Source organism: Triticum aestivum, chromosome 7A (genome assembly GCF_018294505.1).
Source record: "Triticum aestivum cultivar Chinese Spring chromosome 7A, IWGSC CS RefSeq v2.1, whole genome shotgun sequence".
Lineage (NCBI taxonomy): Eukaryota > Viridiplantae > Streptophyta > Magnoliopsida > Poales > Poaceae > Triticum > Triticum aestivum.
In genome coordinates this window covers 29,605,068-29,677,156 of record NC_057812.1, presented here as the reverse complement: position 1 = coordinate 29,677,156, position 72,089 = coordinate 29,605,068, and the positions used below count along the sequence as shown (strand labels likewise).

Below are 72,089 nucleotides of genomic sequence, written 5' to 3'. Positions count from 1 at the left end.
ATAACAATATACGTTGTTCCCTTTGTCATCGGTATGTTACTTGTCCGAGATTCGATCGTCGGTATCCCATACCTAGTTCAATCTCGTTACCAGCAAGTCTCTTTACTCGTTCCGTAATACATCATCTCACAACTAACTCATTAGTTGCAATGCTTGCAAGGCTTATGTGATGTGTATTACCGAGAGGGCCCAGAGACACCTCTCCGACAATCGGAGTAACAAATCCTAATCTCGAAATACGCCAACCCAACATGTATCTTTGGAGACACCTGTAGAGCACCTTTATAATCACCCATTTACGTTGTGATGTTTGGTAGCACACAAAGTGTTCCTCCGGCAAACGGGAGTTGCATAATCTCATAGTCATAGGAACATGTATAAGTCATGAAGAAAGCAATAGCAACATACTAAACGATCGGGTGCTAAGCTAATGGAATGGGTCATGTCAATCACATCATTCTCCTAATGATGTGATCCCGTTAATCAAATAACAACTCTTTTGTTTATGGTTAGGAAACATAACCATCTTCGATTAACGAGCTAGTCAAGTAGAGGCATACTAGTGACACTCTGTTTGTCTATGTATTCACACATGTATTATGTTTCCGGTTAATACAATTCTAGCATGAATAATAAACATTTATCATGATATAAGGAAATAAATAATAACTTTATTATTGCCTCTAGGGTATATTTCCTTCAGTCTCCCACTTGCACTAGAGTCAATAATCTAGATCACATCGCCATGTGATTTAACATCAATAGTTCACATCTTTATGTGATTGGTTCACATCTCCATGTGACTAACACCCAAAGGGTTTACTAGATTCAATAATCTAGTTCACATCGCTATGTGATTAAGACCCAAAAAGTGATCATGTTTTGCTTGTGAGAGAAGTTTAGTCAATGGGTCTGCCACATTCAGATCCGTATGTATTTTGCAAATTTCTATGTCAACAATGCTCTGCACAGAGCTACTCTAGCTAATTGCTCCCACTTTCAATATATATCCAGATTGAGACTTAGAGTCATCTGGATTAGTGTCAAAACTTGCATCGACGTAACCCTTTATGACGAACCTTTTTGTCACCTCCATAATCGAGAAACATATCCTTATTCCACTAAGGATAATTTTGACCGCTGTCCAGTGATCTACTCCTAGATCACTATTGTACTACCTTGCCAAAATCAGTGTAGGGTATACAATAGATCTGGTACATAACATAGCATATTTTATAGAACCTATGGCTGAGGCATAGTGAATGACTTTCATTCTCTTTCTATCTTCTGTCGTGGTCGGGTTTTGAGTCTTACTCAATTTCACACCTTGTAACACAGACAAGAACTCTTTCTTTGACTGTTCTATTTTGAACTACTTCAAAATCTTGTCAAGGTATGTACTCATTGAAAAAAACTTATCAAGCGTCTTGATCTATCTCTATAGATCTTGATGTTCAATATGTCAGCAGCTTCAACGAGGTCTTTCTTTGGAAAATTCCTTTCAAACACTCATTTATGCTTTGCAGAATAATTCTATATTATTTCCGATCAACAATATGTCATTCACATATACTTATCAGAAATGTTGTAGTGCTCCCACTCACTTTCTTGTAAATATAGGCTTCATCGCAAGTCTGTATAAAACTATATGCTTTGATCAACTTATCAAAGCGTATATTCCAACTCCGAGATGCTTGCGCCAGTCCATAGATGGATCGCTGGAGCTTGCATATTTTGTTAGCACCTTTAGGATTGACAAAACCTTCTGGTTGTATCATATACAACTCTTCTTTAATAAATCTATTATGGAATGCAGTTTTGTTTATCCATTTGCCAGATTTCATAAAATGCGGCAATTGCTAACATGATTCGGACATACTTAAGCATAGATACGAGTGAGAAACTCTCATCGTAGTGAACACCTTGAACTTGTCGAAAACTTTTGCGACAATTCTAGCTTTGTAGATAGTAACACTACTATCAGTGTCCGTCTTCCTCTTGAAGATCTATTTATTATCAATGGCTTGCCGATCATCGGGCAAGTCAACCAAAGTCCATACTTTGTTCTCATATATGGATCCCATCTCAGATTTCATGGCCTCAAGCCATTTTGCGGAATCTGGGCTCACCATCGCTTCTTCATAGTTCGTAGGTTCGTCATGGTCAAGTAGCATGACCTCCAGAACAGGATTACCGTACCACTCTGGTGCGGATCTCACTCTGGTTTACCTACGAGATTCGGTAGTAACTTGATCTGAAGTTACATGATCGTCATCATTAGCTTCCTCACTAATTGGTGTAGTAGTCACAGGAACAGATTTCTGTGATGAACTACTTTCCAATAAGGGAGAAGGTACAATTACCTTATCAAGTTCTACTTCCCTCCCACTCACTTCTTTCGAGAGAACCTCCTTCTCTAGAAATGATCCATTCTTAGCAACGAATGTCTTGCCTTTGGATCTGTGATAGAAGGTGTACCCAACAGTAACTTTTTGGGTATCCTATGAAGACACACTTTTCCGATTTGGGTTTGAGCTTATCAGGATGAAACTTTTTCACATAAGCATTGCAACCCCAAACTTTAAGAAACGACAACTTTGGTTTCTTGCCAAACCACAGTTCATACGGTGTCATCTCAACAGATTTAGATGGTACCCTTTTAACGTGAATGCAGCTGTCTCTAATGCATAACCCCAAAACGATAGTGGTAGATCGGTAAGAGACATCATAGATTGCACTATATCCAATAAAGTACGGTTATGACGTTCGGACACACCATTATGCTGTGGTGTTCCATGTGGCATGAGTTTGTGAAACTATTCCACATTGTTTTAATTGAAGACCAAACTCGTAACTCAAATATTTGTCTCCGCGATCAGATCGTAAAAACTTTATTTATTGTCACGATGTTTTTCCACTTCACTCTGAAATTCTTTGAACTTTTCAAATGTTTCAGACTTATGTTTCATCAAGTAGATATACCCATATCTGCTCAAATCATCTGTGAAGTTTAGAAAATAACGATACTTGCCGTGAGCCTTAACACTCATTGGACCGCATACATCAGTATGTATTATTTTCAATAAGTCAGTTGCTCGCTCCGGAGAACGGAGTCTTAGTCATCTTGCCCATGAGGCATGGTTCGCAAGCATCAAGTGATTCATAATCAAGTGATTCCAAAATCCCATCAGCATGGAGTTTCTTCATGCGCTTTACACCAATATGACCTAAACGACAGTGCTACAAATAAGTTGCACTATCATTATTAACTTTGCATCTTTTGGTTTCAAATTTATGATTATTTGTATCACTACGATCAAGATCCAACGAACTATTTTCATTGGGTGTGTAACCATATAAGGTTTTATTCATGTAAACAGAACAACAATTTATTCTCTTACTTAAATGAATAACCGTATTACAATAAACATGATCAAATCATATTCATGCTCAACGCAAACACCAAATAATACTTATTCATGTTCAACACTAATCCCGAAAGTATAGGGAGTGTGTGATGATGATCATATCAATCTTGGAACCACTTCCAACACACATCGTCACTTCACCCTTAACTAGTCTCTGTTTATTCTGCAACTCCCGTTTCGAGTTACTAATCTTAGCAACTAAACTTGTATCAAATACTGAGGGGTTGCTATAAACACTAGTAAAGTACACATCAATAACATGTATATCAAATATACTTATGTTCACTTTGCCATCCTTCTTATCCGCCAATCACTTGGGGTAGTTCCGCTTCCAGTGACCAGTCCCTTTGCAGTAGAAGCACTTAGTCTCACGCTTAGGACCAGACTTGGGCTTCTTCACTTGAGCAGCAACTTGCTTGCTGTTCTTCTTGAAGTTCCCCTTCTTCCCTCTGCCCTTTTCTTGAAACTAGTGGTCTTGTCTACCATCAACACTTGATGTTTTTCTCGATTTCTACCTTCGTCAATTTCCGCATTACGAAGAGCTTGGGAATCGTTTCCATTATCCCTTGCATATCATAGTTCATCACGAAGTTCTACTAACTTGGTGATGGTGACTAGAGAATTCTGTCAATCACTATCTTATCTGGAAGATTAACTCCCACTTGATTCAAGCGATTGTAGTACTCAGACAATCTGGGCACATGCTCACTAGTTGAGCGATTCTCCTCCATCTTTTAGCTATAGAACTTGTTGGAGATTTCATATCTCTCAACTCGGGTATTTGCTTGAAATATTAACTTCAACTCCTGGAACATCTCATATGCTCCATGACGTTCAAAACGTCTTTGAAGTCCTGATTCTAAGCCATTAAGCATGGTGCACTAAACTATCAAGTAGTCATCATATTGAGCTAGCCAAACGTTCATAACGTCTGCATCTGCTCCTGCAATAGGTCCGTCACCTAGCGGTGCATCAAGGACATAATTCTTCTGTGCAGCAATGAGGATAAACCTCAGATCACGGATCCAATCCGCATCATTGCTACTAACATCTTTCAACACAATTTTCTCTAGGAACATATCAAAATAAACACAGGGAAGCAATAACGTGAGCTATTGATCTACAACATAATTTGCAAAATACTACTAGGACTAAGTTCATGATAAATTTAAGTTCAATTAATCATATTACTTAAGAACTCCCACTTAGATAGACATCCTCTAATCCTCTAAGTGATCATGTGATCCAAATCAACTAAAACATGTCCGATCATCACGTGAGATGGAGTAGTTTCAATGATGAACATCACTATGTTGAGCATATCTACTATATGATTCACGCTCGACCTTTCGGTCTCCGTGTTCCGAGGCCATATCTGTATATGATTGGCTCGTCAAGTATAACCTGAGTATTCCGCGTGTGCAACTGTTTTGCACCCGTTGTATTTGAACGTAGAGCCTATCACACCCGATTATCACGTGGTGTCTCGGCACAAAGAACTTTCGCAATGGTGCATACTCAGGGAGAACACTTCTTGATAATTAGTGAGAGATCATCTTAAAATGCTACCGTCAATCAAAGCAAGATAAGATGCATAAAAGATAAACATCACATGCAATCAATATAAGTGATATGATATGTGTTGGGGAACGTAGCAGAAATTCAAAAATTTTCCTACGAATCACCAAGATCTATCTATGGAGAGACCAGCAACGAGTAGAAGGGGAGAGAGGAGAGTGCATCTACATACCCTTGTAGATCGCTAAGCGGAAGCGTTCAAGTGAACGGGGTTGATGGAGTCGTACTCGTCGTGATTCAGATCACCGATGATCCTAGTGCCGAACGGACGGCACCTCCGCGTTCAACACACGTACAGCCCGACGATGTCTCCCACGCCTTGATCCAGCAAGGAGAGAGGGAGAGGTTGAGGAAGACTCCATCCAACAGCAGCACAACGGCGTGGTGGTGATGGAGGAGCGTGGCAATCCTGCAGGGCTTCGCCGAGCACCTACGGGAGAGGAGATGTGTCACGGGAGGGAGAGGGAGGCAACCAAAGGCCTTAGGTCTGATTGCTCCTCCTTTTCCCCACTATATATAGGGCCAAGGGAGAGGGGGGAGGCGCAGCCTTGCCCCCTCCTCCAAGGAAGGGGTGCGGCTAAGGATGGGGAGGAGTCCATCCTCCCCAAGGCACCTCGGAGGTGCCTTCCCCCTTTAGGACTCTTCCCTTTTTCCTTTATCTTGGCGCATGGGCCTCTAGGGGCTGGTGCCCTTGGCCCATGTAGGCCAAGGCGCACCCCCTACAGCCCATGTGGCCCCCCGGGGCAGGTGGACCCACCCGGTGGGCCCCCGGGACCCTTCCGGTGGTCCCGGTACAATACCGATGACCCCGAAACTTGTCCCGATGGCCGAAACAGGACTTCCTATATATAAATCTTTACCTCCGGACCATTCCGGAACTCCTCGTGACGTCCGGGATCTCATCCGGGACTCCGAACAACATTCGGTAACCACATACAAGCTTTCTTTATAACCCTAGCGTCATCGAACCTTAAGTGTGTAGACCCTACGGGTTCGGGAGACATGCAGACATGACCGAGATATTCTCCGGTCAATAACCAACAGCGGGATCTGGATACCCATGATGGCTCCCACATGTTCCACGATGATCTCATCGGATGAACCACGATGTCAAGGACTTAATCAATCCCGTATTCAATTCCCTTTGTCTATCGGTATGTTACTTGCCCGAGATTCGATCGTCGGTATACCGATACCTTGTTCAATCTCATTACCGGCAAGTCTCTTTACTCGTTCCGTAACACATCATCCCGTGATCAACTCCTTGGTCACATTTGCGCAAATGATGATGTCCTACCGAGTGGGCCCAGAGATACCTCTCCGTTTACACGGAGTGACAAATCCCAGTCTCGATCCGCATAAAACAATAGATACTTTCGGAGATACTTGTAGTGCACCTTTATAGTCACCCAGTTACGTTGTGACGTTTGATACACCCAAAGCACTCCTACGGTATCCAGGAGTTACACGATCTCATGGTCAAAGGAAGAGATACTTGACATTGGCAAAGCTCTAGCAAATGAACTACACGATCTTTTGTGCTAGTCTTAGGATTGGGTCTTGTCCATCACATCATTCTCCTAATGATGTGATCCCGTTATCAACGACATCCAATGTCCATAGCCAGGAAACCATGACTATCTGTTGATCACAACGAGCTAGTCAACTAGAGGCTCACTAGGGACATATTGTGGTCTATATATTCACACGTGTATTACGATTTCCGGATAATACAGTTATAGCATGAATAAAAGACAATTATCATGAACAAGGAAATATAATAATAACACTTTTATTATTGCCTCTAGGGCATATTTCCAACAGTCTCCCACTTGCACTAGAGTCAATAATCTAGTTCACATCGCCATGTGATTAACACTCACAGGTCACATCGTCATGTGACTAATACCCAAGAGTTTACTAGAGTCATTAGTCTAGTTCACATCACTATGTGATTAACACTCAATGAGTTTTATGTTTGATCATGTTGCTTGTGAGAGAGGTTTTAGTCAACGGGTCTGAACCTTTCAGATCCGTGTGTGCTTTACAAATCTCTATGTCATCTCCTAGATGCAGCTACCACGCTCTATTTGGAGCTATTCCAAATAACTGTTCTACTTGGAGCTATTCTAAATTGTTGCCCCATTGTACGTATCCGGTATCTCTACTTAGAGCTATCCGAATAGGTGTTAAGCTTGCATCGTCGTAACCTTTATGACGAACTCTTTTACCACCTCCATAATCGAGAAAATTCCTTAGTCCACTAGTTACTAAGGATAACTTTGACCGCTGTGTGTGAGCCATTCTTGGATCACTCTTGTACCCCTTGACTGACTCATGGCAAGGCACACTTCAGGTGCGGTACACAGCATAGCATACTGAAGAGCCTACGTTTTAAGCATAGGGGACGACCTTCGTCCTTTCTCTCTATTCTGCCGTGGTCGAGCTTTAAGTCTTAACTTCGTACCTTACAACTCAGGCAAGAACTTCTTCTTTGACTGATCCATCTTGAACACCTTCAAGATCATGTCAAGGTATGTGCTCATTTGAAAGTATTATTAAGCATTTTGATCTATCCTTATAGATCTTGATGCTCAATGTTCAAGTAGCTTAATCCAGGCTTTCCATTGAAAAACACCTTTCAAATAACCCTATATGCTTTCTAGAAATTCTACATCATTTCTGATCAACATATACTCATCAGAAATTCTATAGTGCTCCCACTCACTTCTTTGGAAATACAAGTTTCTCATAAACTTTGTACAAACCCAAAATCTTTGATCATCATCAAAGCATTCATTCCAACTCCGAGATGCTCGCTCCAGTTCTTAAAAGGATCGCTGGAGCTAGCATACCTTTTAGCATCCTTAGGATCGACAAAACTTTTCTGATTGTATTGCATACAACCTTTCCTTATGAAAACTAGTAAGGAAACTTGTCTTGACATCCATCTGCCAGATTTCATAAATGCAGCTAATGCTAACATGATTCCGACGGACTTTAAGCATCGCTACGGATGAGAAAAAACTCATCGTAGTCAACTCCTTGAACTTGTGAAAAACTTTTCGCCACAAGTCGAGCTTCATGGATGGTGACGTTACCATCCGCGTCCGTCTTCTTCTTAAAAGATCCATTTATCTCAATGGCTTGCCGATCATCGGGCAAGTCCACCAAAGTCCATGCTTTGTTCTGATATATGGATACTATCTCGGATTTCATGGTTTCTAACCATTTGTCGGAATTTGGGCCCACAATCGCTTCTCCATAGCTCGTAGGTTCATTGTTGTGTAGCAACATGACCTTCAAGACAAGATTACTGTACCACTCTGAAGTAGTACGTATCCTTCTCACCCTACGAGGTTTGGGAGTGACTTGATCCGAAGTTTCATGATCAATATCATAAGCTTCCACTTCAATTGGTGTAGGTGCCACAGGAACAACTTCCTGTGCCTTGCCACACACTAGTTGAAGAGACGGTTCAATAACCTCATCAAGTCTCCACCATCCTCCCACTCAACTCTTTCGAGAGAAACCTTTCCTCGAGAAAGGACCCGATTCAAGAAACAATCCATATTGCTTTCGGATCTGAATTAGGAGGTATACCCAACTGTTTTGGGTTTCCTATGAAGATGCATTTTATCCGCTTTGGGTTCGAGCTTAATCCTGAAACTTTTTCACATAAGCGTCGCAGCCCCAAACCTTTAAGAAACGACAACTTAGGTTTCTCTAAACCATAATTCATATGGTGTCATCTCATCGGAATTATGTGGTGCCCTATTTAAAGTGAATGTGGTTGTCTCTAATGCCTAACCCATGAACGATAGTGGTAATTCGATAAGAGACATCATGGTACGCACCATATCCAATAGGGTGCAACTATGATGTTCGGACACACCATCACATTATGGTGTTCCAGGCGGTATTAATTGCGAAATAATTTCCACAATGTCTTAATTGTGTGCCAAAACTCGTAACTCAGATATTCATCTCTATGATCATATCATAGACATTTTATCCTCTTGTCACAATGATCTTCTACTTCACTCTGAAATTACTTGAACCATTCAATAATTCAGACTTGTGTTTCATCAAGTAAATATTCTCAACATCTACTCGAATCATCTGTGAAGTAAGAACATAACGATATTCACTGCATGCCTCAGCACTCATTGGACTGCACACATCAAAATGTGTTGCTTCCAACAAGTTGCTATCTTGTTCCATTTTACTGAAACCGAGGCTTTTCAGTCATCTTGCCTATGTGGTATGATTTGCATATCTCAAGTGATCCAAAATCAAGTGAGTTCAAACGATCCATCTGCATGGAGTTTCTTCATGCGTATACACCAATAGACATGGTTCGCATGTCTCAAACTTTTCAAAAACGAGTGAGTCCAAAGATCCATCAACGTGGAGCTTCTTCATGCGTTTTATACCATTATGACTTACATGGCAGTGCCACAAGTAAGTGGTACTATCACTACTATCTTATATCTTTTGGCATGAAAATGTGTATCACTACGATCGAGATTCAATAAACCATTCAGGTTTAATACTAATCTTGATGGTAGAGGGAGCGTGCGATGTTTGATCACATCAAACATATATCGTCAGCTCACCTTTAGCTAGTCTCCGTTTATTCCGTAGCCTTTTATTTCAAGTTACTAACACTTAGCAACCGAACCGGTATCCAATACCCTGGTGCTACTAGGAATACTAGTAAAGTACACATTAACATAATGTATATCCAATATACTTCTATCGACCTTGCCAGCCTTCTCATCTACCAAGTATCTAGGGTAATTCTGCTCTAGTGACTGTTCCCCTTATTACAGAAGCACTTAGTCTCGGGTTTGGGTTCAACCTTGGGTTTCTTCACTAGAGCAGCAGCTGATTTGCCGTTTCATGAAGTATCCCTTCTTGCCCTTGCCCTTCTTGAAACTAGTGGTTTCACCAACCATCAACAATTGATGCTCCTTCTTGATTTCTACTTTCGCGGTGTCAAAACATCGCGAATACCTCAAGGATCATCATATCTATCCCTGATATGTTATAGTTCATCACGAAGCTCTAGCAGCTTGGTGGCAATGACTTTGGGGAAACATCACTATCTCATCTGGAAGATCAACTCCCACTCGATTCAAGTGATTGTTGTACTCAGACAATCTGAGCACAAGCTCAACAATTGAGCTTTTCTCCCTTAGTTTGCAGGCTAAGAAAATTGTCGGAGGTCTTATACCTCTTGACGTGGGCACGAGCCTGAAATCCCAATTTCAGCCCTCGAAACATCTCATATGTCCCGCGACGTTTCGAAAACGTCTTTGGTGCCTCTACTTAAACCATTTAACTGAACTATCACGTAGTTATCAAAACGTGTATGTTCGATGTTCGAAACATCCACAAACGACGTTTGGGTTTCAGCACACTAAGCGGTGCATTAAGGACATAAGCTTTCTACTGTCCGCATAATTGCTACTTTCAACTTTCAACTATATTTTCTCTAGGAACATATCTAAAACAGTAGAACTAAAGCGCGAGCTACGACATAATTTGCAAAAGGTCTTTTGACTATGTTCAAGATAATTAAGTTCATCTTATGAACTCCCACTCAGATAGACATCCCTCTGGTCATCTAAGTGATTACATGATCCGAGTCAACTAGGCCGTGTCCGATCATCACGTGAGACGGACTAGCCAACGTCGGTGAACATCTTCATGTTGATCGTATCTACTATACGACTCATGCTCGACCTTTCGGTCTCCGTGTTCCGAGGCCATGTCTGCACATGCTAGGCTCGTCAAGTTAACCCTAAGTGTTTTCGCTGTGTAAAACTGTCTTACACCCGTTGTATGTGAACGTAAGAATCCATCACACCCGATCATCACGTGGTGCTTAGAAGCGACGAACTGTAGCAACGGTGCACAGTTAGGGGAGAACACTTCTTGAAATTGTTGTAAGGGATCATCTTATTTACTACCGTCGTCCTAAGTAAACAAGATGCATAAACATGATAAACATCACATGCAATCAAATAGTGACATGATATGGCCAATATCATTTTGCTCCTTTTGATCTTCATCTTCGAGGCTCCATGATCATCATCGTCACCGGCATGAAACCATGATCTCCATCATCATGATCTCCATCATCGTGTCTTCATGAAGTTGTCACGCCAACGACTACTTCTACTTCTATGGCTAACGCGTTTAGCAATAAAGTAAAGTAAGTTACATGGCGTTCTTCAATGACACGCAGGTCATACAATAAATAAAGACAACTCCTATGGCTCCTGCCGGTTGTCATACTCATCGACATGCAAGTCGTGAATCCTATTACAAGAACATGATCAATCTCATACATCACATATATCATTCATCACATCCTTTTGGCCATATCACATCACATAGCATACCCTGCAAAAACAAGTTAGACGTCCTCTAATTGTTGTTGCATGTTTTACGTGGCTGCTATGGGTTTCTAGCAAGAACGTTTCTTACCTACGCAAGACCACAACGTGATATGCCAATTGCTATTTACCCTTCATAAGGACCCTTTTCATCGAATCCGTTCCGACTAAAGTGGGAGAGACTGGCACCCGCTAGCCACCTTATGCACCAAGTGCATGTCAATCGGTGGAACCTGTCTCACGTAAGAGTACGTGTAAGGTCGGTCCGGGCCGCTTCATCCCACAATACCGTTGAAACAAGATTGGACTAGTAACGGTAAGCATATTGAACAACATCAACGCCCACAACTACTTTGTGTTCTACTCGTGCAAAGAATCTACGCAATAGACCTAGCTCATGATGCCACTGTTGGGGAACGTAGCAGAAATTCAAAAAATTTCCTACGAATCACCAAGATCTATCTATGGAGAGACCAGCAACGAGTAGAAGGGGAGAGAGGAGAGTGCATCTACATACCCTTGTAGATCGCTAAGCGGAAGCGTTCAAGTGAACGGGGTTGATGGAGTCGTACTCGTCGTGATTCAGATCACCGATGATCCTAGTGCCGAACGGACGGCACCTCCGCGTTCAACACACGTACAGCCCGACGATGTCTCCCACGCCTTGATCCAGCAAGGAGAGAGGGAGAGGTTGAGGAAGACTCCATCCAACAGCAGCACAACGGCGTGGTGGTGATGGAGGAGCGTGGCAATCCTGCAGGGCTTCGCCGAGCACCTACGGGAGAGGAGATGTGTCACGGGAGGGAGAGGGAGGCAACCAAAGGCCTTAGGTCTGATTGCTCCTCCTTTTCCCCACTATATATAGGGCCAAGGGAGAGGGGGGAGGCGCAGCCTTGCCCCCTCCTCCAAGGAAGGGGTGCGGCTAAGGATGGGGAGGAGTCCATCCTCCCCAAGGCACCTCGGAGGTGCCTTCCCCCTTTAGGACTCTTCCCTTTTTCCTTTATCTTGGCGCATGGGCCTCTAGGGGCTGGTGCCCTTGGCCCATGTAGGCCAAGGCGCACCCCCTACAGCCCATGTGGCCCCCCGGGGCAGGTGGCCCCACCCGGTGGGCCCCCGGGACCCTTCCGGTGGTCCCGGTACAATACCGATGACCCCGAAACTTGTCCCGATGGCCGAAACAGGACTTCCTATATATAAATCTTTACCTCCGGACCATTCCGGAACTCCTCGTGACGTCCGGGATCTCATCCGGGACTCCGAACAACATTCGGTAACCACATACAAGCTTCCTTTATAACCCTAGCGTCATCGAATCTTAAGTGTGTAGACCCTACGGGTTCGGGAGACATGCAGACATGACCGAGATGTTCTCCGGTCAATAACCAACAGCGGGATCTGGATACCCATGATGGCTCCCACATGTTCCATGATGATCTCATCGGATGAACCACGATGTCAAGGACTTAATCAATCCCGTATTCAATTCCCTTTGTCTATCGGTATGTTACTTGCCCGAGATTCGATCGTCGGTATACCGATACCTTGTTCAATCTCATTACCGGCAAGTCTCTTTACTCGTTCCGTAACACATCATCCCGTGATCAACTCCTTGGTCACATTTGCGCAAATGATGATGTCCTACCGAGTGGGCCCAGAGATACCTCTCCGTTTACACGGAGTGACAAATCCCAGTCTCGATCCGCATAAAACAATAGATACTTTCGGAGATACCTGTAGTGCACCTTTATAGTCACCCAGTTATGTTGTGACGTTTGATACACCCAAAGCACTCCTACGGTATCCAGGAGTTACACGATCTCATGGTCAAAGGAAGAGATACTTGACATTGGCAAAGCTCTAGCAAATGAACTACACGATCTTTTGTGCTAGTCTTAGGATTGGGTCTTGTCCATCACATCATTCTCCTAATGATGTGATCCCGTTATCAACGACATCCAATGTCCATAGCCAGGAAACCATGACTATCTGTTGATCACAACGAGCTAGTCAACTAGAGGCTCACTAGGGACATATTGTGGTCTATATATTCACATGTGTATTACGATTTCCGGATAATACAGTTATAGCATGAATAAAAGACAATTATCATGAACAAGGAAATATAATAATAACACTTTTATTATTGCCTCTAGGGCATATTTCCAACAATATGGCCATCATCATCTTGTGCTTGTGATCTCCATCTTCGAAGCACCGTCATGATCACCATCGTCACCGGCACGACACCTTGATCTCCATCGTAGCATCGTTGTCGTCTCGCCAATCTTATGCTTCCACGACTATCGCTACTGCTTAGTGATAAAGTAAAGCATTACAGCGCGATTGCATTGCATACAATAAAGCGACAACCATATGGCTCCTGCCAGTTGCCGATAACTCGGTTACAAAACATGATCATCTCATACAATAAAATTTAGTATCATGTTTTGACCATATCACATCATAACATGCCCTGCAAAAACAAGTTAGACGTCCTCTACTTTGTTGTTGCAAGTTTTACGTGGCTGCTACGGGCTTAAGCAAGAACCAATCTTACCTACGCATCAAAACCACAACAATAGTTTGTCAAGTTAGTGCTGTTTTAACCTTCGTAAGGACCGGGTGTAGCCACACTCGGTTCAACTAAAGTTGGAGAAACTGTCACCCGCTAGCCACCTTTGTGCAAAGCACGTCGGGAGAACCGGTCTCGCGTAAGCGTACGCGTAATGTCGGTCCGGGCCGCTTCGTCCAACAATACCGCCGAACCAAAGTATGACATGCTGGTAAGCAGTATGACTTATATCGCCCACAACTCACTTGTGTTCTACTCGTGCATATAACATCAACACATAAAACCTAGGCTCGGATGCCATTGTTGGGTTTCGTAGTAATTTCAAAAAAATTCCTACGCACACGCAAGATCATGGTGATGCATAGCAACGAGAGGGGGAGAGTGTGATCTACGTACCCTTGTAGATCGACAACGGAAGCGTTAACTTGGTTGATGTAGTCGTACGTCTTCATGGCCCGACCGATCAAGCACCGAAACTACGGCACCTCCGAGTTCAAGCACACGTTCAGCTCGATGACGATCCCCAGACTCCGATCCAGCAAAGCGTCGGGGAAGAGTTCCGTCAGCACGACGGCGTGGTGACGATCTTGATGTACTACTGTCGCAGGGCCTCGCCTAAGCACCGCTACAATATTATCGAGGACTATGGTGGAAGGGGGCACCACACACGGCTAAGAATATGATCACGTGGATCAACTTGTGTGTCTAGGGGTGCCCTTGCCTCCGTATATAAAGGATCCAAGGGGGGGTGCGGCCTGCCCTAGTAGGAGGTGCGCAGGAGGAGTCCTACTCCTACCGGGAGTAGGACTCCCCTCCCTTTCCTTGTCCAAGTAGGAGAGGGGGAAGGAGAGAAGGAAAAGGGGGGGGGCGCCCCTCCCTCCTTGTCCAATTCGGACTAGGGGGAGAGGGGGCGCGCGGCTTGCCCTGGCAGCCCCTCCTCTTCTCCACTTTAGGCCCATGAGGCCCATTAACCCCCCGGGGGGTTCCGGTAACACCCCAGTGCTCCGGTTTTATCCGAAACTTCCCCGAAACACTTCCGGTGTCCGAATATAGCCGTCCAATATATCAATCTTCATGTCTCGACCATTTCGAGACTCCTCGTCATGTCCGTGATCACATCCGGGACTCCGAACTAACTTCGGTACATCAAAACTCATAAACTCATAATATAACTGTCATCGAAACCTTAAGCGTGCGGACCCTACGGGTTCGGGAACAATGTAGACATGACCGAGACACGTCTCCGGTCAATAACCAATAGCGGAACCTGGATGCTCATATTGGCTCCTACATATTCTACGAAGATCTTTTATCGGTCAGACCGCATAACAACATACGCTGTTCCCTTTGTCATCGGTATGTTACTTGTCCGAGATTCGATCGTCGGTATCCCATGCCTAGTTCAATCTCGTTACCGGCAAGTCTCTTTACTCGTTCCGTAATACATCATCTCACAACTAACTCATTAGTTGTAATGCTTGCAAGGCTTATGTGATGTGTATTACCGAGAGGGCCCAGAGACACCTCTCCGACAATCGGAGTGACAAATCCTAATCTCGAAATACGCCAACCCAACATGTTTATAATCACCCATTTACATTGTGACGTTTGGTAGCACACAAAGTGTTCCTCCGGCAAACGGGAGTTGCATAATCTCATAGTCATAGGAACATGTATAAGTCATGAAGAAAGCAATAGCAACATACTAAACGATCGGGTGCTAAGCTAATGGAATGGGTCATGTCAATCACATCATTCTCCTAATAATGTGATCCCGTTAATCAAATAACAACTCTTTTGTTTATGGTTAGGAAACATAACCATCTTCGATTAACGAGCTAGTCAAGTAGAGGCATACTAGTGACACTCTGTTTGTCTATGTATCCACACATGTATTATGTTTCCGGTTAATACAATTCTAGCATGAATAATAAACATTTATCATGATATAAGGAAATAAATAATAACTTTATTATTGCCTCTAGGGCATATTTCCTTCAACAACGACACTGTAAATGGTCTAGAGATATATAACAAGTCAGAGTAAGTGATGGCCAAAACTTCAGTTGAGTAAATCACACGGTAAGAATGATGCTTCGGAATGGTGTGACTCATGGCTCATGAGGTGCAACAATAATAAGCATGACCAACAATGCAACAAGGGCAAGAAAGAAGTTGTCATATGTGAACTTGTAAGGCGCTACTTATATGAACAGAACACCAAGGCAACAACAATTGGAATAATCAAGATTAGCAAGTCCAAAAATTCAATAAAGTTGTTCCTCACTGAATCTGTGTTCTGTTGTTTCTCATACAAATCAAGCTCCGGTATCTCCTAGACAAACTAAAGGCCTTCACTTCATGAACATTTGTTTTAAATGATTAATACTTTTCAATTCGATGAATAAATTTTGAAGTAAAAAAATTCACCCTGATTCAAAAAAATGTTTGTTTTTCAAAAAAGAAATCACCAATTTGAAAAACTATTCCCGGAATTCAAAAAAAAAATTGATGAACAAATTTGGAATTCAATAAATGTTTTGAAATATGATGATCATTTTTTAAACATTCATGAACATTTCTGAAAAAATGATGCACATTTTATGAATCGATGAGAAAATTTTGAATTTGAAAAAATGTTCACCAAGGCTCAAAAAAATATTCACCGATTTTTAAAATCCTTCCTAGATTTCAGAAAAAAAAATACTGAAATTTGGAAGGAAAAAACAAAAAATAAAAATGGGAGAAAAAGAAAAGAAAAGACGAAAATTGAAACATAAAGGAAAAAGGAAAATAAATGACAATAAAAAAGGAAAAACTATTTGAGGAGTTTCTAGAACCTTCCCAAAACCGGACATAAGCTAGTTTGGCCGGCCCACGTATACTCAATGTGCGGTCGCTTCCGGGCGACCTACGTGCGGAATAGGTTCGCTCAAAAAAAACGTGCGGAATAGGGGGAGCTCCTATCTGCCGGTTTATGCGGCAGACTGGCGGGGCTTCGCACAGGCGCCGAACTAATCGGTCCGACCCAGGTAGCGAACCCCGCAATGCGGGAAAAAATCAGCAAAAAGGATGCGCGCTACACGTTGGGTTCGAACTCGCCCTGGCTTTCGTGGACCGAGCCACTTGACCTAGACAACTTTTCTGAATAGTAATATGCAGCGCGGAAACTATTACAATCAGCCGGCCGATCATGCACTGAGTTTCGTCGAATGCACAGCCGTCAGATAAGATTGATCACACAGCGCACAACCTCTAAACAACCGATCATGACGTTTACAACTTGACACGTGCCTCTGCCATCTTGACAATTTTTCTGCAACATTTAACGGGAAAGATATAACGAATGGCTCAGGATATAACGAATGGCTCAGGAATCTCCTAGAAGGTCCCAAAACCAGAGAAAACCAGCTAGGGACCAGCTAGAAAGTTCCCAAAACCGGAAGCGCTCAAACATTTAACGGGCCGGCCCATCCCGTGTGCACGTTCATATTCCCTGTGCATCGCTCCGGCAATTTGCTGCAGCGAGCGGCAAATAGGAAAACCCCGAATAGGATCCCCGCATAGCCGTGCCCCGTGTACGAAGCTTTCCTCTTGCCCTGATCTCAAACGAAAAATATCCTCTTGCCCACTCCACACTCACACAAACTAGTATCCTCTTACTGGCAGAGTGTGCTCTTGAAGAAGCTGAAGCTACATTTCGGTGTCCAACTGCGTTCAGGCGATCTTTTCCAATTAGGATCGAGAGGCCAATCTTTTCAGCCTGAGTGATGTCTACAGGGAAGTTGATAATGTATGGTCGTTCTTCTCGTGGTGTTGTTGACTCCTACGATTTGGTACTAATACAAGGCGCCACATGAAATGTAGGTTACTACAGTACTTTGCTTCTTAATTTCAGGTTCCTCGGTGGGATTCTACGTTACGGCTGGATGAGCAAAGGGAAATAATTTGCCACTACCGCAAATATATAAATTTTGTATGAGATGGAATTTCTAAGCAACACCGTTGGCTATTCCATTCGATATTGACATTACCTCCTCATCTATGCACGTCTTGGTAACACCAGGAACATTGCAGTGGCTATTCTTGTCATTCTGATGCTCTTGCGTGAGCATTGCTGTTAAGTTACTTACAAAATCTTAGTTCACAATTAAATTATGTCATGTATTGCAGCCAATCTACATGCAATTACAATGATGCAAGTGTGGTAATTTGAATAATTTATTCTACCATTTCCAGAACAGGAATGTTCAGTAATCAACTTCAGTCGATGAATTTGTTCAGTTATATCTCTGAATTTTGGAACAGTTCTGCATACAAGCGCACAAGAGATTGCTGTTTTTCTTTGGGATGCAGACAAGGACAAGCATCCCATCCAACACAAGCACTTCAGATGACTCAATGATTATATACACAACATGAAGGATGGATGAAATAGTTTATGATTCCATTTAATTTCTGACTCTGCACAAAGATTAATTGGATCTATTATTGCTGTGAAATGCCCCTACCGCCGAGCAGATGATTGTTGCAGGGATTTTAGCTCAACAGCCAAAATAATAAATAATTACTACATAACTAATGACAACGGAACATTTTTCTGCTATCACTGTACAACAAAAGAGAAAAACTACTACATCTCTCTTTTCTTCTAATGTTGATGGAGGAAGTGAACGTGTCAAAGTATGTGTACCCGTGATATACGCTCACACATGATCCTCATATGCCACACACCAAGTCCGGCCCCTCCACAACATCGGCAAATCATGGACAAACTGGGCTATTGCTGTTGTGGTTTGCAGTTGTGTGGTTGACAGTGGAAATCTTGTCAAGTGTGCAACATTTGCACAGAATGAGATAGCATGATCCGCATCTCCTTTCAGTTTGCTCTAAAATCTCAGCTTGTCTAGACCCAACAGAAGCTCAGCCTAGAATGTGCAGCACCGCATGACATGGCAACCAATAGTAGAAGAACAAATACTAGATGGTGTAGATGTATGTAATAAGGCATATATAGTGATGAGTGGTGGGCGATGGCCAGAAATTTAGTCAAGTAGACCACACGGTAAGTGTGATGCCTCTGAATAGTGTAACTCATGAGGGGTAACAATACAAGCATGGCCAGTATGTCGACCATTATGTTGTTTAATGACCATAATGCAAGAAAGGCATGAAGGAAGTCATATGATGTACCACTTGAGCACTGAGGATACCACAACCCTGGAATAATCTAGATTAGCAAGTCCATAAATTCAGTTAAACTCCCTAAGTCAACAGTAGTGTCTCAGCTAATACAGGAGCATATGATTTCTTTGTAAGTGTAAAATAAAACAGTTGATGAAGATGATTAAGCGGAGGAACTAAAGTAGATGGAGGTACGATCGATGAGCTGAAGACTACGGAACCTTAAGTTCAGCCAAAAATGCACTACTTGTCTGCCATCGACATGCATCATATCTGGTTCGTGCAGTGAAGCTAATCCTCAATAGTGAGAGAGAATTTAATCTGAATAAAATTCTTCATGATCGAACTAAGGTTAGCCATGAGCTAGCAAAGTTTGCTAAACTTTTTTTCTCCCCAGATCGTGTGCATGATCAATCTATTGACTGTGCTACACAGCCTATTCTTATTCAAGGGAAGCACAAACGAAATCTTAAGTTAACTGACTTTTTGCTCATCATTTTCTTGTTGTTGAGTACAAAAGTTGAACGGGCACGATTCAGATATAGTATGTACAGTGATGTCTTCTTAGCTATTTATCTAAAGTTAAAAGGCTAGCTTAAACCTTGTTTTTTTTATGAATCTTCTACATGTTGATTTATACAAAAGCTGTGAATTAACTAGTTCATTTGGTTTTGTTCTTACTTCTTAGTTGCGTCTCATACGAAATTTAATTACAAAAAGTGTGGTGTTTCACTTATCTAGTCAACAGGAGGAAATATAACCCTGAAAGCACATATGTTGTGAACTATCTTCGGTTTCACTTATCTAGTCAATACGGAGGAAATATAACTGCCGCATAATTCACAGCTTTCAATAGTAAAAGGAGAGCAGCAAACTGGTCTGGTTTTATGGCTGCTCTTATTTGTAGCAGTGTGTTTTACAACCGAAAATTTAAGTGTGCACCAATTGGGTGAAGACCTGATTGGTCCACATCTCTTTGCAGTTTATTCTAAAATCTCAGCTCGTCGGCAAGACACAACAAAATTTCAGCAAGGAATATGGCACCTCATGACTTCTCACCCGAACTGACACAACGACATTTCAAATAGTCCAAAACTTCAGTTAATTAAGTATATCACATGGTAAGTGTGATGCTGCAGAATTATGTGACTCTTGACTCATGAGGAGTAACAATAACAAGCATTACCAACTGACCATAAATCCATAATGCAACAAGGGCATGAAGGAAGTCGTCATATGTCAAATTGCATGGCGCTACTTGTGTGAGAACTAAGGCAACATCAATCTGAATAATCAAGATTAGCAAGTCCAAAATTCCAATTAATTAATCTCCCTGGTATCAAAGTAAAACAACATATGGCATACAAGTGAGAAGGTTGAATGTAAGAATGATCTCGTGAAAATACTTGGGAGGACCTCATCGAACACTCGTTTTCCTTATGCACCGGCTTGGGGTCAAGTGCTTTCTCAAGAAAGCTACCAACAACCACAAAAGTAACTAAAAGTATATTATTTTACAAGAACATCTCTAGACCTTGCTCGTGGATATATTTAATTCCACTTTTGGGGCCATGTGTTTGTTCATGTTGCACATGTTAGATAATGAGCAACTAAGCTTTATTGAGGGCCAATGGCCAACATATACAGATGTGGTAAAGTGCAGAAAAGCCCCTTATACAATGGGGATGTACACAATGAACTATACACATCTAACACCCCCCTCAAACTCATGGTGGATCAACAACACTGAGTTTGGAGAGGAAAAACCCATGTTGTGCTCGAGTTTGTGCCTTCGTGAAGAAGTCAACCAACTGTAACTCCGAGGGCACATAGTGAAGGGCGAGAGTCTGATCTTGCACAGCAGCACGCACAAAGTGGGCATCCACACCGATGTGCTTGGTGAGCTCATGCTTTACCGGGTCACGCGCAATACTGATAGCACCAGTGATGTCGGACAGTAGAGGAGTGGAGGTAGTAGGAGACACACCAAAGTCCTCAAGTAACCATCATAACCAGATCACCTCAGCCGTCAACATAGCCATGGCTCGCAACTCAGCCTCTGTACTCGAGCGAGAAACTGCAGTTTGCTTCTTTGTCTTCCAGGCAATAAGAGAGCCACCAAGAAAGACACAGTAAGCAGACAGCGAGCGTCGATCAGGGGGATCGCTAGCCCAGGTAGCATCAGAGTAGGCCTGGAGCTCAAGAGAGCTGGAGCGGGGAAAGAATAGACGCTGAGAGATCGTGCCACGAAGATATCGAAGAACTCGGAGGAGGTGACTATAATGGACAGAGGTGGGGGCTGCAACAAACTGACTCAGGATGTGGACAGGATAGGAGATGTTAGGGCGTGTAACAGCCAGATAGACAAGGCTGCCAACGAGGTGACGATAGTGAGTGGGATTAGGAAGAGGGTCACCATCAGAGGCACAAAGTTGAACGTTGAGCTCCATAGGAGTCACAACTGTGCGCTCATCACCAAGAGCAGCGTGAGCAAGAAGATCCTGAATATATTTTTCTTGGGAGATGTAGAAAGCCATCAAAGGTTGAGGAAATCTCAATCCCAAGAAAATAGCAAAGAGAACCAAGATTAGTCATGAGGAACTGGTCTCGAAGGCGAGCCTTAACAAAGGCAATGTACTCAGAGTCATCACCAGTAATGATCATGAAGGAAATATGCCCTAGAGGCAATAATAAAGTTATTATTTATTTCCTTATATCATGATAAATGTTTATTATTCATGCTAGAATTGTATTAACCGGAAACATAATACATGTGTGAATACATAGACAAACAGAGTGTCACTAGTATGCCTCTACTTGACTAGCTCGTTGATCAAAGATGGTTATGTTTCCTAACCATAGACATGAGTTGTCATTTGATTAACGGGATCACATCATTAGGAGAATGATGTGATTGACTTGACCTATTCCCTTAGCATAGCACTTGATCGTTTAGTTTGTTGCTATTGCTTTCTTCATGACTTATACATGTTCCTATGACTATGAGATTATGCAACTCCCGTTTACCGGAGGAACACTTTGTGTGCTACCAAACGTCACAACGTAACTGGGTGATTATAAAGGTGCTCTACAGGTGTCTCCGAAGGTACTTGTTGGGTTGGCGTATTTCGAGATTAGGATTTGTCACTCCGATTGTCGGAGAGGTATCTCTGGGCCCACTGGATAATGCACATCACTTAAGCCTTGCAAGCATTGCAACTAATGAGTTAGTTGCAGGATGATGTATTACGGAATGAGTAAAGAGACTTGCCGGTAACAAGATTGAACTAGGTATTGAGATACCGACGATCGAATCTCGGGCAAGTAACATACCGATGACAAAGGGAATAACGTATGTTGTTATGCGGTCTGACCGATAAAGATCTTCGTAGAATATGTGGGAGCCAATATGAGCATCTTGGTTCCGCTATTGGCTATTGACCGGAGACGTGTCTCGGTCATGTCTACATTGTTCTCGAACCCGTAGGGTCCGCACGCTTAAGGTTTCGATGACAGTTATATTATGAATTTATGAGTTTTGATGTACCGAAGGAGATCGGAGTCCCGGATGAGATCGGGTACATGACGAGGAGTCTCGAAATGGTCGAGACGTAAAGATTGATATATTGGACGACTATATTCGGACATCGGAAAGATTCCGAGTGATTCGGGTATTTTTCGGAGTACCGGAGAGTTACGGGAATTCGCTGGGGAGTATATGGACCTTATTGGGAATAGAGGAGAGAGACCAAAAGGAAGGAGGCGCCCCCCCCCTCTGGCCCAAATTGGACAAGGGGTGCAGCCCACTTTTCCTTGTTCCTCTCCCCCTCTTTCCTTCTCTCCTACTCCAACAAGGGAAGGAGGAGTCCTACTCCCGGTGGGAGTAGGACTCCCCCCTTGGCGCGCCCTCCTCCTAGGCCGGCCGCCTCCCTCCCTTTCTCCTTTATATACGGGGGTAGGGGGCACCCCATAGACACAACAGTTGATCATTGATCTCTTAGCCGTGTGCGGTGCCCCCCTCCACCATAGTCCTCGATAATATTGTAGTGGTGCTTAGGCGAAGCCCTGCGACAGTAGAACATCAAGATCGTCACCACGCCATCGTGCTGACGGAACTCTTCCCCGACATTCTGCTGGATCGGAGTCCGGGGATCGTCATCGAGCTGAACGTGTGCTAGACTCGGAGGGGCCGTAGTTTCGGTGCTTGATCGGTCGGGCCGTGAAGACGTACGACTACATCAACCGCGTTATGCTAACGCTTCCGCTTTTGGTCTATGAGGGTACGTGGACAACACTCTCCCCTCTCGTTGCTATGCATCACCATGATCTTGCGTGTGCGTAGGAATTTTTTTGAAATTACTACGTTCCCCAACAGATCATGTCATCAACATAGAGAAGAAGAAGAGTCCGACCACGAGGAGACGTGTGGACAAACAGCGCGGGGTCATGGTCACTAGGCAAGAAACCAGCAGCAGTAACCACAGAGGCAAAGCGCTCAAACCAGGCACGCGGGGCCTGTTTAAGGCCATAGAGGAAGCGGCGAAGCCTACAGACCATATCATCAGGAGCATAGTACCCTGGTGGTGGCTGCATATAAACCTCCTCACGCAACTCGCCATTGAGAAAGGCGTTCTGGACATCAAGTTGAGAGATGGACCACTGACGAACAGAAGCCACAACAAGGAGAGTGCGGACAGTGGTCATGTGGGCCACAGGAGCGAATGTCTCATCATAATCGCGTCCCTGCTCCTGCTGGAAACCACGGGCCACAAGACGAGCTTTGTAATGCTCAAGAGAACCATCGGAGCGAGTCTTAATCTTGTAGACCCACTTGCAGGTGATGGACGAACACCGAAGGGGGGGGGAACCAGATCCCATGTGCCAGAGCGCTCAAGGGCAGCAAGCTCTTCGGCCATTGCAAGTTGCCGTTCAGGCTGAGTCATGGCAGTCCGATAGGAAGTGGGCTCAGCAATAGCAGAGAGACCGTACCGATCAGGGGAGTAGCGATCATGCGGGGGCGAGGCCGAGCATGGAGATTGTGAGTCGGGGGAGACGTGAGGGGAGGTGTACCAGAGGTGGAAGGCTCGTCAGAAGGGACATCCTCAGTACGAGAGCGACGAGTATAGTGGAGAGGAAACGGCGAGAGAGGGTGACGGACTGGAGAGGATGGGGGAGAGGTGGAGGAGGATGATGGAGAAGACGGGGGTCGGTGGTGAATGAGAAGGAACGAGAGGTGCCGGAGGAAGAGATGACACAGGAGGCACATAGCAGGGTGTATCGGGAAGGAGAAGGAAAGAAAGGTCGTCCACAGAGAAACTCGAGGAATAAGAACGTGGGAAGTAAGAACGAGACTCGTCTAAGGTCACATCACGCGAGATGCGCAAGCGACGACCCACAGGATCCCAACATCGATAGCCCTTGTGCTCATCACTATAGCCAAGGAAAACACACTCAACCAACTGAGCAGTCAGTTTGATGCGTTCTCGGGGGGCTAGAAGAACATAGCAGACGCATCCAAACATACGAAGAGCTGAGTAGTCCGGAGAGCGACTAGTGAGACACTCCATAGGAATGCCACCATGCAGAGCAGTCGATAGTTGAATGTTAATGAGATAGGTGGATGCGGAAACAGCCTCAGCCCAGAAATGGGGTGGAAGGGAAGCCGCAATCATCAGTGCACGAGCCGTCTCAAGCAAATGACGATGCTTTGGCTCGGCAACGCCATTCTGAGCATGAGCACCAGGACAGGAGAACTGGGCAAGAGTACCCTGTTCCGCGAGAAAGCCACACAACAGCTGAGACATCTCCAGATACAGACCCTAAGAGGCCCTGACGAACTAAGGAAGACAAGCGAGAGCCACAGATGTAACCAAGTCGATGATGCCACAGCTGGAAGGACGCAGATGAAGAAGCAGCAAGAGCATGAGAGTTGGCAGAAGTGGTGGCAGCGGAAGGAACACAAAGCCAGTCAACCTCCCAAAGGCCCTCTGACTCACGGCGCCGGGGGGCCAGCACCAACCAAAGCCTTGGTGCGACGATCCTGAATGGATCAAGAGTCGGTATCAAGAATGACACGACAACCAGAATCAGTAAGTTGGGCAGCGGAAAAAAGATACATGGTAAGGCGAGGAACATGTGAAACACTCGGGACAGAAAAAGAAGGAGTGGAAAGAATACCACGACTAGCAACAGGAAGAGATGTGCCATCGGCAGTAAGAACATTAACAGGAGAATCAAGAGGTCGGAGAGAAGACAACACAGAAGAATCAGATGACATATGAAAAGAGGCTCCAGAATCCAGAACCCACGAAGATGTACCTGACTGTGTAGATGCCTGTGATGGTGAGGAGGAGGATGCAGTCACAGCAGCAGCAGAGCCAGTCGACGAGGAGCCTGAGGAAGCAAGAAGACGCTTGAGGCGAACAATGTCCTGGTCAGTGAATGACGGAATCGAGGAAGACACAAGAGGCCCGCTGGAGGAGGAGCGCATCTGGTCTCGCTTCTTCTGGCGACAATTAGACTCTGGGTGACCTGGCCGGGAGGAGTAACCACAGACAGTGTCACAGCGCGACGTGCCCTTCTCAGCATAAGGAGGACGGCTCACCCCCCTGGAGGAGTAGGCAAGAGCGGCGGAGCAGTGAGGCGAGCAGACGAGGCAGGAGCCCGAGCGGCCAGTACTGACGGAACCAGAAGCAACCCAGCAGAGCGAAGGCGGGTCTCCTCAGCACGAAGCTCAGCAAGTATCTCTGATATAGGAACACGACCACGAGCAAGCAAGTGAGCACGGCGAGGCTCAAACTCAGACCGGAGGCGAGATAAGAACTCATGAACCCGCTGAAACTCCAGATCAGACCGAGTAGTCTGACAGCAACGACAGGTTCCACAAACAACTGTCCGAAAAGAGTCAAGCTGGCGTCAGATGGCAGAGCACTGTGAATAGAACTCATCAACAGAAGAATCACCTTGCTGGAGTGCGTGCTCCTGACGCACCACAGATAGGTAGAGAGCATCACCAGAGGGCTGATAGCGCTGACAGAGATAAGACCACATCGCTGCAACTGTGCCAAGTTCCATGAACTCGGAAGCAAACCGAGGGAGGACACTCGCAGTGAGAACAGCAGCAACTCGAGCATCATCATTGCACCACTGGGTGTAAGCAGACAGATCATCCCGGTACACAGAGAGAGCATCAGAATAAGCGGATACCTGCTGATCATAAGCATCAACCGCAGCATCATCCTGAGCCTTGGCAGCATCCCAGTCAACCTGAGAAGCATTAGCAGCAAGGACCGGCGACACCGGTGGGATTGGGGCCACGGGCGCAACAGGGCATGGCGGACAGGGGACCTCGCCAAAAAGAACACCCCAGAGAAGAAGACCACGCATATGAATGCGCATGAAGCCTACAAACTCGGCATAGTTGGTGTCATCAAAGATCACCGAGCATCGAGGAACAGCCACATAGCCTGAAGATGACATACTGAGATATCCCCCCTTTTATCTCATTTTTTTGGTCAACAGACAGAAGGGACCCGATCTAGATCGGGCCAAGGCGCACTTGAGCCCAAAACGCGAGCAGCCGAGCCGCTCGATCCAGAAGCAGAGCGAGCGCGATGCAAGCCAAGAGCGAGCGAGGCAAGAGGGCAGTGGCAGCGACCAGCCGGTCGATCCAGAAGTAGAGATCGAGCCGAAGGGAGGCAGAGCTAAAAGCCGGGCAGAAACAGAGGCCGAGCTGGGCGGAGGGGTCGGGCGGCGACCGGGCAGGAGAGGGTCGAGCAGCAGCCGGGCAAAAGAGAGTCGGGCGACAGCCGGGCAGAAGAGGTCTGGCCGGCGGCGGCCAGGCAAGAGAGGGCCGGGTAGCCAGCGGATCCAGGCGAGGACGAGGGGGATGGCGCTAGACGTCCTGCTGGCGATGAAGCAGGGCAAGGACAAGCGGGATACGTCACGTTGCTAGGAACGGGGACTAGCAGCGACAGCGATGAGGGTGGAGCACGCACGGAGTTGCATCGTGCGGGAGAGAGGTAAACCTAGCATCTGATACCATATTAGATAATGAGCAACTAAGCTTTACTGAGGGCCAATGGCCAACATATACAGATGTGGTAAAGTGCAGAAAAGCCCCTTACACAATGGGAATGTACACAATGAACTATACACATCTAACAGCACACTCTCACAAGCTCTTCAAGTTTTCAACACAAAGAGATTGCTACGCTACATCTAGATACATAAAGCCCAAAGTGGTTTATGCAGGCTGGACTCATTTTACTGCTGGAAGCCATGAAATGTGCAACAGTTCGCAAGAAAATGAGAAATGCTAGCTCAAAATTTGCACAACAACATCACCCATAAAGCCACACTCCTAAACTTTCTCCATGGGTGCTCACTTTGCCACAAAATCCAAGCTGCCTCTTTTTCCCTAACCATAGAAGAGTGTTTGTTCATTCTGACACTCAGATGCCATACACCAGGGGTTACGGCTTGCTACGCCGCATTTAGATATATGATGCCCTTGTACTAGCTGGTGTACATCCGCTCTCATTAACATCAGTGTGTTTTACGGTCGAACTTTGAAGTGTGCACCAATGAAGCGGAGGGTAGACGGTGTATCGACATCTCCTTGCAGTTTCTTCCAAAATCTCAGCTCACCGATGAGACACAACAAAAGTTCAGCAAACAATGTAGCACCTCCTGACCTGATAACTGACGGAAGGAAAGCGAATATAAGCATAGCAAACAGATCGTATATAACAAGGAAGACTGAGCGATGGCTAAAACAATCACACGACAAGCATGATGCTTTGGAATTGTGTGACTCGTGTCTCATGTGGTGTAACAAGAACAAGCATGACCAATTGACCATAATGCAACAATGGCATGAAGTCGTCATATGTGATATTGCAGCGCGCTAGTTGTGCGAGCACCAAGGCCACAACAATTGGAATAGTCAAGATATGCAAGTCTAAGAATTCAGTTAATTGTACTCCCTAACATCAAAGCTGTTTGTCAATCAAGTTCGGTTATCTCCGAGACAAACTAAAGGCCTTCAGTTCATCCAAATAATGCACCTATATGAGCACCATAACAACTACTGTGAATATGTAAATTTGTATAAGATGGAATTTTAAGCAACACTATTGGCCCCAATTGAAAGTCACATTAGCTCATCTGCTATGCACAGACGTGGTAACAGAAAAACCAATGCAGTGGCTATTCATTCCGTCATTTTGCTGCTCTTGAGAGTGAGCATTGCTGGCAAGTTGTTTGGAAGCTTAGGTTAGTAATAAGTTGTACCATCCATTGCTGCCATTTTACACCATTCAGTGACAACAATGCAAAGTGTGACTGACATAATAATTTACTCTACCATTTCACTAGAATTAGAGTGAGTTCTCTGAATTTGTTCAGTTATCCACGTCAGACGACGAGTTTGTTCAGTTATCTCTGCATGGAACACAACATGGGATGCAGAAAAGAACCATTATGGAGGATGTAAGAAATAGTCTGTTGATTCCATTTCATTCCCTACCCTGGACAAATATTACAAAGTTCATATAACAATAGTGAGGCTCTCTGAATCTGTTCGGTTATCTCTCTGAATTCTGCGCAGAGGATTTGCTATTTATCTCATGGTAATGGGATACACAACACCACATGGGATTCAGACAAGAACAAATATCCAATCTAAAACACACATTTCAGATGATACTTATGAGAGAACTAAGGCAACGTCAAAGGACCACAAGGAAAGGCAGCCCAGTTTGTGGAAGAAGCCGCACATATGTGTGCACAACTGTGTGACCCAAATTGTTTCACCATGGGCCAAATTGTCCTTAGTTGAGCAATGATCACAAGATTTGGTCGTTCACAAGCAACCTCAATCAATCTTCTGGAGGAATGCATCCGATAGCTCGAAAGGAAGAGCCATGATGAGCCTGGACATGAAGGTTGGCGCCAGTGCTTCCAGGCAGGATTCTTCACCAATTGGTTCCTTGAGCGAGCATGAGGTGCCTATATCGGCCAGCAGCCTGAGTAGCAAACTTTTTGATAGTAAAATGAGAGCAGCAAACTGGTGTATGACTGCTCTCATTTGGGACAGTGTGTTTTATGACAGATATTTTAAATGTGCACCAGACAGGCGAAGACCTGATTGGCCCACATCTTCTTGCAGTTTCTTCTAAAATCTCAGCTCGTCAACAAGACACAACAAAAGTTCTGCAAAGAATGTGGCACCTCATGACTTCTCACCCGAACGCCAAACAGAATGAGTGGGCTGACACAGCAAAACTGCAAATGGTCTGCAGTTAACCACGCCCAAGATCGCTACTTTTCTGGAGAGAAAAATGGCGACGGGTCTCTCCTGCTGTTAGCGCTAACAAGCACCCACTCCGTGCATGTCTCCCTGGTTTTTTTCCCAGTCGTAGATGCCTCCCTCGACTCACCTAACGCTCGATGCGCTAGTTTTCATGCTAACAACTAATACGCCTAATATAATGGGGAGGGAGTATATAACAAGGCAAAGTGAGTGATGGCCAAAACTTCGGTTGAATAATCACATGGTAAGCGTGGTGTTTCAGAATGGTGTGACTAATGGCTCATATGGTGTAACAATAACAAGCATGACCAACTGACCATAGTCCAACAAAGGGCATGAAGTTGGCATATGTCCGATTGCAGTGCGCTACTTATCTGAGCACTAGTTTCTCAACAGAATAAAACTTATGTGAGCACTAAGGCAACAGCAGTTGGAATAATAGCAGGTCCAAAGATTCAGTTCATTAAACTCCCTAACATCAAAGTTGTTCCTAACCATATCCGCGTTGTGTTGTTTCTCATATAAATCAAGATCTGACTGCTCTGTTATCTCCGAGACAAACTAAAGCCTTCACTTCACCCAAATAATGCACCTATATGAGCACCATAACCTCTGTATCCAGTATCTTTACTTCTACTCCCTCCGTTCACTTTTGTAAGTCATTTCAGACAGCTCAAAATGGGTTGTTTTGCACATTGTCTCAAATGTCTTTAAGGTCTTATAAAAGTGAACAGAGGGAGTATAAGATACCAGGTCGAACTGCGTGACCCAGATTCTGTCACCAGGGCCAAATTGTAGTTAATTGAGCAATATTTAGAAGAGTTGATCGTGTACAAGCAAAATCTTAATTACTCGGTAGCTTGAATGGAAGTGCAGCGTTAAGCCTGAATCTCTAGCTTGGTGGCGCCGGTGACTCCAAGCAGGATTCCTCACCAGTTGCTACCCTGAGCGAGCATGAGGCATCGGAATGGAATGGCAGCTTGTACCTATGCGGCCAGTAGCCTGAGTAGCTAGGAATGTGTGGTAACAGAAGGATCAATGCAGTGACGTTTCATTCTGTCATTTCTCTGCTCTTGAGTGAGCACTGCTGTGAAGCTGTTTGGAAGCTTAGTTCAGAAGCAAGTTGTACCATGCGTTGCTGCCATTTTACACCTCGGTTACAACAATGCAAAGTGGGACTGACATAATAATTTAATCTACCATTTGACCAGAAGTACTCTGAATTTGTTTAGTTATCAACTTCAGCCGATGAGTTTCTTCAGTTATCTCTCTGAATTCTGAAGCAATTATGCATACATGATTTTCTTACTTTTTCTCTCCATGGAACACAATATGGGATGCAGGCAAGAACAAACATCCCATCGAAACACAAACATTTCAGATGATAAAAGGATTATACACAACTAGAGGATGGGTTGAACAGTCTGTTGATTCCAGTTCATTTCCGACTCTGAACAAAGATAGGTTTCATATAACTAGAGTGAGGTTCTCTGAATCTGTTCAGTTATCTCTCTGAATTCGGGAACATTTAGGATGTGATTCCAACAAGAACAAATGTCCAAAGTTACACACATTCCAGATGACACAGAGATTATATACACAACATGAAAGGATTGATAAAATAGTCTATGATTCCAACAGGAACAAATATCCAAAGTTACGGTTTTCTTTGTCATCATTTTCTTGTTCTTGAGTACAAAAGTTGAACAGGCAATTCGGAGATTGTGTGAACAATGGTGTTTTCTTAGCTACTCCCTCCGTTCCAAAATAGATGACCCAACTTTATACTAACTTTGTAATGAAGTTAGTACAAAGTTGAGTCATCTATTTTGGAACAGAGGGAGTAGTATTTATCTAAAGTTAAAGGGCTAGCTTAAACCTAGTTTTGTTATGAATCTTCTACATACTGATTTATATCGAAAGCTATGAATTAATTTGTTCACTGGCTTTTGTTCTTAGCGATGTGTCATACGAAAGAAAATTATAAAAGTGTGTCGTTCCACTTATCTAGTTAATATGCAGGGACTATAAGCTCCGAAAGCACATGTGTTTTGAACTATCTCCGAGTACAATTTATTTTAAGAGAAAGCGAATATTTAACATAAATAAATAGGAACAGATGGAAAGACTCCCAGTACCTGAAAATTGGCACAACAACATCTGTCATGCAAGCAACCATTGAATATAAACATGATCTCCATGAAAATGAAAGATGCCAATTAATAACCACTGAAATAACTAAAAGGAGATCTAGCAACCTTCTCATGCCAATCTTTACTTCCTCTTTCTCGCCAATCGTAAAAATATGCTTTTTAATGCTCTTCGAGTTCTCCACAAAGGGTTTACTACATTTAGGTACATCAAACCCAAAGTGGTTTATGTGGGTTCTCTTTTTACTATTGAAAGTATACACCTCCGTTAAAACAAAGACAATGTCTGACTAAAATAATAATTCAGATAATTTACTCTACCATTTCAGCAGAACTAGAGTGAGCTCTCTAAAGTTGTTGACTTAGCAACTTCAGTCAACGAGCTTGTTCAGTTATCTCTCTGAATTCTGAAGCAATTATGCATGCAGGATTTTCTTACCTTTTTTTCTTCTATGGAACACAAGATGGGTTGCAGACAAGAACAAAGTTTCCATCGAACGACAAACATTTAAATAGTTTGTTGATTCCATTTCATTTCCTACTCTGAACAAAGATTACAAGGTTTCATATAACAAAAGTGAGGTTCTCTGGATCTGTTCGGTTATCTCTCTGAATTCTGTGCACAGAATTTGCTATTTATCTCCATGGGAATGGGATATAGACAAGAACAAATATCTAAATATAACACACACATTTCAGATGATACTTATAAGAGCACTAAGGCAACATCAATTGGAATAATCAAGATTAGCAGGTTCAAAAATCCAGTTAATTAAACACCCTCACATCAAAGCTTTTCCTCACCAGATTTGCGTTCTTATGTGACATTTTCCAGCCTTCATGTTTTCAATAATTGGCGTTTCATATGTCATCCGTAAGTTTTGTTGCTGAACCATTGACACTAGAAAATGGCCTCCTCAGACCCAACACTGGATTTATTTATTTTTTGGAGGGGAAGGACGGCTGACACTTGATCGCAATTCTTTATTCTTCTATAGATCAAAAGACCATACGGAAAGGCAGCCCAGTTTGCGGAAGAAGACGCACATATGTGTGCACAACTATGTGACCCAGATTGTTTCACCAGGGCCAAATTGTATTTAATTGAGCAATGATCAGAAGAGTTGGTCCTGCACAAGCAATCTCAGTCACTCTACTGGAGGAATACATCCGATAGCTCGAACGCAAGTGCGACGATAAGCCTGGATTAGAAGTTTGGCGCCGGTGCCTCCAAGCAGGATTTCTCACGAGCTGGTACATTGAGCGAGCATGTGGTGCCGATGCCGGCCAGCAGCCTGAGTAGCAAACTTTTCAATAGTAAAATGAGAGCAGCAAAACTGGTGTATGACTGCTCTCATTTGGACTTGTGTGTTTTACGACCGAAATTGTAAGTATGCACTACTGCATTGGAGTCCAGGTTAGTCCACATCTCCTTGCAGTTTCTTCTAAAACCTCAGCTCCGTCGGCAAGACACCACAAAAATTCAACACAAAATGTGGCACCTCATGACTTCTCACCTGACACCCAACAGAAGGAGTGAGCTAACACATCAGCGTTGCAAATGGTTTAGATATATATAACAAGGCAGAGTGAGTGAGGGCCATAACTTCAGTTGAATAAATCACACGGTAAGTGTGATGCTGCAGAATGGTGTGACTCTTGACTCGTAATACCACAAGGGCATGATGGAAGTTGACATATGTGAAATTGCAGGGCCCTACTTATGTGAGCAGAGCACTAAGGCAACAACAATTGGAATAATCAAGATTAGCAAGTTCAAAATTTCAGTCAACTAAGCTCCCCAATATCAAAGTTGTTCCTCACTGAATCCGCACTCTGTTGTTTCTCACATAAATCAGGCTCTGTTATCTCCTAGAGAAACTAAAGGCCTCCACTTCATCCAAATAGCACGTATTATATGAGCACCATAATAACTACTGTGAATATGTAAATTTGTACGAGATGGGATTTTAAGCAACGCTGTTGGCCCCAATTGATACTCCCATTAGCTCATCTGCTATGCACAGCCGTGGTAACAGCAGGACCAATGCAGCGGCTTTTCATCTCGTCATTTTGCTGCTCTTGAATGAGAACTGCTGGGAAGTTGTTTGGAAGCTTAGTTCAGAAGCAAGTTGTAACATGCATTGCTGCCATTGTACACCTCAGTTACAACAATGCAAATGGGACTGGCATAATAGTTTAGATAATTTACTCTGCCATTTCACCAGAACTAGAGTGAGTTCCCTGAATTTTATTCTACCATTCCAACTCAAAAAGAAAAAGAGAGAGAGTGAGTTCTCTGAAATTGTTCAGTTATCAACTGCAGTCAACGAATTTGTTCAGTTATCTCTCTGAATTCTGAAACAATTATGCATACAGGATTTCATTACTTTTTTGTCTCCATGGGATGGACAAACACAAACATTTCAGATGATACACAAATTTATATGCAGCATACGGTTGGTTCCATTTCCTTTCCGACTCTGAACGGAGATGGTTTCGTATAACAAGAGTGAGCTTCTCTGAATCTGTGCAGTTTATCTCTCTGAATTCTGGAACACGAACACCACATGAGATTCAGACAAGAAAAAAAATATCTAATCCAACACACAACATGGAAGGATTGATGTCTATTGATGATTCCATTTCATTTCTGAATCTGAACAAAGATTACAAGTTCCATATAATGGCTGAAAAGAATGTATTAATGCTGTGAAATGTCCCTGCTGCTTCTTCTTCTACAAGCAGCTGATTCTTGCAGGGATCGACAGCCAAAAGAATGAAGAATTATTACTACATAGCTAGCTAATAACAATTGAATTTTTTTCCTCCTATCATATCACTGTAAACCAAAAGAGAAAAGCTACTACATCTTTGTTGATGGTGGTGATGAATGAATGAATGTATAAAAGAATTTGGTCAGATTGTATTATGAACTAACAAAATGAATGAGTCTCACTAGCAAAAGAACCACTGAAAAAGTTCAGTTCTTTCTTGTTTCTTCTTCACTTCCTGTTCAGCTCTGCAGAGAATGTGATGCTGTGGTGGATGCCGACACCGTCGCGCTGCCTCCTGCGCCGTCGCCGGCCGGCGTCCACGCCGTCACGGTGTAGAGCGGGGTGTCGAGCCACCAGAGCGTGAGCCCCTCGCCGTCGCCCTGCGGGTGCACGCCGTACTTGCCCGGCGCGAACATCCTCGCGATCATCCGCCCCTGCATCGCCTCCCGGTCGCCGATGCCGGCGCTCCGGAACCCGCCGTCCTCCATGCGCCGCCGCCACCCGGCGAAGCTCTCGTGCCGCTCCGACCTGTCGGAGCCCTCGAACGCCACCGCGTTGCGGATCTCCCGCGCGAACATCTCCTCCGCCTTGGCCCTGGCCGCGCTGGCGGGCGGCAGGCCGGCGGCGCCCACCGCGTCGAACGCCGCGGCGTAGTGCTGCAGCGCGCGCGCGAACCGCGCCTCCCATCGCCCGGCGTTCAGCCCCGCCGCCTCGTGCTCGCCGAGGAGCAGGACGGCGGCGCCCGTGCTGCGCACGAGGCCGAGGAAGTCGGACAGCGCGCCGCCGGTCTCGTCGCGGAGCAGGCGGTGCGCGGCGAGGATGCAGTTCACGGCGACGCGCTCGCCGCGCTTGACGTGGAGCATCCAGAGGCGCACGTCCTCGAGCCGGTCCACCACGGCGTGGAACTCGAAGGCGAGCCCCAGCCCGGCGGCCACGTGTGCGAGGCGCGCGCCGGTGTCCTGCAGCTCCTGCCTCGACGAGCCGACGCCGGTGATCCGCACGTGAGCCGGCGGCTGCGGCGTCCGCGTTGACAGGCTCTGCAGGAGGCTCGGCCACTGGAGGCCTTGCTTGATGTCGAAGTCGATGATGTGGACGCGGTCGTGGCCGTCGAAGGCGCGGAGGAGACGCTCGTTGAGGGTGAAGTGGAGGAACCTCGGGATCGGGGTGACGCTGTTGAGCACCCGCAGCGCCAGGGCGTCGTCGTCGTCGTGGAAGGCGGCGTCGGTGAGCTCGCGCGGCGGGGTGACGTCGAACACGTGCGGCCACATGTTGGCCGCGCGGAGCGCGAGCGCCTCGGCGAAGCAGGCGGCCACGCGGTGCAGCGGCGTGGGCCCGGACGGCGAGGCCGTCTCGCCGAGCCGCGCCAGGTAGTAGTTGGCGGCGTCGTGCTGGCAGCCGGCGAGGGCCTCGGCGCACGCGGTGAGCGCGCCCACGAGCTCCAGCGCCTCCCGCTCCGCCTCGGGCACCACGAAGCTCCTCACGCCAGCAGGCTCAACCGGCAGCATGGCCGAGGAGCCGCCGTCCGTGCCCGACGAGGACGATGAGTGGGACGGCGACTTGCTGAACTCCTCCTGCTTGGCCGCGGCCAGCGACGACGGCCCCGCGGCGGCCGCCATGCCGTGTGGGAAGGCCGCAGCACTCGGCACAAGAAACACCTTCTGCTCCTCCGCCACCTCCTCCTCCCCTCCCCCCTCCCCGGCGGCCACTTGCATCATGGCCGCCGGCCCTGCAATGGATTGATGGAACCATACCTCGTCGCCGTCGGCGCCCATCCGCGTCCGCTTGGCGCGGACGGCGGGGGCGCCGTACTCCTCCGCCGCCGACTCACCCTCGTGCGCGCGCTTGACGGCCCTGCTCCGCATCTCCCGGCCGCCGCCGTCGCCGACGACGGAGGGCTCCGGCTTGGCGCCCCAGGACACGGCCTGGGTGACCGGCGGCGCCGGGTGCGCGCGGAAGGAGCAGGTGCCGTTGCCTCCCCGGCCGTCGCCGCCCGGCACGCCGCGGGGGGCGGCGCCGGGGACTGCCGAGTCGCCGCGGCCGCCCCGCTTGGAGAAGCCGCATGGTAGTCGCTGCGCCGTGCTCATCTGATGCCTGGACGACAAGGAGGAGCAGCCTGCCAACATCCCTGAGACAGGCGTCACCAGCGGATTCAGCAGTGCAATGTAACTCCTCCTCCTCCTCTTCTTCCTCCTCTGCTTTGCTGATCACACTCACTCTCGAATCTCTCTCTGATATGTGTGTGGCTACAGCTCGAGCTTCAGTGAGGTGTGGTATATGAATGGATGGATGGATGGATGGATGGATGTGGACCGAAAAACAGGGGAAAGTTGGCGTTCTTGGAAAGAATTTGTCAGTCCAAAGAAGGAAAACGAGAGAAGAAAAGAAACTGAAAAAAGAATGTAATATGTTTGTGTATCTGCTGTATATGCAGGAAAGAATTTTCAGTGGTTGTGGATTTTGGACTCTGCAGAAAGAATCAACGAATCAACGAATCGTTAGGTGGAAAGAAGAAAGAATGGCCTATAACATCTAGGGAGAAAGAAGACCTCCATCAATTTTTCTTCCCCAAGATCAAGATAGATAAAAACAGAGAAGAAGGGAGAAGAAATCCTACAAGAAAAATCTAGGGTGGATGGATGGATGTGATGCGATGCGTGGATGGGTTGTTGGCGCTCACTCTTGTATCCTACACCACACTGTTCTTACCTCCTCGCCATTGACGACCTTGTCACTCTCACTCACTATCCTATCCCTCTCCTCACTCTATGACTGTGGCTGGCTCTCACTCCTCTTCTGATGATCTCACCTCACCTCCACTCTACTACCTATTCCACTCTACTACCTATTGGGGAGGGGAGGAAGAAGAAGCCCGGGGAAAAGGAGGAAACGGCCTCGACAGCGGGCGGGAACCCCGAGGCGCCGCGCTAGGCCGTCGGATCGAGCACGGACGGCCGAGGGGATCGGACCGTTGCCTCGCTTCTGGTCAATGTGACCGTTGCGGGCGCGGGCCCGGGCTGTCAGCCGCAGGGGCCCGTCCGTTTCCTACCGTTGGGGCGCCCACCACGGCACGGCGCACGTAGATTTCTTTTCCCATACAACATTTTCTTTGTAATGACCCAAAATATTGCTGATTTTTGTACGAAACAGCTTTTGAAACCTATTTTATATAAATTCCGAACTATTTAGTCATTAAGATTTTCATATATTTGGCATTTTAAAGCCCCTTATAGTAAATATAAAATACACTGGCCACAATATTCATTTTGAGATAAACACAATAATTTTTATTTTGTCTGGCTCAGACGTTTTTTTTAGCAACGCTCAGTTTTTTTTTAGAATAGCAACGCTCAGATCGGTTGAGTGTGGCGTTTGTGGCCTGGGCCCAGGATTTTTTCGGCCTGTTTACCGATATAAATTTTCTATTGGGCCCTAGTTCGGACTTGAGTGCAGCACAGCCCAGGCAAAAAGGGCCTGTTTCTCCCTGTTGCTCGACCTAGCCGCTCGCACCGCCTCTGCCTCTCGATATCTCCAGTTCGTCCGGCGTCCGCCGCCGCCCCGCCCCGCCGTCCTGCGCTACTCCGCGGGGCGCTTGTGTCTAACCTCGCTGACCGGCGACCAGAGTCACCGTTCCTGCCTCAGCCCCGGGCCCCGGCCGGCGGCCGCCGTTCCCGACTGCTCCGCAGTGCTGCTGCGCCAGGATTGGGTAAATTTTTTGTGCCAAATTGATGCGTTTGAGTTCCTCTCTCCACTGTATTTCAACATTGTATATGAAGGGTGAAACTGAATTGAAATGAATTATGTTTATCACCACTTATCAGCTTCTGTTACTCAAACTGATGCAGTGTTGTGTCAGCAGTTTTTTATGTCGTAGAACTAGAAGAATTTTGCTGGGAAAAAAGTTATGTTGCCCATTTTTTTTGGCCTGGGGTTTGCCTCAATCCTGGCTCAACCCACAGATCTTTGCCGGTTACCTGTTCTTTTTCTTATGTGTCACTCTGTCATGTGCATGCCAGGTGTTCAGAAAAATTCCTATGGGTAGCTGCATATGACTAATTTATAATACTAGGGAGAAATTGATTGTCGAGCCTTTTCAGCTTATATCACCATCCCTGGGCGCGCGCGGTGGCCACCTGTTGTGGCAATGGTGCTGGCTTGCTATACTGAACCTGCTGTTTATATTCTCTATTTAGTGTTTTTCATCTTATTTGCACCTTCTGAGTGGATTTATTTTGTTAGGCCAGTTATGGATTCTTAGATGTTGGGAAATGTTACTACAATATGCAATTTCTTATTGTGGAGGAGATACCTAGATTTGTCTAACTAGTTGACCCTCTGTATAACCAGAAACTTTTCTACATGGGGAAGAAGCCGGGCAATGCTGGCCCTTCCTCGGCATCCAGGCCCATGAACCAGGCCATGTCGCTCCGCGAGGAGACCTCCGGGAAGGCGCAGGCCGACGTGCCCTCCCTCCTGAGGGTCCAGCACCTGCAGCGGCTGGGGGCATGGGCGAGTGGGGAGGCGGGAGTTGGCTCGATCGGGGCGCTGCTGGGCCACCGCCTCGCCACGAACGCCGAGGCGTCTGGGATTCCCATTGAAGCCTCCACCTTCCTTTGCCAGAGGTGAGAGTTAAAGCTTACTGTGTATTTTTAAAATGCTCCATTCATGTGTCTAATTGTTTGACCGTATCAATCTGATTGTTATCCACCCATTTGAAATTCTATTATAGTTTATTTGTGTGCGACTTATGTACCATTATATTGTTTTTGGACAAATGCTTGTTCTATCAAAGTAGCATGCCTGCATCTTGTGATGTGGCAAACTGAGACTTCGAGAAACAAACACATTGTATGAGCTCTCCAACGGGCAATACAGTAAATTTTCTCTCTCTTAGGCCATTGCTGATAATATTTGATTGGATAAGTGGGGAAGTATTAGGGGCTTATTACCCGAGTTTTGTTCTTTTGTTCACATAGGCAAAACTGTAACAGAATGACTGAGTGAATGAGATGTATCTCAGTTTTGTTTTCACTTTTTACATGGAAAGTCTTATTTGAAATATCTAATGGAAACTTCCGCCAAATGATTAAGAGTTGAGCGACAGTGTACCAGTCCTACCTTAGGTGTCGACTGGGCACATTGACTGTACTGGTTGGCACAGTCAAGTAACTGGTTGACTAGTCACTGACTAATCTCGGCAAATTGACCCCCTTGATTCATGCGACTCAAAATCTTAGTCCCTGCCCGCGCAGCCTCCAGACCGAGTCACCTCCTGGGTGTTACAAAGCCTAACCTTGTCAGGCCAATGCCGGAGTGACTGGGGGCCACAACAACGGCCGTTGCTGCTCTCCTGAGTGATATTCTCATCTGCCCTCTCCGCTCCTTGCTGAACTCATGATTTGTGCTTTCATCCGTTCCTTCCAATCCTCTGCCGTGCTGACTTATTTGTTTGATTTATGCTTTCCTCTCTTCCTTCCATATCGTAGTAGCAGCATATCATAGGCAGAGGTAGCAGGCAGAGATAGAGCCATAAGTTGCTGCCAGCGGGAGCTGTTTAGAACTAGGTCCCTCCATCCTAAGATCCTAAGAGGAAGCCAACTAAGTGCAAGGACCCCAGTATCAATATATACACATACAGTTGACATGTTGAAATCGGTCTACAATTGTGTTAACTATATGCTGTACAATTATCTTGCTGGATCCATGTTTGCTTGGACTTCCAATTACCTTTCTCAAAGTGTCTCAATGCAGTATATCAGTTCAAGCATTTACTTGTTTTCTGCTAAAATCCTGACACTCACTAAGCAACAATATTTGTTGGCTTACATTGATTAAGTGGTACCACTTTATTGCAGTGATTTCTGTTCTGTTTTCAGCACCCATTGTTGCTGAGATGCTGTCTCCTATAGCTTTGAAAAACTTGTTTTATTCAATGAGAGCAATCTGTCAGGTAGAGATAATGTTTAGATGGGTGGTCGTAAGGCCAAAAAAATGATTGAACATGCAAAATTTAAGTGAAACATCTTGTGGTTAAAACAATGAACTACACAAAAGCGAGAGAAAGGACGGGAAGGTTATTGGTCGTCCAATTTGCAGGACCAACATTTTGCATGTTACATTGGTTCTTTACCGGAATGCACCTTAGCTGATGGCTCTGGATCCTTGTATTGTCAAAATGTGAGCTTACCAGCATACAAGAACTGGAAATAGAAAACTGTGCTGATAATGTTGTATGAGTGTTCCGTCTTAGAGCAAATTACCGCAAACTTGTCTGTCTTGCTTAACCTTTGATCTCAGATCTGTTATAGTGCTATGTATGTATGTATGTATCAATTTATTTTTAGTACGCCTTACAGTTTGTAGTAATGCTAGAATATTTGGAATTATGTGTTTAGCTCAGAGCACCACATTCAGACTCTTTTCATTTAGCAAGTTTGCAAAAAGTTCCTTCAGAATATACTATTAACTAACAACACTAACACCAATACATCTCCAATCTGCTGTATGTTTATAAGTGGCCAGGTTGAAGGGTCGGCGGTATTCTTGTACATTTATAGATTATATATGTGATTAATGCAGTTTGTTATTTATGCTGCATTTTGTTTTCTATTTCTGTACCTTTGTCCATATCAATAAGCCTTAAATGTACCTCTGAAGAAAGATTATTCGAATATTGCAGGTGTGAATCAATCTTACAGCCAGGTTTCAACTGCACAATCCGCATAAAGAACAACAAAAAGAAAGCAAAGCGGCGCAAGAAGTCAAATCCTGGCCAAAACAGTGTTGTCTATGCATGTCATTTCTGTGGAGATCAAAACCTGATACGGGGTAGTGGAAAGGGTATCGTGAAGGGCCTGTTAGCATCGAGAAAGCCTGTTAGCACAATGTTGAAAGGAGAAACTATGAACGCGCCAACAGTAACTACTAAAAAGGGGATCGAGCATTCTGTAACAGCAGCATCCAGGTTGAAAATATCCACTCCTGAAGATTATAAAATGGAGAAAGGGGCAGTTTTCTCAATGGTGGATCATGGTCAGTTAGCGGCTGCACACGAAGACATCCTGCAGAAAATCGAAGTAGAAAGCGCACATGATAAATGTGTGAATGGAATTGAATCTGCGGCTTCTAAAAATACTACAACATGTGAACCCGATGTCACTTCTCAAGCAGAATTTCTAGCTGGGTCAAACTTTGTTACTCCTCTGAAGAGCAAACTGGCGGAAGTGACTGCGCCTATAGGTTCAGCAGAACCATTGAAGACTAGAAGTACACTGAACAATAAAGCGAAGAATTGTGGTTCAGTTGCTGCCAAGACCCCTGGAAGTTATAGCAAGTCAGCATCAAATAAAAAGTCTGCACCAGGTGATTCTACTCAGCCAGCTGGCAGTTCAAGGAAGCGGGCAAGAAAAGGGTGGACTACTCTGAAGCAGATTGCTGAGAAGGACGAACTTGAGAGAAAAGAGAAGATGGATAACTCTGTAATCCCGTTCTTCATGCAGTAAAATATCTTTTACAGTTGGCACCTGTTGTAAACGTTTGGCTGGAAGAACTGTTACATTTTTAGTGGTATTTTTTAGTTTTGTACTTCTGCACCAATCATGTCATCAGTAGTATGAAAGAAATATAAAGTTACCAAGAAATTCAAAATTAAACCTAAGGTAGATAGCTATCAGTCAAAGGAGAATGAAAGCAATGTAGGCGTGCTTGGCTCGAGCTGCCAATCTGAAGGTAAAGTCAAGTACTCTGCTTTGTTCTTGGCTAAAGGATTAATAATCCAGAGATCCATTCATGCTGTTTTTTTCCATATTATATTCAGATCCAGGTTGCTAGTTGTGCTCCAGATGCCACACAATTCTTTTTCTTTTTGGGATCAAAATTGGCTAACAATTCCTGACATGTGAATTGGCTATGTTCTTCATCATGACCTACGCCGTCAGAAAGTAAATTGAAATTGCATGTGTACTAGTGCACCAGTGTAGTAGTAACATCTGTGAACTATTTGATGAATCTATAACCTGATTCAAGACAAGGGCACTTCCATAATTACAGTTTTGCTCTTATTTCTGTACCGCATCAGCATGATTTCTTCAGAGTTTGTTCTTGCTATGTAAACAGTTTTGTTGCTAATTAAGTATTCCTTTGTTTGTATCAGACACCATCAGAGTGATCATGCTATGGACTGGAGTTATACATGCAGTCCACCAGTCTGGATTTGGTAACATCTTGAGACTGATTTGTATGGCACTTCTTTAGTTGACCTGGTATAGCATCCACCTTTAGTTCTTGGGGCATCTCATGCCTGAATCCTGTAGATTTGGCATGAAACTAGTGTTCCAAACATACTGGCATAACAGCGTCAGACTGATGATTCACAGTTACATTGTCACTTTAAATCACATTTCTTTCCGTGCTTGAACATATAGTAGTAGCTGACTATCATTTGTTTTCCTGTCATCAAAACATCAAACGATTCAGAATACTGAAAGTACTATAAAATAGCACAACGGAGATGGCATCGGCCAATTGAAAATGTCATGATTTGCTTCTGCAAACCAATCAGTACAACACTCATCTAGGTAAACAAAATGATTGGTTGGTGGATGATCTGAAATGAACTAGACGGTCAGCAACAATTATTTATATACTTCTCAGTTTTTTGGAACAAACATACTTTTTTTCTGGAACTCGCTCCTACGAGATCGCGCTTGCTCATGAGCTTAGCGAGCCGTGCATGCGTCCGGTGGCATTCCGGACGTAGAGCTATGTATAGCTACATGCATGCATGTTATGAACTTAGGATCTGTGTTGAGATTAGGATTCGTGTTGAGATTTAGTATCCTTGAAAATCCAATGTTCCATTTTTTTAGTGTTATAATTCACTGAATATAGATTAGTTCGGAGGCAAGCGCCACCTGATGGCTGATGACCAATGTCATAGCTGAATGAACTAAATTGAACATGCACTGATAGGTCACTGGAATCGTCGGTGGTGTTCGTCAGCACCAGCGGTTAAGACAGCAGTTGTAAGCAATGACTGTCGGGCGACACCCCTATGTCGTTACTATTGACGGGGCGGAAGAACACCCCCAAGAGTGTGGAGTAGTCGCTTTTGGTTGACAAACTTTTTTTCTACTTCACTTTTAATTTTCTAGTGAGCTTTTTCCCCTTTTCTTTGTCCATCCAATTATTTTTCTGTTCTTTCGTGGTTTTCTTTTTCCTGCACATATTTTGATTTTCCAGGACTTCATTTTTACTGACCTTCTCACTGCTACAACACCTCGCAGTTATTGGAGTAGGCTCCAGGTTGCATTCATGTGAAACAGAGGCAGGGTAACTCAGATAATTGACAAAACGTGAGGAAGCTGCACATTATATTCAGGGTACCTCTCATTTTCTCTGATCAGTTTTACAATTAAAAATAGGAAAACATTCGTTTCACAATGGATGCTATTCTCAGTACCTATGCAGGGCAGATGCATCCATACACAGATAGGCGAGAGTGATGAATCATTCGGATGCATGACTCTGTTCAAGTGCTGATTTAGCATATTCCTTTTTTATTTTCTCCAGCATCACAACCACATCGCTCATCGTCATCCTGTCGTCAGGTGCGAAGCTGGTGCAGCGCAAACCCAGCTCGAATACTGGCGCTAGAAACCCTTCAAAGCTGCAGCCAGAAGCGCCTTGGAGTAGATGGACATCTATAACATGGACGAGTTCCGCAGGAAACGCTTCAAAAACCCATTGCCTAAGGCTTAGATCTCCATTGAAAAAGGCATCGGTTGGTCTCTTTCTAGTGAAGACTTCAAGGAGCATGACCCCATAGCTGAACACATCAGCCTTCCGTGATGCTTTTCCAAGGGACCCGTACTCTGCTCAAGGAATTCATGAAAGGAAATTTAAGGCATGATTGGTTGACCAAAAGGGCTTAACAACAATAGACCGAGCAGGCTTAATTACAAGGTCTAGACAAGTACCTGGTGCCATGTAGCCAATTGTCCCAGGCATGCTGGCAGAGATCACAGAGGTGTCATCCCAGAGTAGCAACCTTGCGATGCCAAAGTCTGCCACATGTGTCGTCATGTGCTCATCGAACAACACGTTGCTAGGCTTCAAGTCACAGTGCAAGACCACCTCATGGTGTTCATGGTGCAGGTACTGCATTGCCAGTGCCACTTCAAGCATGATGCCTAGCCTCTCAAGGAACCCCAAATATGTTGAGCCTTGAGGGTAGTGTAGGAGCATCTCCAAACTACCATTAGGCATGTACGGCAACACAAGTGCTCTGAAGTCCAAGTTGGAACAGGTGTTGAGTATCCTTATGAGGTTGCGGTGTCGTGCCATGCGCAATACACCACACTCAGTATTGAAGCTTCTGATAGCCTGCTCCAGCTGCATGTCTAGGACTTTTATTGCAACCATCAAACCGTTGCTCAGTTGTCCCTTGAAAACTTTTCCAAAGCTTCCAGACCCCAACATCTTATCATCACTGAATATCATTGATACGAACTAACTCATGGTAGGAGACTAACTGATGGCGTATTACAGAATCAATCGGATCGGCTGAGGCATTAACAACATCTTGCTGTTTAAGCTTTCTTCCTATCAATAGGTATGCGAAGATAGCAATACCACAAAAAGCTACAATGGCAGCAGGGAGCAGATATTCCAGCAAATGCCTACTGCTTGAGTGGGATTGGGCAAGGCATGACAAAAATCCCAAGCGTGGAACACCACATAGTCCAGCATTCCCAATCAAAGATTGCAATGTGAGGGTTGAGAAAACACCTCCCCCTGGTATTTGTCCTTCTAGCCTATTGAATGAGAGGTTTAATGTAGTCAAGTAGGTAAAATTGGCAAGGAACTTGGGAATTCTGCCGGAAAGATTATTGGAGGAGAGGTCTAATGTTGCTAAGCTGGTTAACCTTTGAAGCTGGTCTGGGCCGGGATTGAGCCATTGAACGAGTTGTGTGACATATTTAGGTAGGTTAGCATCCTAAGTAGAGAAAATGATTGTGGGATGGTTCCTGTCAAGAAGTTGGAAGAAATGTCCATTCGATCGATTTGTATTAGACCATCAGCATTGGTCGGTAATGCACCAGCAAGGAAATTTTGGAAAAGAAATAGCTGGATGAGTTTATCAAGCTGGAATAAGCTTGTCGGTATCTTTGAACTTATTTGGTTATTGGACAAGTCAATGTATTCCAACATGCTAAGGTTGCCGATGCTGGTTGGTATAGAGCCAATGAATTTGTTTCCTTGGAGAAACAACTTTTGTAGACCCACGAGCATGCCAATTTGTGTTGGTATTGGGCCCAAGATACTGTTTCGAGAGAGGTTAAGAAGCACCAAATTTTTCATTGTAGTAATGGACTCTGGGATTGCCTCGGTGAGTAGGTTGTTTGAAATATCTAACCATTCAAGGTTGGATAAGTTTGAGAAAGTAGCTGGAAGTCCACCGGTTAACTTGTTGCGACCTGCATGAAAAGTGATCAACTGTGTAGAGAGGTTTCCCACGTGGTTAGGGATGGGTCCGGTGAATGAATTTCCCTCTATGAAAAGGAGTTGGAGATCCCTACAACGGGAAAGATCTGATAGGAAGCCCAGATTCCCCTCTAAATTGTTATCCGTTAGAATAAGCATGTTCAAAGTTGCAATGTTGCCAAGTGTTGCTGGTATGGATCCAGACAGTGGATTTATTTGCAAATCAAGGTAAGTTAGTTGAGATAAATTGCCGAGGGTAGGTGGAATTGCACCTGATAGATGACTACTGGCAAGGTGCAATTCGGATAGCTGGCCAAGTTGTCCAAGTTGAGCCGGAATGGATCCTGCCAACTTGCAGAATGACAAGTCTAGGGCATACAGTGAAGTTAGGTTGCTGAGAGCAACTGGGATTGGACCAAAAAGCTCATTCCCACCCAATAAAAGGTAACGGAGATTGGTCAACTTGCCCAACCATGTTGACACAAGACCCTCAAATGAATTGCTTGAAAGGGCAATAATTTGAAGGTACTGGCAAGACATGAGCCCCAGTGGGATCTGACCTGTGAAACCGTTGTTTTGAAGGATGATTTTTTCTAGCGATGGTAGATTAAAACTTGAGTTGGTTGGGAAAGAGCCAGTTAAGTTGTAGTTGTCACCGAGCCATAAAGAATGCAGTTTGGACATATTGAAGATGGCTGGGGGCACCGGACCTGCAAGATGATTTACTTGCAGGTCCAGTAACTCTAGCATTTCTAAGGACACGATGCAAGGCGGTATTGCTCCGGACAAGCTGTTGTTGCCAATGTCTAGAACAGTCAACATTGCTGTGTTGTTGAACAGATTGACCGGTATGGTGCCGGCGAGGGAATTATGCTGCAGATATAGGGAGTTGAGATGGTGTAGGTTCTGTAGCTCGACCGGGATCGGACCAGAGATACTGTTAAAGCCTAGGGTAAGAACCTGAAGCCTGGTGAGGTTTCCTATAGTGGGTGGGATCCTACCCGAGAGGCCATTGAACCTGAAGTTTAGATATTTTAGGCGATGCAATCTCCCTATAGAATCAGGGATTGAACTGGTGAGGTTTGTGCTGGTGAGGTTAAGGACCGAGAGGAAAGAGAGGTTACCAAGCTGAGGAGTGAGCGATCCATGGAGGGGTATGTAGGTGAGGTGCAGAGCTGTGACGCGCCGCCTCCGTGAGCTGCACGAGACACCGATCCAGTGGCAGAAAGACGTGCCGGTGGTCCAGTTGCTGACAAGGATGCCGAGAGGATCGGAAAGCTGGCCTTTGAAAGCCAACAGCGCGGCAAGGTCTGTGTCGCTGCCGTTGCCGTTGGTTGGAGTCGGGGAAGAAGTGCCTAGAGCAGCTAAAGAGAAGGCTGATAGAAGAAGTAGGACTCTGGAAATGGATGCGGTGGCCATTGAGCTGCTTCTGCCTGACGTTCATTCATCTAGCTTTGCTGGTGATATCTAGTGCGGTTCGTATGAGGTTTCCACGGACTTTCGGACGTATTGGGCTGCTAACCATTCTTTTTGGAATGCCTAATCGCTACTAGTCAAACTTTAGTCCATCTGCCGGCAATCACAAAGGACTCTAAGCGATGATTAATTCCACTAAGCACGGCACGACAGAAATCTCCCCCGTGTTTGAAAGTGACATATTAACAACATGCCTAGGCTAGCATGTATGAAAATCAATAGGCGAGGAACACACTTTCTTTGTAAGTTTAATACGTCTTTTTTTCTTCTTTTTTTGCAGGGTAAGTTTAATACGTCTTCGGAAGAGGTTATATGTTGGCAAGAGCCTCACTCTCTCACCTTGTTCCCGGTGGATGCCCACACATGCGCATGAAAGCTGCTCCAGCAAATGGACAGAAGCAAAAACAGAGGAGGAGCAGAGCAGCACACACACATGCTTGTTTTACAGGCAGCGAATGCCTTCCGGCTCTGCTCTTTTGATGTCCTGTTAGGGTGTGTTTGGTTCGAGAACCAAGTGTAATGTAATGTAATGATTCCATTCCATAGGAATCGGTCGGTTCCGTTCTTCAGTTTGTTTCAACTACAAAATGGAATGGATTGGTTATGTTTATGTTGATGTGTTTGGTTGGACAGATGGAACTTGCAATAGTCAGTCCATTCAAAATGGAATGGAATGGAATGGCAGTTGCTTCTTCCGATTTGCAGATTGTTCATTGGTCCATTGCTAGGATCATAGTGTGTGTTCATGACTAGACTGATTGGTATGATTGCTCACTGATATGTAGACATATTGCTTCGATTGCTATGTGATCATCGCATTGCTTTCTTTCATCAATGCATTGATCATAAAAATGCACATTGCTATGATCACTGTGCATTGATCAAAGCAGACAGTTACTAGATGTGCATTGTAGTGGTAGATCGGCTCCACTGCGCTATGTGTGCATGCATAGAATGTTCGCCCGTTTCATCTTAACTGACAAGGTCATCAAGACTGAGTGCGATGTCGCCGGTGGTGGTGGCGCTCCACGGGAAGGCGTGGAGGATGTTATCCTCTAAAACCGGTGGCTAGAACAGATTGATGTGCCAAGGAGGAGGGAGGTGGCAGCAATACCTCTGTCCATGCTTGGCCGCAGATACCTATGTGGGCATAAGGTAGTAAAACTGGTTTTGAAAATATGCTATGTTCATAATTAAGTTTATATTTTTGTGCTATGATTGCATTGATTCTCGTCCCTAGTCATGCCTCTAGGACTAGCTCATGTATTGATAGTGATCATGTTTTCTTGATCATGGGCATTGTTAAAGTAACGAGGATACCAACAATAATGAGAGAACACATTGTTATCGAAACAACAATGTTGGATAGACCCAAGTTATGAATTACCGCGAGATCATACCGTCACTATGTTGTTGGTATTTTCATATAAAATGTTAACTTTTGCTTATGTCCTTGGACCATGAGAATACCATATAACAACAAACCGTAACTGGGTTACAATAAAAATAACTTGCGGGTATAACGAAAAAGTATGTCTCAATATTGATAGTTCAAGACAGGGGTTTTCTTCACCGACGATGGAGAGATACACTCCAAGCCATTCCGTATTACAACATTAATCTATGAATCCAATTTCGAGTGACAATTATTGTTTTTTACTTTCTTTTGAACTTTCGGAAGATCAATTTTATGGAGTTGATTTTTTTAGGAAAATTCGCAGAAAAAAGTTTTGCATCGGGAAGCTTATGGAGAATCATGGCGCCACCAAGGGCCACACGGCTACCTGTTGTTGTTTGATGATGTTGGTGGTGTTGCCGGCGTATCCCAAGATTCCCAAAATACACTGAGACTTGTCAACAAGTATAACAACATGAAGGACCACAAGGGCAACTCTCACAAATGCTTAATGGCCAAGGCGGTTGTGGATGATGTGAAGCAACATGCTTCGTCGGGCAAGGTTAAGGTAACGCCTAAGCAAAATCCTCCCTTGTTCATCCCTAGTACTTCCAGTGATGAGTTTCATGATGTGGAGGGTGAATGTGATGAAAATGATGAATTGTTTGCAAAAATGAAAGAAAAAAAATCAAGGTAGCCAAGGTCGTCAGATCTGACCGGAGGAAGACCCGCATGCATCGAGCCCCTATCCGCTCCACCAAGACCTCGTAACCTATTAATACTTACCTAAATATGATTTGCAAAAAAATACCTAAACTAAGAGAAGATTGTTTTCTGTTTTTTTAACACAATACAACTTATGCATACTGACATACACTCACCTCTAAAATACCGTCATTATACTCATCTTATGATGAGAGAGAGAGAGAGAGAGAAAACAAGAGACACCGGTGAACAGTCTAGAGATCCATGGACCCGCGCACCACTATGTGTGTCCAGCCATGCTTGCTATCCTTGGCATGGTACCCCACTGCTCCTGTTTCAGGGAGTCTGCTTACTGAACGGAAAGAATTTTTGTACCGTACTTGTTTAGAAACCATCACATTTCATTGCTATATTATGAAAAATAGGATTGTAGGAGGGTGACCCTGCCTCTCCTTTGCTTTTCAACCTTGCAGCTGATGTATTCACTAGAATACTAGCCAAAGCAGCTAATCAGGGCATGATTGCTGGAGTTTTTCCTCCTTCTAACCCAGCTGGGGTCATTAGCATGCAATATGCTGATCCTTTTGTTTTCACATAATAATTTAGAACATGCTAAAAATTTGAAGTGGTTCCTCTCTTGTTTTGAGCAACTTTCTGGTATGAGGATCAATTTTCATAAATGTGATCTGGTGCCTATTAACATTGATAGAGATGAGGCTACTAGTTTTGCTCAGTCTTTAGGCTGTAAACTTGGTGCTTTTCCTATTAAGTATCTGGGTGCTCCTCTCCATTACTCTAAAATTAGAAGAGAGGACCTCCAGCCTTTAGTAGACACTATTATTAAAAGAGCTGCTGGCTGGAGAGGGAGGCTGTTATCTTTTGATAAAAGGCTGATTCTGGTCCAAGCTTGCCTAGCCAGCATCCCTGCGTATCTAATGGGTTATATTAAATTCCCTAAGTGGGCTATTAAGCTCATTAACTCTCAGCTAGCCCATTGCTTTTGAGATGATTATGAAGGGCATCACAAATACCAGCTGGCTAGCTGGGGTCCTTAACTATGAAGAAAGTGTATGGTGGGCTGGGGATTACTGACCTGTCTGATATGAATTTATGTCTGCTTACTTCTTGGGTCAGCAGATATAATAGAGATGAGGGTAAGATCTGGAAAAGCATCATTGATGCTAAGTACAATACCCAGTCCCCGAACATTTTTAACTGTCCTTCTCTAGGTGCTTCACCTTTTTGGAAAGGTGTTCTTTGGGCTGCCCAAGCTACTAAGTTTGGTTACTCCTGGAAGGTTGGCAATGGTAAGAAAGTTAGGTTTTGGGAGGACCATTGGTTTGGCTCGGCCCCCCTAGCAACTCTTTACTGGGACTTATATAATATAGCCAATGAACATGATTGCACCTTAGATCAAGTGTGGGACGGCCATAACCTTAAGATTTCATTTAGGAGATGTTTCTCCAGTGAGCTTTTGTCTCTGTGGTTTGAGCTGTTAGAGATTGCTTGATCCATTACTTTTTTTGAGACTGATGACTCTCTTATCTGGAATCTTAATTCCAGCAGGGTTTACTCTGTTAAATCCTTATATAACGTAGTTAATTTTAGGGGTGTGTTACCTAATAACACTCCTGCTGTGTGGAAAATTAAGATCCCTGCCAGGATCCATATTTTTCTTTGGTTGGTGATTAACAACAAGATTTTAACTAGGGACAACTTGGGCAAAAGGCAAAATGTCCCTGACATTTCTTGCCCCTTTTGTTCGTGTAGTGAATCTTGTCACCATCTATTTTTTGGCTGCGATGTTGCGACTGAATTCTGGAGAAACATTTCTAAAATTACTGGATATAGAGGTACATCCAACATGATTTCCTTTGCGGACTGCTGGTTTAGAGGGACCAAAATGAGTGCTACTAATATTGTGCATGCAGCCGGTCTCTGGGCCATCTGGAATACCAGAAATGATTTGATTTTTAACCATGCCAAATAGATCAATATACAGGGGCTGTGGCGCAAGACTGCCTCGTACGCTGCACGATGGGAACCGTTGTCTGCAGACCCTGTTAAAAAGCAAATCCAGGACATGGCGCGGGAGCTGGAGATCCTGATCAAAGCGCCGTTACCGCTAATGTGTCCGGATCCAGGCTGAGGAGTTTTGAGTTTTAGTTGAGCATGTGGCTCTGATGTTGGTAGCTAGACAGGGGATGTGGCTGGTTTAATTCCTAGTCTGTTTGTGCCTGTCTTCCTTATAATAGCTGACAACTAGTCGCTCGATTTCTCCTGCTGTTGTTATTTTGCTGTAGTCTGTAGGTGTTGTAACTCTTCGGAATTGTACTGGTTTGATTTCTTTGCTTTGCAATGGAATCGGGGCTGGGCCCTTTTCTTCAAAAAAAAAAAAGGATTGTAAGTAGTCTCTGACCGTGCCATACGTTTAGCGTCGCCGATTGGCTGAGAACTTGATCATCACGAAGATAAAAATTGGAAACAGAGGGAGAGGGGAATGAAGGAAGCAAAGGACACACCCTCATGAACTTCTGGTTTGGCATACACACAATTCATAGAAAGTGATAATACATTCTTTTTCATGGGAACTTTTCTTTTTCACAAAAGAGATGTTATAATCACTCGCCATAACACATGGGCATCTTCTACGGATTTATTTTTCTATAGAACATTTATTTTACAGATGACCCGAGCTATTTTTTTTACACTTTTTTAAAACCTGTTTATCTAACTTTTGAACTATTTACTCAGTATAAGATTTCCCTACATTTGTTTTTAAAGCAATTTAAAATGAATATAAAATACGTTGGCCACAATTTTTTTGGGTCGCGCTAACTGCCACACGTGTGGCAGGAAGGGAGACGCACCACACGTCTCTAATGTAAACAGATTGCCACGTCATCGCATGCATGCATGTAGGAATTTTTTTGGATTTTCAGTTTTTAAATTTTTTTATCTCTTAAACGAAAAATCCGATTGAAAATTCGTTTTCACCATTAAATCCCTCGCGATGAGATCTTCGAAACTAGATCCCATGTTGATATGTTTTGATGAAAAAAAAATTGGAGTAAAAGTTGCCATGTCTATTGCATATGAATTGCCATGATGTTTACACTGAAGTTGCCATGATATGTTTCAGCTATTTTCTTCTACATTTAAAAGTAAATTTTGACATTTATAAAACGGGGAACTAAGAAACTAGACTTGCCATGAACCATAAACTAAAATTGCCATGATACATGCACGTAAAATTGTCATGGTTCATAAAAAAATAAATTTCATGGTCAAAGTACTGGAGTTGCCATCATCAAAATACTAAAATTGCCATGATCTACAAACTAAAATTGCCACATGGTAACTTTAGTTTAAGCCCTATGGTAACTGCAGTGTAAACATCGTGGCAACTTCTGGCAAAAAAAAAATTCGTCGAAACATATCAACATGGGGTCTAGTTTTGAAGATCTTGTCGAGAGGGATTTAATGATGAAAACGGATTTTTAGTTCGCTTTTTTATTTAGGAGATACAATATTTTTAAGCCGAAAACCAAAAAAAATTCTGCTGATGTCATCTATTAATACGTGGCAAAATGAGTGGTGATGGAGACGTGTGGGTGATGTGCAAACGCTCACACGTGTGGGCGTTAACATTTCCATTTTTTTTTTGCCTGACTCGGATTGGTCGAGTGTGGCGTTTGTATGCTCGATTTCCAGGGCCAGGAGCACCTATTTTTAGTGTGGCGTTTGATTGTTAAAGCAATTTAAAATCAATATAAAATACATCATTGGCCACAATGTAAAAAAAGTCCTGGTTTTGGCGGAGGAGTGCCTTCTTTTTAGTGTTGGAGGCCCAGGCCCAGGCCCAAAGGCCCAATCAGCGTCTCCACCTAGCAGCCACGGCCAACGCACTGCTCAGAAGCACGCCGCGCCGCCCCCTGCCTGGCGCCGGCCCTGCTCCGGCCTATCCCCCGCCCCCGCCTCTGCCCATCTCCGACCCGGTCGTCGCCGATCTTTCTCCTGGACGCACGGGCCGCCTCGGCTCTCCACGCGCGCAGTGGGCCGCCTCGATCCTGCCCCGGACGCGTAGGCGTACGCCGCCCATTCTCGACCTCTGTTCCTCGCCGACCGACAACTTCCTCTCCCCGTGAGCTGCACCTGTATCTGTATGTAATCTCTGCCTTTCACCCTTGCTGCCTTTTTCTTATGTGTCACTCTGTTATGTGCATGTCAGGTGTTCGGCAGAATGCCTATGAGCAATGCCGTTGCGGCATATCTGTTGATTGTCAGCACTAGACGACTACCTGTTGTGTTGCACGCATGAAAGGACGATGCACTGCCTTAGTTCTGAAATTGCTTGATTACATCTTCGATTTATTACAGACCACCACATACTATGTGATTATTAGAGTATCTTGCGAAAAATAAATGGTAGACACATGTGCCTAGTATGGCATTGCTGTGCCACTGATATTATTATATACTCCCTCCGTCTCATAATATAAGATAGTGTCGAAAACGCTCTTATATTATGGGACGGAGGGAGTACTCTACTTATTGTTTTTCATCTTATTTGCATCTTCTGCGTGGATTTGTTATATTAGGCCGTTTAGGGCTTCTTAGATTAGACGTGGGGACATGTTAGTGCAATATGCGATGTCTCGTGCTGAAATAGATGCCCATATTTGTGTACCTAATCGACCCTCTGCGTTACCAGAAAAAAATTCTACATGGGGAAGAAGCCGGGCAACGCTGGCCCTTCCTCGGCATCCAGGCCCATGAACCAGGCCGTGTCGCTCCGGGAGGAGACCTCTGGGAAGACGCAGGCCGACCCGCCCTCCCTGCTGAGGGTCCAGCACCTGCAGCGGTTGGGGGCGTGGGCGAGCGGGGAGGTGGGAGTTGGCTCGATCGGGGCCCTGCTAGGCCGCCGCCTCGCCACGAATGCCGAGGCGGCCGGGATCCCTATAGGCGCCTCCACCTTTCTTTGCCAGAGGTGAGAATTACAACTTACTGTCTAGTCTTAAAATGCTCCATTCATGTGTTTAATTGTTTGACTGTATCAATCTGACTATTATCTTCGCATTTTAACTTCTGTTATAATTTATTTGTGTTCAACTTTGTGCCATTACATTGTTTTTGGATGAATGCTTTTTCTAGCAAAGTAGCATGTCTGCATATTGTAATGTGGCAAGCTGAGACTTGAAGAAATAAGCACATTATAAGTATGTTCCCTCCAGCCTGAGATCCTAAGAAGAAGCCATCTAAGTCCAAGGACCCTAGGTATCAGTATATACACATACAGTTGACATGTTCGGTTTACCCGCGAAGTATTGTGTTAACTATGCTGTACAATTAGCTTGCTGGATCCATGTTTGCTTGGACTTGCAATTACCTTTCTCAAAGTTTCTCAATGTAATATATTAGTTCAAGCACTTGTTGGATTTCTGCTAAACTCCTGATACTCACAAAACTCCGCCTATGTTGTCTCAACATAGTTGGTCCCAAGCCCGGGTAAAGGAGGAGAGTTGTGATAGGCTTGGCAAGCCAACATCAAAACTGAGCCACTCTTATGGAGATGAAACCCAAAATCTTATGGGTTTCACCTCTAGCCTACCCAACTTGTTTGGGACTAAAGGCTTTGTTGTTGTCCTGATACTCACAAAACAACAATTTTTGTCTACTTACGTTGATTAAGGGGTACCACTTTATTCCAGTGATTTCTGTCTTGTTTTCAGTACCCACTGTTGCTGAGATACTGTCTCCTATAGCTTTGAAGAAGATGTTTTATTCATTGAGAGCAATCTTTGACATACAGATAATCTTTAGATGAGTGGTCGTAAGGCCAAAAAAATATATGATTGAACATACAAATTTGAGTGAAGCATCTTGTGTTCAAAACAGTGAACTACATAAAAACGAGAGAAAGGATGGGAAGGTTATTGGTCGTCCATTTTCACAGGACCAGCATTTTGCATGTTACATTGGTTTTTTTACCGGAATGCACCGTAGCTGATTGTGAATGTGAGCTTACTAACATAGAAGAACTGGAAATAAAAAAAAACTGCACTGATAATGTTGTATGAGTATTCCGGCTTAGTGAAAATTAGCACGAAGTTTGTCTTGCTTAACTTTTGATCTGAGATCTGGCACATTGCTATGTTTGTATGTATGTATATATCAATTTATTTTTCATACGCCTTAGTCTTTAGTAATACTGCTAAAAACTTTCTTTTGTGTCTGAGGAATATTTGGAATTATGTGTTTAGCTCATAGCAGCACATTCACAGTCCTTTCATTTAGCAAGTTTGCAAAAAAGGTCCTTCAGAATATATCAATTCACAACACTAGCACCAACTTTGTAAGAAACATCTCCAATCTGCAGTATGTTTATCAGACCTCTGAATAAAGACTATTTAAATATTGCAGGTGTGAATCAATCTTGCAGCCAGGCTTCAACTGCACAATCCGCATAAAGAACAACAAAAAGAATGGAAAGCGGCGCAAGAAGTCAAATCCTGGCCAAAACAGTGTTGTCTATGCATGCCATTTCTGTGGAGACGAAAACCTGATACGGGGTAGTGGAAAGGGTATCGTGAAGGGCCTGTTGTCATCAAGAAAACCCGTTAGCACCAGCATAATGTTGAAAGGAGTCAATATGCCAACAGTAATAACTACTAAAAAGGGGATTGAGCATTCTGTAACAGCAGCCTCGCAACTGGAATCATCCAGGTTGAAAACATCCACTATTGAAAAGGATAAACAAGGTAATGTGCCAAAATCTAATCTTCCTGGAGAATCTAAAATGGAGAAGAAAGGGGGAGTTTCCTCAATGGTGGATTGTGGTCTGTTAGGAGATAAATGTATGAATGGAATTGAGCCCGCGGCTTCCAAAAATACTACAACATGTGAACCTGATGTCACTTCCCAAGCAGAATTTCTAGTTGGGTCAAACTTTGTTACTCCTCGGAAGAGCAAACTGGTGGACGTGACTGCGCCTATAGCTTCAGAAGAACCATTGAAGACTAAAAGTACACTGAACAGCAAAGGACAGAATTGTGGTTCCGTTGCTGGGAAGACCCCTGGAAGTTATAGCAAGTCAGCTTCGAATACCAAATCTGCACCAGGTGATTCTAGTCAGCCAGCTGGTAGTTTAAGGAAGCGGAAAAGAAAAGGGTGGACTACACTGAAGCAGATCGCTGAGAAGGAAGAGCTTGAGAGAAAACAGAAGATGGATAACTTTGTAATCCCGTTCTTCATGCAGTAGAATATCTTTTACTGTCAGCACCTGTTGTAAACGTTAGGCTGGAAGAACGGTTACAGTATTTAGTGATACTCTTTAGTTATGTACTTTTGCACCAATCATGTTGTAGAAATATAAAGTTACGAAGGAGTTCAAAATTAAACCCAAGGCAGATACGCTATCAGTCAAGGGAATGAAAGTTACGGCTTGAATATTCGCCAATGCGGGTGTGCTTGGCTCGACCTGCCAAGTTGTCAAAGGTAAAGTCAAATACTCTGTTCGGGTCTTGGCTGAAGGGTTAACAATCCAGAGTTTGTTCTCTGTATACTGTTTTTGGGCCACAGCTGCACAATTTCTCCAGAGTTTGTTCTCTGTGCACATTTCCGTTGCTAATTGAGTATTCCATTATTTGTGTCAGATACCATCACAGGGACCATGCTATGGAGTAGAGTCCACCACTCTCTGTTAGTATCTGGTAGCATCTTCATACTCATATTTTTGGTACTTCTGTAGCTGCTCTGGTAGTAACCTATGTAGCATCCATCTTCAGTTCTTGGGGCATCTCCTGCTTGAATCCTGTAAACTCGGCACCAACCCAATGCTATAAACGTACTTGTAAAAAGGTGCTACACTGATGATTCACAGTTGCAAACTGTTTCCTTACGCCGAGAGTTTTTTTTACGCGTACTCGGCGCGCGTACAGGTGTCTAAGCCGAGGGCGCCATGTGGAGCCTGCCACCATGGGCTGTGCTGTCGCTATGCCCATTAATTCACAGAGGCAAAGATACAACTTTTGTTGATCCATGATATTGTCGCTATGCCTTGATTTGATGAGGATTCTTATTGTTTGATGTTGGAACTGCCACTTCTGTTGGCTTGATCTAGCATTGAGGTGCCGACTGCTGTTGTGTGTTGGCTTGATCTAGCTTCTACCAGATAAAAAGATAACCCCATAATTTTGATCCAAATCTCGAAGTCACAGGACATTTACACCGGCAGTGTGCTGCATTTGGTCGTGCATGTATGGTGCAAAACTCTAGGTTTAGAAAATCGGTCCTGTATTGGACACGCCTCAGCCGATCATTAGGGCATCTCTAATGGTTGTAAGATAGTTGTTGATAGACTTTGCCACATAGAATTTTTGATGATTTCACATACAATAAATAAGGAAAGAAAAGAAGATTGTATGTACATGAACCAACACCTTTTACATAAGCTTTAATGTGGAATGAGAGAGCACCTTATTTATTATCTTACATCCTATGAGGTGGCATCATCAAAAGGAAATAAGGGCAGATCTATACCAAGACCTTGTAGACAATATTCAAGCTGGAGAACAAAAGGGAAATGCAGTCGGAAAACGGACAGTACTTGCCTCGTCATTTATTGGAGGGCCACGAGATAAACTTCGTCGGTATCAAGATGCTATGGCTTTAGTTAGAAAATATGGAAAGCCAGACATATTCCTCTCAATGACCTGCAACCCCAAATGGGAAGAGATCACACGTGAACTACAGTCTGGACAAACACCACAAGATCGCCTAGATATTGTTGTTCGTGTTTTCAGGGCGAAGTTGGAAGAAATGAAGAAGCAACTATTTGAGAAGACCATTCTTGGAAAGGTTAAGGCATATACATATGTCATAGAGTTCCAAAAGTGGGGATTACCCCATGCTCACTTTTTGCTCACCATGACCGAAAAATACAAGTACACATGTCCGGAACAGTATGACAGAATCATCTCTGCTGAGCTCCCTAACAAGCACAAGTACCCAGAGCTATACAAAATGGTAATCAAACATATGATACATGGTCCTTGTGGTGCATTGAATAAAAAATTTCCATGCACAAAAAACCATCCATCATGCAAGAATAATTATCCAAGGCCATTTAATGAAACTACAATTCAAGGCAAGGACTGCTACCCGCTCTATAGGAGACGCAATGACGACAGTACCGAAATTTTCCGAAATTGGAAACTTGACAATAGGTGGGTGGTTCCTTACAATCCCTATCTATTAAGGATGCTCAATTGCCACATAAATGTTGAGATATGTTCAAGCATTAAAGCCGTTAAGTACCTGTTCAAGTTCATGTACAAGAGTCATGACAGAGCATTTGTAACTGACAAAGTAGATGAAGTGGAAATTGACGAGATTCGACAATACAGAGATGCACGGTGGGTGACACCTCCAGAAGCATTGTGGAGAATATATGGCTTCGAACTAAGCAAAATACACCCAGCAGTCTTGCAATTGCAGCTACATCTCCCAAATATGCACATGGTTTCATATCACGGCAAGGAAAAAATAAAAAATATTATCGACCGTGATGGCACCAAAAAATCAATGTTGACAACATACTTTAAAGCAAACAACTTACATGTGAAAGCACGAGGCATACTATATAGGGACTTTCCGGAATATTATACTTGGCAAAGACGAGGGAAATTTTGGCAAGAAAGGAAACGAGCCGCTCTGTCCCAGGTTGGCAAGATCATCTCAGCACACCCGGCCGAAGGAGAACGATACTATCTTCGGGTTCTCCTAAACCACGTGACAGGCGCCACCAGCTACGAAGGCCTACGAACAATTGATGGACAAGTAATGCCAACCTTCCGTGAAGCAGCAGAAAAAAGGGGGCTCATTGAGGCAGACAACACACTTGATGACTCCATGACAGAAGCAGAGTTGTTCCAAGTGTCCTCATCGCTACGAAGGCTATTCACGACAATCCTGGTGTTTTGCATGCCCAACGACGTCCGTAGCCTTTGGAACAATCACCTTGAGGCAATGTCGAAAGACTACAATATAAATTGCAAATGCAAGCACACGGTTGAACAGATGGTGTTGAAAAATATCAGGGACATCTTGCACTCAATGGGAAAAGACATAGAATCGTTTCCTCTTCCAAAGATTGACAAACAACATGACACAACAAATGATGTACCTAGGGAGATCATAGAGGAGACCTCAATCAAGGTAGACCCTGAGGACGCATCTTTGCATAAGAAACTAAACAACGAGCAGAGGAAAGCCTACGATAAAATCCTAGCCACAGTTGACTGCCAAAGAGGAGGCATATTCTTTGTCGATGGACCGGGAGGGACGGGAAAAACTTTTCTTTACAGGGCTCTCTTGGCCACAATACGCGGACAAGGCATGATTGCCGTGGCAACGGCCACTTTAGGTGTTGCTGCTTCCATAATGCCTGGAGGGAGGACCGCACACTCGAGGTTCAAGATTCCATTAAGAATAGACGATGGAGATATTTGTGGGTTCACAAAACAAAGTGGGACAGCCAAGCTACTCCAAGCAGCATCACTCATAATCTGGGATGAAGCATCTATGACTAAGAGGCAGACAGTGGAGGCACTAGACAAAAGCATGCGAGACATAATGGACAAACCAGATCTTCCATTCGGTGGAAAAACGGTCGTGTTTGGTGGAGATTTTAGGCAAGTGCTCCCTGTTGTCCGAAAGGGAACAAGAGCTCAGATAGTAGATGCATCACTACGCAGGTCCAAGCTCTGGAATTGCATGCATCAATTGAAGCTTGTGCGCAACATGAGGGCTCCAAACGATCCATGGTTCACAGAATACCTACTACGCATTGGAAACGGAACCGAGGAGACAAATGATGATGGTGAAATACTTCTACCTACAAGTATATGTGTGCCAAATAAGGCGGATGATAATGGCCTTGATAGACTCATTGACAGTATCTACCGACCTGCTTCCCTAAAAGATCCAAAATACATCACGTCAAGGGCAATTTTATCCACAAGAAACGACTGTGTAGACAAAATCAACCTACAAATGATTGATCGCTTCCAAGGGGAGGAGATGGTGTACCACAGCTTCGATTCTGTAGAAGACGACCCACATAACTACTATCCACCAAAATTCCTAAACACACTCACCCCAAATGGATTGCCTCCACATATGCTAAAGCTCAAAATAAATTGTGCAATCATACTACTTAGGAATATTGACCCCGCTAATGGACTATGCAATGGCACACGGTTGGTCGTACGTGGGTTTCAGAAAAATGCAATTGATGCAGAGATTGTGGTAGGGCAGCACTCTGGAATGCGAGTTTTCTTGCCTTGCATACCATTATGCCCCTCTGACGATGACATGTTCCCATTTAGTTTCAAGAGGAAACAATTTCCAATCAGGCTCAGCTTTGCAATGACAATAAACAAATCACAAGGTCAGACAATAGCAAATGTCGGCGCGTACCTGCCTGAACCGGTATTCTCACATGGTCAACTATATGTTGCACTTTCTAGAGCGACCACGATAGAAAACATAAAGGTACTAACAGGTACACATGATGAGAACAAGGTGAAGAATAAGAAGATCGGTACAAGTGACACATACACAAAGGAGGAGAAGAAAAACAAGAATAAGAATAAGAATATCAGTGCAAGCAAGACATACACAAAGAATATTGTCTATACAGAAGCCCTCACCAAATAGGTAATGCAACCTTTGAATTTTTTTGTTAAAAAATTCAGTTTTGACGTTGTAGGTTCATTTACGACCAACTTAAGTATTTTATATTTCACAATCATTGTTGATTTCTTAACCTTAAGTTCATTACTTGGATTCTACAGAACCATTGCAACCAACTGTGAACTTCACAGTTAGAATTCAGAACTACTTATTGTCGTGAAGGAGCGTGTCTTGATGTCCTGGACCACTATCCCATTCATGGATTTTCTGTATTATGTGTCCAGGAAGTCATTCGTGGTTATTTAAAACTTTGATCAGTCTGACAATCCCCATTATGTTTGTACTAGCTATAAAAATAATCTGTGTGTATATGCAAATCTAGCAGCAAAATGTGTTGTTAAGGGGAAACCGAGACTTACCAGTGAAAATAAGAACATATTTCCCGCCTTGGAGCTGTTGTTGCTGCTGCAACACTGATTTTTTCTAAACATCACTTTCTCTAACTTCCTCAAACCTGAAATTGTAATAACCCGGATTTTTAGGGTTATTAATTTAAATTAAGTTGAGTAATTAAATTTCTATTATCTGTTTAACATAAAATATTTGAGAAAATAAGATATGCTAGATTATTGATTCAAGTGATTAAAATAGAACTGTAATTTTTGCATGCATAAAATATTAGATGGATATTACACACTAAGTAAGTATGTATATGTATACATAGACTAGCATCCATGCACTCACGTTATGGCATTAGCATGCAAAGTAATACAAATTAGTAGGTAGTACAGGCTAGCTAGTAATGAGAAGATGGCCAAATACTAGAAGATGTGCATGCATGTAATGATGAGAATGCACACGTATGTACTATGCTTACAAGCTAAGTAAAATCCTATGCATGAGAGGGCCAACGTGGCCTGGTACTAGATGAAGCTAGGTTGTGCTGGCAGCACCCTTAGATATTTAGGACCAAGAAATTTCTACGTGAAGGTTTTGTATAGTGGTCAGGTTTGTTTGGCTTTTGCACAAGCAAAAGGGGCAGCAGTTCGAAGGGTCAAGGGGCAAGGGTCAAAGGCCATTGCGGCTTGATCTTTTACCAGGTTCTCCACGTAGACCAATGCATGCTTGCCACGTAATAGGTAGAGTCCAGATGATCGTGTGCTTCAAGAACATCTCGGCTGAGTTCACTCTGGGCTCACCGTCCATAAATAGCTGCTGCTACTCGTTTTGCACATCCTCATCACCAAGAGTGAGAGCATGAGAGAAATAGAGCATACCGGCGGAGAGAGAGCAAAGAGAAGAGAGATGAAGAATACAAGTATGCACGCGTCCATGTTTGAAGATATATAGATCGTGTAGATGCTGCTGGAGGGAATAACAGAGCCATACGTCAGAAGAATATTAGTATATGTGCGTTCGTCAGATTCTATACAAAGATGATGGAGTATTGGAGTTTCATCTTCTGGCAGAATATTATTCTAAAGGAGAAATCATATTATCCGAGGCAAGTGGTTACTTTGCTAACTCCTTGAATCCTATCTTATTGTTGTCTCCTGTGATCATCGTTATGATTATGTTGCTGGACCTTGAATCTTATTTATCCTCTGTTGATTTCTGTTTTATTTGAGGACATGTTGTCCTTGATAATCCATTTGTTGAAGGACATGTTGTCCTTGATGATCCATTTGTTGATGAAAAGTCTGATACGAGAGGAACTCATGTAAAGGCATGGGTTTATTGTCTTGACTGATATTTCAATGATCTTATATAGCTGATCCAGCCCCATGTCATATTCTGTCCATCTATATTGGTGTCACGACGGCAAACGTATTGTACCGGTCACAGTTCAGGTATGGGACTGTCTGAGTTCTCCACTAAGGACGGACCTTGTTCGGGAACGTGTCGGTGATGGATCCATAGGAGCGATCGACATCAGTAGGTCCAGGTGTTCGAGTTTTAGTGGGTACAAGAGCTCTGCTCTACTAGCGCCTGTGTGGTTCTAGTTGAGACTGTCGACGTCGGAGTACCCCTCCTAAGAGCGTAAAAGTGTGAAATTTCACCCTTGTGACTCCCGGGTTGGGAAGCTTGCGGTCATGTGTGATGCCAATAATTTCTTGGTCCATTTTCATTATATCCGGTTATGTTGTTCTTTTACCTATTTCTAATTAAATTGGCTCCAGCAATTTGTCACGTTATTTATTCTCCTTTAGATATAGTCAACCCGTTGTTATTGTATCAATATCCTTAAATTCTACTCTTGTTGAATAGTGAAGTAGCTGCTTGCTGAGTATGACTTGTCGTACTCATCCTTGCTTTCTCTATTTTTAGATACAGACGATGTAACTCAAGCCTGTTCAAAAGATGTAGTCATCCAAGACTAGGCTGGACCAGTGGGTGGGAAGGCGACTAGAAAATAATTTATTTGAGCCATTTTGTAAATGCAAAGGAACTTGTAAAGTAAATATATGAGCTTTTGTGATCCACTGTTGGTTTATGCCTGCTTAATCACGCCTTGCGTGACTATAGGCCCCTGGTCTATAGGCGTGCGGCGGCTGTCTCGCCTAGGCCCGGTCTCGGGGTGTGACAGAAATATATCTGACTCATTTTCTAAAGATACATTTCACAGCTATGGATAAACAAACCCACCAGAAGACTATATGTATATACATGTAGATGTTAGAAAGGTTCTACTTCCTCCGTTCGGAATTAGTTGGTGCTCGAATGGATATATCTAATAACAGATACCTGTGAATGTCCAAATAGCAAATGCACACTTCATTAACACTGACTTTCATGGGATCGAGATCCAACTTTTTGGAGCAGTACAAGAATAGAGACACAAAAGGCTATGTACACGAGTAGATGAATATAATCCCATTGATATAGTATATCGAATGGGCGAGCCGTCCCTCCGTCGCCACCAGATTGCGAGCTGCCCTTCCCCTCCCCTCTCCTTCGTCGTCCCCCCACCCCCACCCCCGGCGAGTGGGCAACAGAGGGGCCCCAAACCCAGCCGCTGGTCCTCCCTTCCCTCCATCGCCGCCGGTGGTCGATGTCGAGCAAAACTCGTGCGTCTGGCGGCGCCAGAGGTAGTGCCTCCCCTCTCGGGTCCTTGGGTGGCGCCGGACGCCCCATCTCATGGGTGTGATCCTGATCTGGATCGTGGTGGCGCCGATCTGGACCAAGGTGCCTTGTTGGACAATGATGGCATGCGGCCGACTGACGTCCCATCGGTGGCCTTGGCGGCAGGGATGGTGTGGACCATCTCGATCAGGGTTGGAGGGCCCTGGATCAGGGGCGGTGGACCCTGGGATGCCCTCCATGTCCGGTGACGCTGGGCGGGTGGGCTATCGGGGATCGGATTGGGTGGCCGGCGATTGACCGGCAGGTTGATGTCGCGGCTTGCGGCCCGGCGGCCAAAGACGCCGAGTTGCTCCTTCCTCCAACCCATGTTGCGTGCACTCCATCTTAATTATCGGACATGGCCATCCTGCTAGCCAGTTATCGGGTTGGTACGGAGCGTGAAGGAAATATGCCCTAGAGGCAATAATAAAGTTATTATTTATTTCCTTATATCATGATAAATGCTTATTATTCATGCTAGAATTGTATTAACCGGAAACTTAGTACATGTGTGAATACATAGACAAACAGAATGTCACTAGTATGCCTCACTAGTATGCCTCTACTTGACTAGCTCGTTGAATCAAAGATGGTTAAGTTTCCTAGCCATAGACATGAGTTGTCATTTGATTAACGGGGTCACATCATTAGAGAATGATATGATTGACTTGACCCATTCCGTTATCTTAGCACGATGATCATTTAGTTTGTTGCTACTGCTTTCTTCATGACTTATACATGTTCCTCTGACTATGGGATTATGCAACTCCCGAATACCGGAGGAACACTTTGTGTGCTACCAAACGTCACAACGTAACTGGGTGATATAAAGGTTGTCTACAGGTGTCTCCGATGGTACTTGTTGAGTTGACATAGATCGAGATTAGGATTTGTCACTCCGATTGTCGGAGAGGTATCTCTGGGCCCTCTCGGTAATGCACATCACTATAAGCCTTGCAAGCAATGTGAATAATGAGTTAGTTGCGGGATGATGCATTACGGAACGAGTAAATATACTCGGTTCGGTAACGAGATTGAACTAGGTATTGAGATACCGACGATCGAATCTTGGGCAAGTAACATGACAATGGGAACAACGTATGCTGTTATGCGGTTTGACCGATAAAGATCTTCGTAGAATATGTAGGGGCCAATATGAGCATCCAGGTTCCGCTATTGGTTATTGACTGGAGATGTGTCTCGGTCATGTCTACATAGTTCTCGAACCCGTAGGGTCCGCATGCTTAACATTCGGTGACGATCGGTATTACAAGTTTATGTGTTTTGATGTACCGAAGGTAGTTCGGAGTCCCGGATTTGATCACGGACATAACGAGGAGTCTCAAAATGGTCGAGACATAAAGATCGATATATTGGAAGCCTATATTTGGACATTAGAATGGTTCCGAGTGGTTTGGGCATTTTTCTGGAGTACCGGGAGGTTACCGGAACCCCGCGGGGAGTATATGGGCCTTATTGGGCCTTAGTGGAATAGAGCAGAGGGAAGGGAAAAGAGGGAGGCGCGCCCCCAAGCCCAATCCGGATTGGGAAGGGGGGCGCCCCCCCTTTCCTTCCTCCCTCTCTCCTCCTTCCTTCCTCTCCTACTCCTACTTGGAAGGGCTCCTACTTCTACTAGGAAAGGGGGGATCCTACTCCCGGAGGGAGTAGGACTCCCCCAGGGCGCGCCATATTGAGGGCCGACCCTCCCCCACCTCCACTCCTTTATATATGGGGGAGGAGGGCACCCCATGGACACATAAGTTGATCATTGATCTTTTAGTCATGTGTGGTTCCCCCCTCCACCATAATTCACCTTGGTTATATCGTAGCGGTGCTTAGGCGAAGCGCTATTCCAGTAGCATCATCATCACCGTCATCACGCCGTCGCGCTGACGAAACTCTCCCTCGAAGCTCTACTGGATCGTGAGTTCGCGGGACGTCACCAAGCTGAACGTATGCAGATCGCGGAGGTGTCGTACCTTCGTTGCTAGATCGGTCGATCGTGATGACGTACGACTACATCAATTGCATTGTCATAACGCTTCCGCTTACGGTCTACGAGGGTACGTAAACAACACTCTCCCCTCTCGATGCTATGCATCACCATGATCTTGCGTGTGCGTAGGAAATTTTTGAAATTACTGCGTTCCCCAACAGTGGCATCCGAGCCAGGTCTATGCGTAGATGTTATATGCACGAGTAGAACACAAAGGAGTTGTGGGCGTGGGTATATACATATTGCTTGCCGTAACTAGTTGATTCTAGATTCGGAGGTATTGTTGGATGAAGCGGCTCAGACCGACATTACGCGTACACTTACACGAGACTGGTTCTACCGACGTGCTTCGCACACAGGTGGCTAGTGGGTGTCTGTTTTCCAACTTTAGTTGAATCGGATTCAATGAACATGGTTCCTTCTGAAGATCAAAAAACAATCACTATACCGCGTTGTGGTTTTTTGATGCGTAGGTAAGAATGGTTCTTGCTCAGCCCGTAGCAGCCACGTAAAACTTGCAACAACAAAGTAGATGACATCTAACTTGTTTTTGCAGGGCATGTTGTGATGTGATATGGTCAAGACATGATGAGATATCAATTGTTTTATGAGATGATCATGTTTTGTTAAAGTTATCGGCAACTGGCAGGAGCCTTATGGTTGTCTCTTTATTGCATAAGATGCAAGTGCCATATAATTGCTTTACTTTATCGCTATGCGATAGCAATAGTTGCAAAAGCAATAATTGGTGAGACGACCATGTAACGACACGTTGATAGAGATCAAGATGATGGAGATCATGGTGTCATGCCGGTGACAATAGAGATCATAACGGTGTTTTGGAGATGGAGATCAAAGGCACAAGATGATGATGGCCATATCATGTCACATATTTTGATTGCATGTGATGTTTATCCTTTATGTATCTTATTTTGCTTAGTTCGGCGGTAGCATTATAAGATGATCTCTCACTAAATTTCAAGGTATAAGTGTTCTCACTAAGTATGCACCGTTGCGACAGTTCGTCGTGCCAAGACACCATGTGATGATCGGGTGTGATAAGCTCTACGTTCACATACAACCGGTGCAAGCCAGTTATGCACACGCCGAATACTCGGGTTAAACTTGACGAGCCTAGCATATGCAGATATGGCCTTGGAAAACTGGAGACCAAAAGGTCGAACGTGAATCATATAGTAGATATGATCAACATAGTGATGTTCACCATTGAAAACTACTTCATCTCACGTGATGATCGGACATGGTTTAGTTGATATGGACACGTGATCACTTAGATGATTAGAGAGATCTCTATCTAAGTGGGAGTTCTTAAGTAATATAATTAATTGAACTTTAATTTATCATGAACTTAGTCCTGATAGTATTTGCATAACTATGTTGTAGATCAATAGCTCGCGATGTAGCTCCCCGTTTATTTTTGATATGTTCCTAGAGAAAAACTATGTTGAAAGATGATAGTAGAAATGATGCGGACTAGGTCCGTGATCTGAGGATTATCCTCATTGTTGCACATAAGAATTATGTCCTTGATGCACGGCTAGGTGACGGACCTATTGCAGGAGCAGATACAGACGTTATGAACGTTTGGTAAAGCTCGGTATGATGACTACTTGATAGTTTAGTGCACCATGCTTTACGGCTTAGAACCGGGACTTCAAAAATGTTTTGAATGCCACGGAACATATAAGATGTTCCAAGAGTTGAAACTAGTATTTCAGACTCATGCCCGTGTCAAGAGGTATGAGACCTCTAACGGTACTTTGCCTACAAGATGGAGGAGAATAGCTCACCAATGAGCATGTGCTCAGATTGTCTGAGTACTACAATTGCTTGAATCAAGTGGGAGTTAATCTTCCAGATAAGATAATAATTGATAAAGTTCTCTAGTCACTATCACCAAGTTACTAGAACTTAGTGATGAACTATAATATGCAAGGGATGACGAAAACAATTCTCGAGCTCTTCGTGATGCTGAAATCGACGAAGGTAGAAATCAAGAAAAGCATCAAGTGTTGATGATTGACAAGACCACTAGTTTAAAGTAAAAGGGCAAGGGAAAGAAAGGGAAATTCAAAAAGAATGGCAAGAAAGTTGCCACTCCCGTGAAGAAGCCCAAAGCTAGACCCAAGCCTAAAACTGAGTGCTTCTACTACAAACAAATGGTCACTGGAAGTGGAACTGCCCTAGATACTTGGCGGATAAGAAGGATGGCAAAGTAAACAAAGGTATATTTGATATACATGTTATTGATGTGTACTTTACTAGTGTTTATAGCAAACCCCTCGGTATTTGATACTAGTTCAGTTGCTAAGAGTAGTAACTCGAAATGGGAGTTGCAAAATAAACAAAGACCAGTTGAGGACGAGGTGACGATGTGTGTTGGAAATGATTCCAAGGTTGATAAGATCATCATCGCACACTCACTTTACCTTCGGGATTAGTGTTGAACCTAAAATAATGTTATTTGGTGTTTGCGTTGAGCATAATATGATTGGATCATGTTTATTGCAATACGGTTATTCATTTAAGTCAAAGAATAATTGTTATTCTGTTTACATGAATAAAACATTTTGTGGTCATACACCCAAGGTGAATGGTTTATTGAATCTCGATCGTAGTGATACACATATTCATAATATTGAAGCCAAAACATGCAAAGTTAATAATGATAGTGCAATCTATTTGTGGCACTACCGTTTAGGTCATCTTGGTGTAAAGCGCATGAAGAAACTCCATGTTGATGGACTTTTGGAATCACTTGATTATGAATCACTTGATGCTTGCGAACCATGCCTCATGGGCAAGATGACTAAGACTCCGTTCTCTGGAACAATGGAGCGAGAAACTAACTTACTGGAAATAATACATACTGATGTATGCGATCTGATAAGTGTTGAGGCTCGTGGCGGATATCGTCATTTTCTGACCTTCACAGATGATTTGAGAAGATATGGGTATATCTACTTAATGAAACACAGGTCTGGAACATTTCAGAAGTTCAAAGAATTTCAGAGTGAAGTGGAAAATCATCGTAACAAGAAAATAAAGTTTCTACGATCTGATCGCGGAGGCGAATATTTGAGTTACGAGTTTGGTCTTCATCTGAAACAATGTGGAATAGTTTCACAAATTCATGTCACCTGGAACACCACAGCATAATGGTGTGTCTGAATGTCATAACCGTACTTTATTGGATATAGTGCAATCTATGATGTCTCTTACCAATTTGCCACTATCATTTTGGGGTTATGCATTAGAGACAACCACATTCACATTAAATAGGGCACCATCTAATCCGTTGAGACGACACCTTATGAACCATGGTTTGGCTAGAAACCTAAGCTGTCATTTCTTAAAGGTTGGGTTGTGATGCTTATGTGAAAAGGTTTCAGCCTGATAAGCACAAACCTAAATCGGAAAAGTGCGTCTTCATAGGATACCCAAAAGAAACTGTTGGGTACACCTTCTATCACAGATTCGAAAGGCAATATCTTTGTTGCTAAAAGTGGATCCTTTCTAGAGAAGAAGTTTCTCTCGAAAGAAGTGAGTGGGAGGAATGTAGAACTTGATGAGGTAATTGTACCTTCTCCCGAATTGGAAAGTAGTTCATCACAGAAATTGTTGGAAATATGCCCTAGAGGCAATAATAAAAGTATTATTATATTTCAATGTTCATGATAAATGTCTTTTATTCATGCTATAACTGTATTATCCGGAAATCGTAATACACGTGTGAATACTTAGACCACAATATGTCCCTGGTGAGCCTCTAGTTGACTAGCTCGTTGTGATCAACAGATAGTCATGGTTTCCTGACTATGGACATTGGATGTCGTTGATAACGGGATCACATCATTAGGAGAATGATGTGATGGACAAGACCCAATCCTAAGCATAGCATAAAAGATCGTGTAGTTCGTTTTGCTAGAGCTTTGCCAGTGTCAAGTATCTCTTCCTTCGACCATGAGATCGTGTAACTCCCGGATACCGTAAGAGTGCCTTGGGTGTATCAAACATCACAACGTAACTGGGTGACTATAAAGGTGCATTACAGGTATCTCCGAAAGTATCTGTTGGGTTGACACGGATCGAGACTGGGATTTGTCACTCCGTATGACGGAGAGGTATCTCTGGGCCCACTCGGTAATGCATCATCATAATGAGCTCAATGTGACCAAGGTGTTGGACACGGGATCATGCATTACGGTACGAGTAAAGTGACTTGCCGGTAACGAGACTGAACAAGGTATTGGGATACCGACGATCGAGTCTCGGGCAAGTAACGTACCGATTGACAAAGGGAATTGCATACAGGGTTTGATCGAATCCTCGACATCGTGGTTCATCCGATGATAACATCGAGGAGCATGTGGGAGCCATCATGGGTATCCAGATCCCGCTGTTGGTTATTGACTGAGAGCGTCTCGGTCATGTCTGCATGTCTCCCGAACCCGTAGGGTCTACACACTTAAGGTTCGGTGACGCTAGGGTTATTAGGAAGACTAGTATGTGACTACCGAATGTTGTTCGGAGTCCCAGATGGGATCCTGGACGTCACGAGGAGATCAGGAAGGGTCCGGAGGTAAAGATTTATATATGGGAAGTTGTCAAACGGACACCGGGAAGTTTCGGGGTCATACCGGTATTGTACCGGGGCCACCGGAAGGGTTCCGGGGGTCCACCGGGAGGGGCCACCCCTCCCGGGGGCCACATGGGCTGCGTGGGGCAGGGAGCCAGCCCCTGGTGGGCTGGCCGCACCCCCTCCCTTGGGCCCATGCGCCTAGGGTTGAGGGGGGAACCCTAGAGGGGGCGCCCCCTTGGCTTGGGGGGCAAGCCACCCTCTCCCCTCTCCCCTAGGCCGCCGCACCCCCCCTAGATGGGTTCTAGGGGGCCGGCCCCCTTCTCCCTTCCCCCTATAAATAGAGGGGTGAGGGGAGGGCAGCCAGACCACCCTCCAAGGCGCAGCCCTCCCCTCCCCAACACCTCTCCTCCTCCGTTGTGTGCTTGGCGAAGCCCTGTCGGAGTACTGCCTCTCCACCATCACCACGCCGTCGTGCTGCCGGTGGAGCTGTCTTCCTCAACCTCTCCTTCCCCCTTGCTGGATCAAGAAGGAGGAGACGTCTCCCGTCCCGTACGTGTGTTGAACGCGGAGGTGCTGTCCATTCAGCACTTGGTCATCGGTGATTCGAATCACGTCGAGTACGACTACATCATCACCTTGCAAGCTTCCGCACGCGATCTACAAGTGGTATGTAGATGCAAACTCTCTCCCTTGACTCGTTGCTTAGATGAACTCATAGATGGATCTTGGTGAAACCGTAGGAAAAATTTTAATTTTCTGCAACGTTCCCCAACAGAAATCAGTTCTAGTGATCTCTACACCAATTAGTGAGGAAGCTAATGATGGTGATCATGAAACTTAAGATCAAGTTACTACCAAACCTCGTAAGACAACCAGAGTATGGTCCGCACCAGAGTGGTACGGTAATCCTATTCTGGAAGTCATGTTACTAGACCATGACGAACCTATGGACTATGTGGAAGTGATGATGAGCTCAGATTCCGCAAAATGGCTTGAGGCCATGAAATCTGAGATGGGATCCATATATGAGAACAAAGTATGGACTTTGATTGACTTGCCCGTTGATCGGTGAGCCATTAAGAATAAATGGATTTTCAAGAGGAAGACGGACACTGATAGTAGTGTTACTATCTACAAAGCTTGAATTGTCGCAAAAGGTTTTCGACAAGTTCAAGATGTTGACTACGATGAGATTTTCTCT

General features: G+C 44.4%; 4 protein-coding genes and 1 pseudogene across 15 annotated transcripts; 3 read left to right on the top strand and 2 right to left on the bottom strand.

Annotated features, from left to right (window-relative positions):
* Nucleotides 1-34,228: 34,228 nt before the first annotated feature.
* Nucleotides 34,229-37,259, bottom strand: LOC123150328 (protein DWARF AND LOW-TILLERING-like). Its single transcript, XM_044570193.1, has 2 exons — nucleotides 37,118-37,259; nucleotides 34,229-36,875 (listed from the first exon to the last, which is right to left on the bottom strand). Exon 2 carries the CDS (start codon nucleotides 36,532-36,534, stop codon nucleotides 34,651-34,653), a length of 1,884 nt encoding a protein of 627 aa, XP_044426128.1. The 5' UTR covers nucleotides 36,535-36,875; nucleotides 37,118-37,259; the 3' UTR covers nucleotides 34,229-34,650.
* Nucleotides 37,260-37,866: 607 nt separating this feature from the next.
* LOC123148592 (uncharacterized) lies at nucleotides 37,867-47,978 on the top strand. 12 transcript variants are annotated; one of them, XM_044568057.1, is made up of 6 exons: nucleotides 37,867-38,114; nucleotides 38,756-39,030; nucleotides 41,088-41,886; nucleotides 42,561-42,623; nucleotides 43,693-43,788; nucleotides 47,649-47,978. In XM_044568057.1, exons 2-4 carry the CDS (start codon nucleotides 38,768-38,770, stop codon nucleotides 42,573-42,575), a joined length of 1,077 nt encoding a protein of 358 aa, XP_044423992.1. In that variant the 5' UTR covers nucleotides 37,867-38,114; nucleotides 38,756-38,767; the 3' UTR covers nucleotides 42,576-42,623; nucleotides 43,693-43,788; nucleotides 47,649-47,978. The 12 variants fall into 12 exon arrangements, with proteins under 12 accessions (XP_044423992.1, XP_044423993.1, XP_044423990.1 ...); XM_044568058.1 differs by having other exon boundaries at nucleotides 42,561-42,669; XM_044568055.1 differs by having other exon boundaries at nucleotides 41,088-42,136.
* Nucleotides 43,772-47,311, bottom strand: LOC123148591 (probable LRR receptor-like serine/threonine-protein kinase At3g47570; annotated as a pseudogene).
* Nucleotides 47,979-53,327: 5,349 nt separating the features above from the next.
* Nucleotides 53,328-56,890, top strand: LOC123148590 (uncharacterized). The gene is made up of 3 exons (XM_044568046.1): nucleotides 53,328-53,632; nucleotides 54,184-54,459; nucleotides 55,893-56,890. The coding sequence occupies exons 2-3, from the start codon at nucleotides 54,197-54,199 to the stop codon at nucleotides 56,728-56,730; spliced, it is 1,101 nt and encodes a 366-aa protein (XP_044423981.1). The 5' UTR covers nucleotides 53,328-53,632; nucleotides 54,184-54,196; the 3' UTR covers nucleotides 56,731-56,890.
* A 1,091-nt stretch (nucleotides 56,891-57,981) lies between these two features.
* On the top strand, nucleotides 57,982-61,821 carry LOC123151769 (uncharacterized). Its single transcript, XM_044571424.1, has 2 exons — nucleotides 57,982-61,190; nucleotides 61,328-61,821. Exon 1 carries the CDS (start codon nucleotides 58,134-58,136, stop codon nucleotides 61,188-61,190), a length of 3,057 nt encoding a protein of 1,018 aa, XP_044427359.1. The 5' UTR covers nucleotides 57,982-58,133; the 3' UTR covers nucleotides 61,328-61,821.
* Nucleotides 61,822-72,089: the final 10,268 nt, after the last annotated feature.

What these genes read in the sequence shown, in the direction of transcription:
- LOC123150328 (XM_044570193.1), bottom strand. Translation starts at nt 36,534, where the DNA reads ATGTTGGCAGGCTGCTCCTCCTTGTCGTCCAGGCATCAGATGAGCACG.
- LOC123148592 (XM_044568055.1), top strand. Translation starts at nt 38,768, where the DNA reads ATGGGGAAGAAGCCGGGCAATGCTGGCCCTTCCTCGGCATCCAGGCCC. An exon ending in TCCACCTTCCTTTGCCAGAG is followed by an intron (nt 39,031 to 41,087) that starts GTGAGAGTTAAA and finishes CGAATATTGCAG; the next exon opens with GTGTGAATCAATCTTACAGC.
- LOC123148590 (XM_044568046.1), top strand. Translation starts at nt 54,197, where the DNA reads ATGGGGAAGAAGCCGGGCAACGCTGGCCCTTCCTCGGCATCCAGGCCC. An exon ending in TCCACCTTTCTTTGCCAGAG is followed by an intron (nt 54,460 to 55,892) that starts GTGAGAATTACA and finishes TAAATATTGCAG; the next exon opens with GTGTGAATCAATCTTGCAGC.
- LOC123151769 (XM_044571424.1), top strand. Translation starts at nt 58,134, where the DNA reads ATGGCTTTAGTTAGAAAATATGGAAAGCCAGACATATTCCTCTCAATG.